The sequence below is a fragment of the Delphinapterus leucas genome, chromosome 6, assembly GCF_059928025.1.
Source record: "Delphinapterus leucas isolate spDelLeu-1000000601 "Yukka" chromosome 6, BTC_Dleu_Yukka2, whole genome shotgun sequence".
Lineage (NCBI taxonomy): Eukaryota > Metazoa > Chordata > Mammalia > Artiodactyla > Monodontidae > Delphinapterus > Delphinapterus leucas.
Window position 1 is genome coordinate 36,939,988 of NC_143134.1, and position 72,067 is coordinate 37,012,054.

At 38.9% G+C, this 72,067-nt stretch overlaps 3 protein-coding genes across 5 annotated transcripts; 2 read left to right on the top strand and 1 right to left on the bottom strand.

Annotated features, from left to right (window-relative positions):
* The first annotated feature begins 2,942 nt into the window (after nucleotides 1-2,942).
* On the top strand, nucleotides 2,943-8,352 carry LOC111166812 (procathepsin L). 2 transcript variants are annotated; one of them, XM_022558897.3, is made up of 8 exons: nucleotides 2,943-3,044; nucleotides 4,216-4,352; nucleotides 4,660-4,782; nucleotides 4,879-5,025; nucleotides 5,124-5,348; nucleotides 5,804-5,969; nucleotides 6,848-6,965; nucleotides 7,722-8,352. In XM_022558897.3, exons 2-8 carry the CDS (start codon nucleotides 4,227-4,229, stop codon nucleotides 7,819-7,821), a joined length of 1,005 nt encoding a protein of 334 aa, XP_022414605.1. In that variant the 5' UTR covers nucleotides 2,943-3,044; nucleotides 4,216-4,226; the 3' UTR covers nucleotides 7,822-8,352. The 2 variants fall into 2 exon arrangements, with proteins under 2 accessions (XP_022414605.1, XP_030615313.1); XM_030759453.2 differs by lacking the exon at nucleotides 4,216-4,352 and having other exon boundaries at nucleotides 2,978-3,044.
* A 9,613-nt stretch (nucleotides 8,353-17,965) lies between these two features.
* LOC149748909 (uncharacterized) lies at nucleotides 17,966-32,776 on the bottom strand. Its single transcript, XM_089912621.1, has 5 exons — nucleotides 32,702-32,776; nucleotides 30,702-31,130; nucleotides 29,904-30,013; nucleotides 27,218-27,280; nucleotides 17,966-20,177 (listed from the first exon to the last, which is right to left on the bottom strand). Exons 1-5 carry the CDS (start codon nucleotides 32,774-32,776, stop codon nucleotides 20,063-20,065), a joined length of 792 nt encoding a protein of 263 aa, XP_089768747.1. The 3' UTR covers nucleotides 17,966-20,062.
* On the top strand, nucleotides 31,078-40,142 carry LOC149748910 (uncharacterized). 2 transcript variants are annotated; one of them, XM_089913018.1, is made up of 3 exons: nucleotides 31,078-33,300; nucleotides 36,685-36,808; nucleotides 37,881-40,142. In XM_089913018.1, the coding sequence occupies exons 1-3, from the start codon at nucleotides 33,222-33,224 to the stop codon at nucleotides 37,963-37,965; spliced, it is 288 nt and encodes a 95-aa protein (XP_089769144.1). In that variant the 5' UTR covers nucleotides 31,078-33,221; the 3' UTR covers nucleotides 37,966-40,142. The 2 variants fall into 2 exon arrangements, with proteins under 2 accessions (XP_089769144.1, XP_089769143.1); XM_089913017.1 differs by having other exon boundaries at nucleotides 31,078-33,192; nucleotides 36,660-36,808.
* The last annotated feature ends 31,925 nt before the right edge of the window (nucleotides 40,143-72,067 follow it).

Consider the following 72,067-nt stretch of genomic DNA (forward strand, 5'->3'; position numbering starts at 1 on the left):
GGGAAAAAAAATCTCTCAAGTTCAGCTCCTATGTTACCTACTGCACCAATATGCTTTGCCATAATCTCATTTAAATATATTGATCATGGCTGTGCTCATATGCTGTAAAATCAAGATTACCGTAGTTAATTTCAGATTTTAAAATGGAAAGGCTGAGCTTCAGAAAAGTTGCCAGGAAAGTTACATGTAGAATGTGTCTAAGTAAATGCACAAACTCACAAGGAGTGGTCAATGAGCACAAAGTAAGAGTTTAATTAATTCTTGTAGATTGATTTACTAACTTAAAAAATTGGCTGACTGTTTAACCCTATAGGAAAAGCAAGGTTACAGTAGCTTAGAAAAATAAATTATTTCTTAAGTGGAATCATAAACATACTCTTTTCTATAAAATTATAAATGGTAATAAACCACTTTACAAATGGACTGGACAATGTTTCTAAGAGTAATTCGTGACTCACTGAAGTTAAACAAATTGGAGGGGGTTATTACATTGGGGAGAGGTGTTAAGTGGCCTCAGGGTCTTGAATACCACAACACAAGATTTGTTCATTCCCCCTTGGTTTAAAACTTACAGAGATTGGGTAAAGAATTTATATCCTATTTCATTATTGAGCAAAAGAAATCTAGACAAATGCACACAAAAATATACTTTTGCAGATACTGCATTTTAAAAGGAAGAGTTAAGTTCTACCAACGCATTTTATCAAAGGCAGAGCTAAGGCTTGGTTACTTGGCTAAAATGTGACCATTTTAATAATTAACACTCATCTAAGTTACTTTGCAAAGAAATGGGAATAGAAGAAAAGGAACACAATGGTTAGTAATAACATCTCTGTAATGCTATTATTTAACAGATAATGTATAAGTAGATTTCATGAGTTGGAGCAATAATCCACTCTCTTGTTTAAATGGCTTTCTCCTGAATTTAGATATTCCTTGATTTAATTTTAGGGTTTGAGCATATTTGCTAAAAAAGGAGTCCATTTTTCCTTCCACTGTGTTTGTATAACATTCCAAGAAACAAAGGAGACGCCACTCTTTGGAGCAGCACCAGCCACACAGCCTCCAGTCACAGATGGTCATGAAGTAGCAGGTTTTTCCACCCTCTGCAGTCTTAAAGAGCTGTGACCCAAGGGCAACTGTAAAACCCACATATTAGAATAACTTAGATTTCTTGTGATAGATTGAGTAAACAAACGGACAATGGCTAGACTTTATATGACAATAGAACGCTGACCCCCAAAAGAAAATTCTGCAGCAACCACCTCAACAGTCAGGACTTCCTGAATAACTAACAATTTATTTTTGCTTCTACTTCCAGGACAAACCAGAGAAATCCAACTATTCTCCCCGAACCAATCACAAAGGATATTCCATTTCTAGTTATTCCTCTCCCAGCTTCCTCATAACAGCCTCTAATCAGGGTTTATGGAAACTTCTCTGTTTTCTCATTATAAAGCTTGTCCTCACCCAGACAAGAATTGCCTCCCTCCTCATAGCAAATTGCTCCCATGTAGGCGGTCTTCATTTATTTCCATGTGTGAATGATACTTGTGTTGACTGGATGACTACTTCTAAAAAAAAGACTACTTCTAAAAAAAGAAAAGAAAAAAAACACCTCCAGCCATATGCAATACAATGTACTTCTGTAACCACCTGAGAAATTCTGGCCCCTCGTTGTGTTTGAGAGGAAAGGGATTCTACTTGAAAGGGCACAAAATAGAAATTTTTAATAAATTGATTTTTAAAAATATTTGTCTGTGCTTCTATGAAGGTTACCAATTTAATTTTAACTAAGAATTTACAAATCGACATGCACTATGACTCCATTTTTGTTTTATATACATATATATATATAGAGAGAGAGAGAGAGAGAGAGAGATGCCTATAAAGGAGTTATAGGTGAGGGGACGGGGGTGTTTACTTTCTAAAATATGTTTTCTATAACGAATGTGTTTCTTATATAATTTTTTTAAAGTCACTTTTTAAAAAGTTTCTGAATTAATTTCCTTAAATCTTTAGTTCTCTACTTTTTCCTCCACTAAAACATTTCTTCGAACCATGTAAACCTGAACCCTGATATTAAATGTGATTAAACTACTCTTTTTAGAAGTACATTTCTTATATCTGAAGAAAAGCACTTTGGATATTGAGGAAGACTTAATGATCCATAATGCAGAGAGTGGGGAAGCAAAAGCGGTTTCTGCTCTTTCCCACCCGCTCTTCTTTTAATTAAGACAAATTTTTCTGTAAATAACTCGTTTCTGTTGGTTTTGAGGAAAGCTTGCGAGGCGAGAAGAACCCCTGACCGGGAAGACGGGAAAGAAGCATTACAAAATGCCATGCCTTCTCTGGAGACCCACCCAGCCCGTCCCCTTTCCCTCCTGGGCTTTGGGTAGCGACCAGCGCGTCACGGGTTTTGAGGAACTGCCATTCCGCTCCGATTCTTCTCAAACTCAGCTGGTACCACCCTCAGCCCGGGAGGTAACGCCTCTGCCTGAGGGCTCCGCATTCCTCCAGCCCGCCCCACCTTTGCTGTGGAATAAGCGGGAACCCCTAAACTAGACAGTTCTCAGCCCTCCCGCAGACTTTCACCAAAAACTCCAGGACTAAAGGAGGCACAGGGTTACGCTGAAAATCCGCTTGGGCCTCCCTGTTGCTTCTTTTTCGTGAACCACCGGCCGAGCGCAATCGAGGTAATTAGTTGATCCAAGTCCCCAGAGACGCCGGACTCCTCCTCAGCGCTGCCCAGGGGCCCCCAGCTCTTCGTCTTCGGTCCCACTGAGGTTAGCACTGCCTTCCCTGGGACAAGTTGGGACAGAGTCGCATCACGAGCGCAGAGTACTCACGCCCGGAGGCCCTGCCCACTGGCCAGCTCAGCCAATCGCGGCGCGGGCAGGCGATGGGGGCAGGGGCGGCCGGGCCGCAAACCAAGGCTTTAAAGGCAGAGTCAGGCACGACCCGGTCAGAACCTCCGGCCTCGGAGACCTGGGGAGAGCTACGTGCGTCCGTGGAGTGCGCCTGCGCAGCTGTGGCAGCCGCAGGTTAGCGACCTAGTCTGGGGCCGAGGCGGGTCAGGGACGGGGACTGGAGGGAGAGATATCCAGGGACTCGGGTGAGGGGGCAGGCGCGACCCGCAGGAACGACAGCGTCTGCCCGCCGGGAGTTGATGAGGCTGGGTCGGCGCTCCCTCCAGCTTTGGCAGCCTGAGGTGGGGAAGGGGGCAGGGCTATTTGGGAAACCCAGGGCAGAGCTGACGCCACCCGGGGGGCGGGGGAGGTCCTAGGCCGGTCTGCCTGTGGGAGGTGGCAGGCACAAGTTCGGGTCGGTCGCGGCAGTGTGACCCCCGAACTCCGGGCTAAGGGGCCCGTCGCTCCCTGCGCCGCCGTAAACAGCCTCTGGAAGCGACGGGAGTGTGCGAAGGGCTGGGAGCTGGGCAGCAAGTCCCCGGCCTGGCCCCGCCTACAGCGCGGGTGCGGGCTCAAACCAGACGGGTTCTTTGAGCCCCAAGAGTCTGGCCCTGACCGGGCACGAGAACTGGGGGCTCTCGGCGCCGTCGTGCCACGTGATCGCGTGCACGGTCTGGAGGGCGAGGGAGGGGGTGTGGGCTACACAGGACAAGGGTAGGGAGCGCAGTGTGCACTCCTGCCCACCTTCTCCTGGGAAGGCTTTTTAGAAAGGTTTCAATTTAGGTAGCAGAGATTCGAAGTCATATCTCACCCCCTGCTGTTTATTAGCCAAGAAGAAAGGTGTGAGGCAGCCATCTAACTCTTTGAGATACATGTCTGTCCCTACTTAGGATCAGGCGTCCTGATAAATAAAATTCTTGGGTCACCTCCATACGTTCAGTAAATAACCTGGACCAACGGTTTCCTAGTTGTTGCCTTAAGATGCCGACACATAAGTTGTGGCAGAACTTCTTATCAAAACCTAAATTATCATTGCACTCATAGTGAAGTCTGTTTCAATTCCTATAGCACTTGTCAGCCTGTTTTTCATTTTGATGGCTGAATCAAATACCTCCACTGTGTTAAGTCTTTGACCTGTTTTTCTCCACCCATATCTTTAGCCTTCTTTCACAGACTTTCTGTAAATATTTGAGAAGATCACTTAAATGTTCTTAGTCCACCATAGTGGCTATAACATCCAGGAGAAAGTAGGATGGCTTTTTTAAAGCATTGGCCTCATCAAATACTAATTCTTTTTCTTTCCTAGGTTTTTGAAACATGAATCCTTCACTCTTCCTGACTGCCCTTTGCTTGGGAATAGCCTCAGCTGCTCCAAAACTTGATCAAATGTTAGATGCACACTGGTACCAGTGGAAGGCAACACATGGGAGACTGTATGGCATGGTTGGTAACATCTGAAAATTTCCAGAGGGACCTCACAGACAATGGTCCATGCTGTTGGAGTTTATAGCCGGAGAGTAGTTTCTGGAGTAGTTGTTTTAGCTTTTATCGAGGTAGTAACTTAATGGCACCTATTTCTGAGCACAGCATGGGCATATTTTCCTGTGTCAGAGTTTGGAGAACAGCTCTCAGAAGTATAAAGCCATCCCTGACAACAGTTTTTCTTTTTCTCTGTCTGCAAATCCATTTGGTGGACATGGGTTGGGTTTTAAATAGAAGTAAAAATGACCAGTTATATGTCTGCATCTAGAATGAAGAAGGATGGAGGAGAGCAGTGTGGGAGAAGAATATGAAAATGATTGACTTACACAATCAGGAATACAGCCAAGGGAAACATGGCTTCACCATGGCAATGAATGCCTTTGGTGACATGGTGAGTGTGGCATGAGTTGCTGAACTTTTTGTGCCTCCTCTTCTCAGTACTTTAGCAAAATAACTTCTTCAACATTTTATTTACTTTTCCTTAAAGACCAGTGAAGAATTTAAGCAGGTGATGAATGGCTTTCAAAACCAGAAGCACAAAAAGGGGAAAGTGTTCCATGAACCTCTCTTTCTTGAAGTCCCCAAATCTGTGGATTGGACTAAGAAAGGCTATGTAACTCCTGTGAAGAATCAGGTATGACAGTATTCAGATTCAGATTTTCTTAAGAATGTTTAGGTATATGGGCTGTTGTTGGTCTTTGTCTTGTAAACTGATGGCTTTTTTATTTTCAGGGTCAGTGTGGTTCTTGTTGGGCTTTTAGTGCCACTGGCGCCCTTGAAGGACAGATGTTCTGGAAAACTGGCAAACTTGTCTCACTGAGTGAGCAGAACCTGGTGGACTGCTCTCGGCCTCAAGGCAATGAGGGTTGCAGTGGTGGCTTAATGGACAATGCCTTCCAGTATGTTAAGGACAATGGAGGCCTGGACACAGAGGAATCCTATCCATATCTTGGAAAGGTAAAAGGAACTCCTTATCTTGTCATGACAGCTCTGCTTTTGAACACTTTCAGAGATAACAGACATCTTATTCAGCATTCACATTTTAGATGTAAACCGTCAGAACTGTCATTATAAATTATCAGCTGTTGCATAGGTCTCTGATTTGATGGTTAACATAGCTTGTCTTACTTCTATGTAACGTGAAGAATATGTACACCATTCTGCATATAATGCATATTTCTCCATAGTGAAAAATTTCTTATGGCCAGGTAGACCTAAGTGGTCTTACTGAAGAAATATCTACTAATTTTTCCATTTCAAACCAATCAATAGCATTTTGTTGGGCTGCTTTATAACAAAATTGACTTAGAAATTATTAAGCTGCAAACTGCTGCGTCTTATGGTCCTATAGTTCATGTTCCTCATAAGGTGGATGGTAATAATCAAGTCTCTTTCCCCTTTATCTTTAAAAGGAAACAAATAGCTGTAAGTATAAGCCCGAGTGTTCTGCTGTCAATGACACTGGCTTCGTGGACATCCCTCAGCGGGAGAAGGCCCTTATGAAGGCAGTGGCAACTGTGGGGCCCATCTCTGTTGCTATTGATGCAGGCCATACATCCTTCCAGTTCTATAAATCAGGTAGGTGTTTTTCTTTTATTATAGAAATTCAGGCAGGGAAAAGTGGAAAATATGACCATGATTGACTCTGGTATGGAGTCCTGTTTTCTAGGACTGTAGAATTTTGAGTGTATGCATTTAATAACAATGATGTTTCCATTTGACATTATACTTTAAGCATTTTCTCATGATGACAAACTTCATAAATATTTTTAAATGGCTATGTAACTATTCTTCAATTGTTGGTCCCTTTTTCCAAAAGTTTTTTACTATTGTAGTTAGATCTGTAAAGAACCCTGTGGTTCAAGTTTTTTTTTTTTTTTTTTGCGGTACGCGGGCCTCTCACTGTTGTGGCCTCTCCCGTTGCGGAGCACAGGCTCCAGACGCGCAGGCTCAGCGGCCATGGCTCACGGGCCCAGCTGCTCCGCGACATGTGGGATCTTCCCGGACCGGGCCAGGAACCTGCATCCCCTGCATCGGCAGGCGGACTCTCAACCACTGCGCCACTAGGGAAGCCCAAGTATTTTTTTGTTTTGTGCTGTTTTCTTAGTTGGCATTCAAGGAGTAGAAAGGATTATGCTAATTAATATTAGTAGTTAGTAGTTGAATGCCTAAATCATCTTAACCTTGATAACTAGGTCTTATTATTGGAAATATTTTTTAGGTAGAAAATATATCTAAGATTTTGTTGAATTTTGTTGATTTCTAGTGAGTTAAATTTTTCTTTTTCCTTTTCATCAGCCGTTACTATTTTTGGTCAAATATTTAAGTCTTATTTGGAATTTGTTTATGACATTTCACTGAATTTTGAGATACTTCTCTTAATTGGTTGGTAGCTTGGGTTACTGTCATGTGTCACTTGGAACTCCTCACCCTAACATTGAATTTTACTCTCCCAGGTATTTATTATGATTCAGACTGCAGCAGCAAAGACCTGGATCATGGTGTTTTGGTGGTTGGCTATGGCTTTGAAGGAACAGATTCAAATAACAATAAATTTTGGATTGTCAAGAACAGGTATAAAACTCCAAATGTTATATTTATATTTTAGATTGAAAAGGGAATCCTTATTTGGAAGCAGTATTTGATTCCAGGTCCAAAAAAGCTCAATTTTGAAATCCCAGAAGTCTTTCTCCCACTTAAACACAGAAATACTGATATGTGATTATAAGATTCTGTAGCAAGTTTGTTGGGGTTATTATTATGTATTTGTAACATTGCATTTCTAAATTCTGAAAATTTTCTTAATTCAGAAACACATCCAGCCCCAGGGGTTTCATATAAAGGATTTTGCACCTGTAGAGTTGAGGGCTGGTTTCCTTTTTCTGTCTCTAATTTTTGAACAAGGAGTAGTGGGCAGAAACATCTGCCTCTGCTCATTCTTTAAGTCTGAAAGATTGTCCAAGAGTCCAGTGGCCTCTGTGCATCCTTTCTGATAATCATTTGATATCCTGTCATTGCATTCTACTCCCAGCTCTCAGAGGTCTTTGAGGGTTGTGAGGATCAATTTTCATAGCTAAAGTTCTTTAACTGAGATGAGCCTGAGGAGACAGACTGCTACATTGGAATGTCAGTTGTGCCTCAGTTTCCTATCTTAAAAAGTTAAGATAAGGACCCACAGGAGTCAATATACTTATAAATATATGTAACAGAACTTAGAATAGTACCTGATACATGCTATGCACTATTTTAATTATTAGTTGTTATTATTATTAATGAAGGTAATGTGTACTTGATGCTTTGTATAAAATGGAAAACATGTTCTTCTTTCAGTTGGGGTCCAGAATGGGGCTGGAATGGCTACATAAAAATGGCCAAAGACAAGAACAACCATTGTGGAATTGCCACAGCAGCCAGCTATCCCATTGTGTGAGCTGATGGATGGTGATAATAGAGGACTTGAGGACAGCATACCTGGAGGAATTTTATCTTAAAACTGGCCAAACCCTTATTGTATAAGATAAGATACTGAACCATTGAGGATCCAAGTAGTGATTTGAATTCTGTGACATTTTTATAAGGGTTAGATGTTACCACTACTTTTTTTTTTGTGTGTGTGTGTGTGTGTGTGTGGTACACGGGCCTCTCACTGTTGTGGCCTCTCCCGTTGCGGATTACAGGCTCCGGACGCGCAGGCTCAGCAGCCATGGCTCACGGGCCCAGCCGCTCCGCGGCATGTGGGATCTTCCCAGACTGGGGCATGAACCCGTGTCCCCTGCATCGGCAGGGGGACTCTCAACCACTGCGCCAGCAGGGAAGCCCCAACCACTACTTTAATTACTGTTATAAATAGCTTTATAATGTTGAAGACTCATTGCTTAACTCTAAGACTTTTGAATTTTCATTTTTTAAAAGGATACATAAAACTTTACCTTTTACAATAAATTTTAATTCAACACGTAAAGGTGGAACTTTCTCTTTTTAATGCATTAACTTGTAGTAGTTGGGGTATATAATTGGGTTATAAAGACATAACTGAATGTGCAAATGGTTCATTAGGAGAAAGACACTGGGTGGCTCTGCAGATATTCTAGTTATAAATACGCAGATTTTATGTCAACCATGTTAACCTAGTGTTCCCAAAAGTAAATTTAATGGTTGTGATTAACAAATTTCAGGTGCTTGTTAGTAACTGGAGAAATCTGTTCAAGATCCATAAGAAATGAGGCTGGCCTAGAAAAACAGTCCTCTGGCCTCAGAAGATTGATGAGAGATCACTAGGTCAAACTTGGGCTTAGCTACCTAATCTCTGAATTAAAAAACTCAGAAAGGAACAAAACAGCCCAAGCATATGGTTACACAGATAGTAAATACAAATAACAGTATTTTTGTATATTTAAAAGATGGGAAGGAAATATGCCAAACTTCTGGGTGAATTAGGGACGATTATTTTCTTTAACCTGTTCTGCAGAAACCACGTATTTTTATTAGAAAAAAAAATAGTACAAATATACCTACATTCTGCAAGCTGAAGAAGCACGTGTATATGTTTTAAAAAATCTCATGTTCCCAATCAAGGAAATACAAGGAATAAACTGCAGAAATATTTAATCCAGCCATAATCCATTGTGAAGGGAATGAGGGATGGAGCACAACTGGAACTTTATATCCCACAAAACCTTCACTAGCCTTTGTCCACAGCCATTTTTGGAAACCGCAGTCTACCACATGCAGTCAGGGATTCCTTCATCTTACATTACAGCGGCAGGCTAATTCAGAGTGCTGTGCACAGCATCCTGGAACAACTAAAGACTAAGGGAAACATCTAGGTGCTAAATTGAATGAAAGTACGGTGGCTTTTTATTTAATAAAAGTTTCAAGTCTGTCAAATCAGAAGACCCCCCTGCAGATGTCTAAATTATATTTTAGTATATTTGGTGTTTCTATAACTTTCAAATATATTAAGCTTGCAAAAAGTTCCAAACCGCGTCTATCATCTAACAGGATTTTTCAAAGGAGCCAATAGACTTGAAATAAATAGAACTGGAAACAAATTTTGATCATCACAAAAATCTGAAGTACAAACTTAACTACCAGTATTACTTATAGTCCAGATATCTAAACAGTTCCTTATTATAGTTAAATTGCAAAGGAAATAAGGAAAGGTGAGAGAGAATTCAGCAAATGTGAGGAAGGAACTGGCTTACATGGGTATGTAGCTCTAAAACTTGGGCACCTTCTTAGGGGAGGGAAAGGGTTCTGTAATAAGGAAATCTCCATTCATAGCACGTATTTCAATCAGTATCTCCAAGGTATGTTTACAAAATCTTAAAAGCAATTATAGCCTGCCTATTTCTGTTAATGGTCGGTGATTGATGAAAGTTAGAGTAATAAGACCACATTAGGTGTTTTGCCTGTAAAACTTTAATTTGGCCATGTTTCCTAATCTCAGTTACCTTTTGACTGATAGAAAAGTCTGAAAAGCAGGGCTTCCCTGGTGGCGCAGTGGTTGCGAGTCCACCTGCCAATGCAGGGGACACGGGTTCGTGCCCTGGTCCGGGAAGATCTCACATGCCGTAGAGCGGCTGGGCCCGTGAGCCTGTGCGTCCAGAGCCTGTGCTCCGTAACGGGAGAAGTCTGAAAAGCAAAAAAAAAAAACTTCTGGGATTTAAAAAAGCAAATATTAGTGGTATCCCATCACTTCACTTTAAGCATGGAATTTCACAAATGTTCATGATCATCTCTATTTTTAAATAAGTTAGTAAGAAACTATTACCAAGAGCTGCTCCATGGTCTCGTTCCTTAGTACTACTTTTTAAAACTTTTCTAGTTCATATATTTACTCGTTCACGTATTCGTCACTTTTATGTGACAGCACTGTATGGGCTCTAGGGACACGAGTAAAGCAAATAGTCACAGTACCTCCCTTATGGAGCTCACATTCTCATGTTGCTGAGCCGATGCATAACCTCCATCCCTGCCACAATGGCCACTTTGTTCATGAGCCCATAGGCAATGACAGAAGTGGCTGGGAAAAGAATCTGACTGGTATTCACAGAACAGGTTGTCCTATTCACTTGATTTACTGAGGTTACGCTTAGGTGAGCATTCACATGGGACACAAATATCCTCACGCTTTTTGCCCATTCAGAGAGCTCTATCTATCCACATACCTCTTCTCCAGACCTCTTTGTCAGCAATTTTCCAATTATGTTCCTTCCAAGTCTCAGACCATCCAGCCAAACCATGGCCACAGCCCATGAATCAGTATACAATCCCACATCTGGCCAGTTTTCCTTCCAAGCAAAATGAACAACCAAATGCTCAACGTTCTGCTCACAGGGAGAATTATCCTTCACCCCTGCCCTTCAGGGGTGTCCCAGAAAGGGGCTATAGTGCTGCAGCTGTCCACTTCACTTGGTGCCTGTATATCATGCAAAACCATCTGTGAATCAGGCCCAAGTATTTTCTTCCTCAGGCAACTCATTGTAGAGAACTCCATGTGAGGCCGTAGGTGCAGGCTGGGAGAGAGAAGGCAGAAGTAGGGGCTACAGGCATTTGGGCAACTCCTTAATGTAACTTACTTTTGCCTTTAGGGCCTGCTCAGGCCATCTCATATATACCACTCCTACTTGATGATGGAGTGCTGTTCTTTGGCTTGATGGGTTGGGTAATACCCAGTTCATGATGAGCAGCTCATGAACTTGGTAGCCCATGGTTAAGCATTCATTCTCTACTAAGACCCAGTAGCAAGCTAAAAACTGTTTCTCAAAAGAACAGTAGTTATACACAGAGGATACCGTAACTTCGCTCCAAAAGCCTAAGGGTCTGCATTATGATTTGCCTACTGGAGTCTGTCAATGGCTCCAAACAGCATCTCTCTTTGCCACTGACACTTAAAACACCATTAGATACATTGGATCATCTGGCCCAAGTGGAAGAACAGCGTGCATGGCAACCTAGACTTGTTAGAGAGCCTTCTCTTGTTCTGAGCCCCACTCAAAACTAAGCTTTTTGGGTTGCTCAATCAATGGACCAAAGTAGCATGCCCAAATGAGAAATATGTTGCCTCTAAAATCTAAAGAGTCCCACTAGGCATTGTGCCTCTTTTTTGGTTATAGGAGGGGCCAGATGCAACAACTCACCCTTCATCTTAGAAGGGATATCTTGACAAGCTCAACTGAACACCTAGAAATTTTACTGAGATGGGAAGCCCCTGAACTTTTGTAGAGTTTATTTTCCACCCTCTGACATGCAAGTGTCTTACTAATAAGACCAATAAGTCTAGGATAGTTGCTACTTCTTGCTCACTAGTTCCATTTAGCATAATGTCACCAATGTAATGGATCAGTGTGATGTCTTGTGGAAGGAAAAGACAATCATGATCCATGCAGTCTAAATTATGACATAGGGCTAGAGAGTTGATATACACCCAAGGCAAAACAATGAAAATGTATTCTTGACCTTGCCAGCTGAAAACAAACTGCTTCTAGTGATCTTTACTAATAGGTATGGAGAAAAAGCATTTGCCAGATCAATATACTGCATACCAGGAACTAGGGGATGTATTAATTTGCTCAAACCATTTCACCACATCTGGAACAGCATCTACAATTGGAGTTACCACCTGGTCATGTTTATGATAATTTATTGTCATTCCCCAAGATCCATCTGTTTTCTTCACAGGTCACATAGGCAAGTGGAATGGGAACATGGTGAAAATCACAATCCCTGCATCCTTCAGGTTCTTGATAGTGGTACTAATTGCTGCAATCTTCAAGGAACGAGTCATTACTTTTGGTTTATTATTTTGCTTGACAGAGGCAGTTCTAGTGGCTTCCACTTGGCCTTTCCTACCATAATAGCCCTCACTCCACATGTAACGAACCACTGTGGAGATTCTGCCAGTTGCTGAGTATGTCTATTCCAATTATCTGTTCTGGAACTGGGGAAATAACTACACTGGAACCACTGTGAGATGGACCAGAGCAAAAACTCCATTGATCATTTGACCTCTACAAGCCCCTACTCTAACTTGCAGACCACAGTGACATTTTTGGGTCTCCTGGAATTAGTGTCAGTTCAGATCCAGTATCCAGTAGTCCCCAAAATATCTGATTATCTCCTTTTCTCCAATGTACAGTCACCTTGGTAAACAGCTATTGATCCCTTTGGGGAAGGCTGGGAGAAAGATTAACAGTATAAATTTTTGGCAGTGTAGTGGGGTCCCAGTATTCCCTTCATTTAAGGGTTTGGGGATCTGTAAAATTCTCAAGTCCGGGAATCGATTGAGGGGCTGTGACTCTGGTTTATTATTATTTTATTATTATTATTATTCAAGTTCACTTACTTGACCTAGAACTCTTCCACTTACACAGATCAAATAAAAATTTAGTAGACTGCCCATTTATTTCTGTTCTAGGGACAACATGATCTCTATTGAACTCTAGTTAATGATATTCATGCTAAATTATTTAAGAGGAAGTACTGATATTTTTCTGCAAAATACTATTTTTTCATTTTATGTGGCAAAATATACATAATATAAAACTTACCATTTTAACCACATATAATTCAGTGGCATTAAATATATTCATGATGTTGTACAAACATCATTACTATCCACTTCTAGATTTTTTTCGTCATCCCAAACAGAAGCTCTGTACCCATTAACAATAACTCTCCATTCTCCCCTCCTACCAGCCCCTAGTAATCTCTATTCTACTTTCTGTCTCTATGGATTTGTCTATTCTAGGTACCTCTCTAAGTGGAATCATACAATATTTGTTCTTCTGTGTCTGATTTATTTCACTTAGCATGATGCTTTCAAGGTTCATTCATGTTTTGCATGTATCAGAATTTTATTATTCTTTAAAGCTGCATACTGTTCTGTTGTATGCATATACCGCATCTTGTTTATCCACTCGTGTGTTGATGGATATTTGGGTTGTTTCCACCTGCGGACTATTATAAAGAATATGGTAATTCTTTTTAAGAACTTTTTTAAGGAACCGCCAAATTCTATATTTGACCTTTTAAGGAACCGCCAACTGTTTTCCACAGAAGCTGTAACATTTTACATTCATACCAACAATATGACCTGGATGAAAGAAAGCTAAACCATGGTACCCAAATACTGTTTTACTATAAATTTGCACTTGGTTCCCAGTGGCAAATAACCAGGGTGTGTCTCTGACTAGATCTTCCTCAGTGATTTTTTTTTTTTGCGGTACGCGGGCCTCTCACTGTTGTGGCCTCTCCCGTCGCGCGGCACAGGCTCCGGACGCGCAGGCTCAGCGGCCATGGCTCACGGGCCCAGCCGCTCCGCGGCATGTGGGATCTTCCCGGACCGGGGCACGAACCGGTGTCCCCTGCATCGGCAGGCGGACTCTTAACCACTGCGCCACCACGGAAGCCCTCCCTCAGTGATTTTTATCAGCCATTTAAATCAACACAGTGACAGCAATGACACATAAGGAAGCTTATGGGAACTTTCTTCTAACATAAGCATACACACAAATCCATCCCACCCCACTAAACCACCCCAAACACACATGAAATACACATAAAAACAATGTTTGCTGGGATTTCCCTGGTGGTGCAGTGGTTAAGACTACGAGCTCCCAATGCAGGTGGCTGGGTTTGATCCCTGGCCAGGGAACTAGATCCCACATGCATGCTGCAACTAAGAGTTTGCAAGACACAACTAAGGATCCAGTGAGCTGCAACTAAGGACCCCGAGAGCTGCAACTAACGAAGCCTGTCAGCCACAACTAAGGAGCACACGTGCCACAACTAAGGAGCAGGTGAACCGCAGCTGGGGAGCCTGCGAGCCACAACTAACGAGCCCGCCTACTGCAACTAAGACCCGGCACAACAAAATAAATAAATTTTTTTTAAAAAGTATCTAGATAAAGTAAGAATATTTTAAAAGAAAAAAAAAAAGTTTGCTATGGAAATGCAGCTCTGAAACGAATCCCCTGGGCCCCAGGTCACCACCAACCCCTCCTATGAGGAAATGATTGACAAAGCTGCAGTAACAAAATTTTCAGGGAGGGTCTATTAAACAAAACTCTTGACTGCAAGTGACAGAAATCAACTTTAAACTGGCTTATGCAAGAGGACTTCTTGGCTGCAGGCATGGCTGGATCTAGGACTCAGAGAATGTCTCCAGCACCTTGTTGCTCCTGCCTCCAGGATCCACTTCCTCCATGTTGGTCATGCTCCGAGTCAGGCTTTCCCTTTTACCCTCTGTGGAGGAAAGTGTTTTTCCCAGTTATTTCCAGGGCTGGTGTTGCTAGGCCCTGCATGGGTTACATGCCTTCCTCAGAATGTGGGGGGTGGTCTACACACCAAAATCACATGAGTTGGCATTGGAAGAGTGGTGGTTCCACAGAAAAACCAGGGTGTCTTCACCAGGTAGGCAAGAATAACATATGCCCATGATAGAGAGTGTATACTCTGAATTTAAAAAATCAGTATTTAAAAAGAGAGAGAAAGATAAAGTATATTTTTAAATAAAAAATAGTAATAATAAAAATACAGAAAAAGAAAAGAAAAATAAGATAGAGAAAAGGATTTCCAAACCCTAGAAAGACTAAAACTAATAGAATGAAACTTACTGTCATAAATGTAAAGCTTGATACTGAGATTAAATATGTACACATGTTAAATTTTATTAAAAATTATATGTACATATACATAAAGCAAGTATAGAATAAAAGAGAAATGTTTAATAATACCCTTTTAAAAATCTTAGTTTTTGGTTACCAATAATTTTGATATGGTTAACAACACGATTTGGGCACCCAAAAGTTTGCAATAATGGAATTAAAGGTCTGGATAAAGAAGACAGTGACTTTAATTTTTACTTCATGGCATTATGTCTGGTATATTGTCTTCAGGCCTGGGAGCCACATTTTAAGAAGGGTGCTGGTGAGCATCCAGAGAAGGATCAGTATCTAGCTAAGAACTGTGTCTTTGGTGAAGGGAAATGCTTATTGCTATGAGGCAGGAGGTGTAATCCAGAAAGAAGACAAGAAGATGACATTATGGAGAGAATTCCTGCTTTGCATAAGAAGGATGGCGTCTTCAAATAGGAAGACCAGGTAGGCCTAATAGGCTTCCTGCAAAGCCCCATGGCCCCACTCAGGAACTGCTGCAGACCTCAGGTGACTTTCTAGACCAGTGTTAGAAAGGGCTCTCAAAGATCAGAAGTTTCTGGAACTCTGGTACTGCCTGATTTTGCAGAGAGCAACAGTCTCTGGCAGGTAAAACTGAGGCATCTACAGCCTCCAGGGACTTTGGGGGATCTGGGGATCATGGCAGGTGTTTTTCCTGGTCAGCTAGGTACACTGCCCAGGCTGCAGAGCAGCACTTCCCGCACATGAGTCTTCTCTTCTGCATGGTCTTTGAGAACAGGAGTGGCCTGGGCACCTGCAGAAGGGCAAGGCAGCTGCAGCTGTGGACACAGAGTATGACTTTAGCTCTGGACCACACCCAAGCTTGCGAAGGAAGGAGTGTGCTACCGGTATTTCTAAGAAACACACTGGTTATTTGTTTTCATGTTATTCAGTCTATTTTTCTTGGTAAAAAGTGAATACAATTTAAAAAAAATTATGTCTACTAGTTCTACCAGTTACTGAGAGTGGGTATCGAAATCCCCAACTATAATTGTGGATTTGTCTATTTCTCCTTTCAGCCTTGTCAGTTTTTGCTTCATGTATTTTGATGTGTACACATTTAGGATCATTATGTCTTCCTGGTGAATTGATCCTTTTGTCATTATGTAATATTCCTCTTTGCCTCCAGTAATTATCTTTGCTCTCAAGTCTACTTCAACTGATGTTAATTTGGCCCCTGTGCAACCATTTAAATTAATGTTTGCATGGTATGTCTTTTCATCCTTTTACTTCCAACTTAACCTCTGTCCTTGTATTTGAAGTGAGTTTCTTGTAAACAGCATATTGTTGGGTCATGTTTTTTAATCCACTGTGCCAATCTCTGTCTTTTAATTAGTGCATTTAGACTATTTACATTTAAGGTAATTCTGATATTTTAGGGCTGAAGTCTGCCATTTTATTGTTTGCTTTCTGTTTGTTTCCTATGTTTCTTGTTCTTATATCTCTTTTCTTACCTTCCTGTGGGATATTTGAATATTTACTAGGATTCTGCCATGATTTACCTAGGGTTTTTTTAATATAGCTTTGTATATTTTCTTAGTGATTGCTTTAGGTATTCCAATATATATATGTAACTTATCACAGACTACCAATATTGATGTTTAACCATTTCTAGTGAAGTACAGAAAACTTATTTCCATTTGAGTCCCTTTACCCTCCCACTTTTTAAATATAATTGTTGTACTTCCTCCTTATATTTTGAACACCATGTGGGATGATGTTTTAATTTTTGTTTCACCAATCAAATATGATTTAAGAAACTCATGAAAGACTGGATAATCTTTTACATTTACCCCTATTTTTACCCATTCTCATGTTCTTTCCTTTCTGAAGTTCCAGGGTTTTCTGTTAGGGAACTTCCTTTAACCATTTTTTAAGAGTATGTTTGCTAGTATAAAATTCTCTTAGTTTTATTTCATCTGATAATATTGTGATTTCGCCTTCATTCTTGAAGGATATTTTCACTGGATAAAGAATTCTGGGTTGACAGTTTTTTTTTCTTTCAACACTTGAAAAATGTTTTCTACTTTCTTCTGGCCCCAGGGTTTCAGATAAGAAGTATGTTGTTAATAAAATTGGTGTCCCCCTATAAGTAATGTGTTGCTTCTCTGGATGTTTTCAAGACTTTATCTTTAGTTTTCAGAAATTTAATTATGATGTGTCTTTGGCATGGATTTCTTTGGATTTTTCTTCTCTGGGAATCATCCAGTTTCTTGAATCTGTAGATTTATATCTTTTCCCAAATTTGAGGAGTTTCAGACACTATTTTTTCCAAATGCTTTTTCAGTGCTACTCTCCCTCTCGTCTCTGGGTTTCTGATGACATATATGTTAACCCTTTTGTTATTGTCCTACAAGTCCTTGAGATGCTGTCTTTTTTAATGTCTATTTTGTTGTTGTTGTTGCTGCTGTTTCTCACATTGGGTAAATTCTACTGATTTGTCTTCAGATTCTTTGAATTTATCCTGTTATGTCCACCCAACTATTGAGCTTATACAGCAAGTTCTTCATTTTGATTATTGCATTTTTTCAGTTCTCTAATTTCCATTTGCTTTCTTTTTAGAATTTTTATTTCTTTGGTTAAATTTTCTATTTTTCATTTGTTTCCAAGAAATATGTAACTGCTTGGCGAATCTTTTTTTTTTTTTTTTTGTGGTACACAGGCCTCTCACTGTTGTGGCCTCTCCCGTTGTGGAGCACAGGCTCCAGATGCGCAGGCTCAGCGGCCATGGCTCACGGGCCCAGCAGCTCCACGGCATGTGGGATCTTCCCAGACCGGGACACGAACCTGTGTCCCCTGCATCTGCAGGTGGACTCCCAACCACTGCGCCACCAGGGAAGCCCCTGAATCATTTTTAAGATGGCTGCTTTAAAATCCTTGTCAGATAATTACGTCTGATATATCTTGGGATTGGTGTCTGTTCATTGTCTTTTCTCATTTCTGTTGTGATTTTCCTGGTTCTTGGTAAGATGAGTGTTTTTTTTGTTATATCCTAGATATTTTGTGTATTATAAGATTATGGACTCCATTTAATATTCTTTTTAGCAGTCATTGTGCAAGAGCCAGGTGGGTATATTTGTTCAGCTTCCTGCCAGGCTCTTACAAACCATCCTGGCCAAAATGGGACACTGACTCACACTGCTTTCTTGCAGATGGGTAGGGTGAAAGTTCAGGTCCCTCATCACCTCATTGTCACCTCACCTTCCTGGCAAAGGTAGGGCACTGACCCACACCACCTTGTTGCCTCTGAGTGGTGGTGTATGACCAGCTCACTGCTTGGCTCCACTGCCTCCCAGGTAGGGAAAGAGGGTGAGCAGAAGGCTGACTGACACCATTTTGTTACTGTGGGTAGGGGTGAAGCATCAGCTCCCCACAGGGCCCCACTGACATCAGGGGAGGGGAGAAGCAGAGTGTCAGCTACCCCTCCTTGCACTACTCCCTTCTGCCTCATTGATGCCAGGTGAGGTGGAGGGTTAGCTACCCAATAGGCCTTGATGACAGGGGTGGGAAAGGTGAAGCCTAGTTGTAACTAGCTCTACCTTGTATATTCTTGTGAAGTTTCATTGCTGCCACGTGGGGGTGGAGGCTCAGTTCAATGCTTGGCCCCACTGATGATCTCCTGGAGGAGTGGGGGGAAATCAGACCACTGCTTGCTTCCAGGAAAGTATGGAATCCCAGCCCCTTTGACACTACTGTCTCTCTCTCGTTGTTTGTGTCTGGGTTTCAAAAATATGGTGGCTTTGCTTTCTGAGATGTCCTGCTTTTATTCTCCTTCCTAATTTCAGTTTAAATCTCCTCTTTTCATTATCTCTGTTTTCCCTATCATGCTTGATTTTGATTCCACTGTAAGCAATTTCTCCTCATTGTGGGGCCTTGTCCTAAAAGGGAACCCCAGCAGGTCAATTCAGAGTTCATAGGAGCTATACTGCTCTTTCCCTTTTAGTCCATCTTAACATAGGCTCCTTGCACCCAAGTGGTACTGGAGACAATTAACTTACTTTTAGAGCTGCTGTTCTCAAACTGTCCCATCTCATTGTTTTCCTTTCTTTCTCTTGCACAGATGCTACTAGTATGCAGGTCGTTTGTCTCCACATCCATATTTTGGAATTTGTGGGGATATCTTGTCATCTGTTTTCCTTTCTTTGGTAAATTAGTCCCTGATGTTTGATGTTTAGTTTTGTTTTGATACCTAAATGCTCTTTTTTTTTTTAATATGATTTTTGTTTGTTTGTTTTTGCAGTACACAGGCCTCTCACTGCCACGGCCTCTCCCGTTGTGGAGCAAAGGCTCTGGACGCACAGGCCCAGCGGCCATAGCTCACGGGCCCAGCCGCTCTGTGGCACGTGGGATCCTCACGGACCGGGGCATGAAACCGCGTCCCCTGCATCGGCAGGCGGACCCCCAACCACTGAGCCACCAGGGAAGCCCTAATATGATTTTTAAATTTTTATTTATTTATTTTTGGCCACGTTGGGTCTTCGTTGCTGCACGCGGGCTTTCTCTAGTTGCAGCGAGTGGGGGCTACTCTTCGTTGTGGTGCGGTTTCTCACTGCAGTGGCTTCTCTTGTTGCGGAGCATGGGCTCTAGGCCTCAGTGGTTGTGGCACGTGGGCTCAGTAGTTGTGGATCACAGGCTCAATAGTTGTGGCACATGGGCTTCGTTGCTTGGCGGCATGTGGGATCTTCCTGGACCAGGGCTCAAACCCGTGTCCCCCGCATCGGCAGGCAGACTCTCAACCACTGCGCCACCAGGGAAGCCCCTCTGTCTTTCTTTATGTAGCAGTTTAGAGTGATTAAACAACTTTTCTACCACTGTTGTTGTCTTCCCAGAATCCTCTCTTTCTTTCCATTCTTCATTTTCTATTGTCCATTCTTCTCAGAACAGTCAGTGTGATGTTCTCTCTGCATTGTTTCTTCATGGATAAAGTGGTATCACATGTGTTCACATGTTATCCAAACAGAAGAGAATTCTCATTTTGAGTCAATGACTGATTTAAGCCACCCCTCCTACAGGTTCAATGATGATAACTGCTGCAAAGGAAACTTCAGCTAGTCTTTTATAGCCAACAGTGTGGAAGGATGAGATGTGTTCTTCAAATTTAAAATTTCTGTAATGGCATTGACATTTCATAATTAGACATAATATAAATATGCATGCAGTTAAAACGAATATATAACTCTTGCCACATGACTGAGACCAAGAGATTGATTCTCCCCTACTAATGTTTTTGTGAATTTTTTAAATCAGAGTCTTGCTGGTTCCATAGTTTCCAAGGAATAGAGATTAAAATGAGTCTAAAAAATCATCTTTTAAAATGAAATAGAAAATGTTTATCAAGAAATTAATATAATCTCTGTAATTGAGAATCAAAGGATAATTCAAAATACCTTATTAAAGGAAGCCTATCCTTCTAGAAATGCCCAATTTTCCATTGGTGCTCAAGCTTAAAAAGAATTTATCATGCAAAATCTGCATAAGGAAATAATGAAAAACTTACTGGGAAAAGGCTACTAATATGGCCTCATTATGATTACTAATAGATGAATATGCTCAAATTCTCAATAACTAAGGCTGCTTCCCTCCAATAACTCAGCAAATAGTTTTTATTTTTAAAAACTCAGATATAGTCACTTTTCTCATGGCCTTTAAAATCCCTCTCTTCACAGAAACCTGTAGAATTTTAAAACACAAATATCTTCATGAATTTAGGTCCTTTTTGGGGAACCTATTTTTCAATCACATCAATCTACATAAATGTCAAGTAAATGACTAAATTCTGAACATTTTTAATATGAATATGATTTTCCATATTATTTGTTTAGATATCTGATAATATGTTGTTAGAATAAGTACACACACATTTCCAAACTATTTCATTTTATGCAATCCAAGCATTTTTTATTAAATTAACAAGAAAAGTTTAACATTCATGTGGAGATGCAAAAGTTCTAAATAACCAAAACAATTTTATAAAATAAAAATAAAGTTGGAGGGTTTATATTATCTGATTTGAAGAATTATTATAAATCTATAGTAATCAAAATAGTGTGATATTAGCATAAGGATGGGCATACAGAGCAATAGAGTAGAATAGCAAATCCAGAAATAAACTGAAACATTATGGTCTGGTCAATTAATTTTCTATACAGGTTCCAAGGTACTTCAATGAACAAGGATAGTCTTTTCCATAAATAGTGATGGAATAACTGAATATTTGTAGAGGGGAAAAGCTTAATCCTTACCGCATACTCCATATTATGCATAAAAATTAACACAAAGTGGATAATAGTCCTTACTTTAAAAGTTAAAAATGTAAAGTTTCTAAAGGGTGAAATTGTTTTTATGACTGTGAGGTAGGCAAGGATTTCTTTACAGATAACATTAAGCAAAAAGAAAAAAAAATCTATAAATTAGACTTCATCATAATGAAACCTTCTGCTCTTTGAGAAAATCTCTTAAGAAAATAAAAAGCTAATCATGTGATGAAATGTTTTATATCTTGATTATCAATGTCAAATCCAGTTATGATGCTTCACTATTGCTTTGCAAGATATTACCATTGGAGGAAAATGGATACATGGGATATCTCTGTACATTTCTTACAACTGAATATTTATCTACAATTACCTCAAAATAAAATGCTTAATCTAAAAAGAGCACACCACAGACTGAGAGAAAACATTCTCAAAATATATATCTGACAAAGAGCCTGTATACAAAATATATTTTAAAATTTTAGAGCTAAAAATTAAGAAGATGAAATCTCAATAAAAGACAAAAATTTGAACAGACGCTTCATAAAATGTTGCATACAAATAATGACAGGAAAATATATTCAATATAATTTTCTATTCAAGAGATGCAAGTGAAACCCCTAACCAATAGAATGGCTAAAATTAAATGACTGATACTTTTCTGGTTCCAGACTAGATATAAGCACATGCTCCTATGTTCCCCCTACTATTTACAAAACAAACAAACAAAAAAACAAAATAACCCTAGACAAAATTTATAAAGCAACCAACAAAATACTCTGAAGGTAGAGGGAAGAAGACAGATTGTATAAAGATCTTGAGACTAGAGAAAAGCCACTGGTGATTTCCTGTAGGTTTTTTGTTTGTTTGTTTTTGTTTTTTTGCCTCATATATCATAGCCTGGGCACTGAAGAGACCTGTAGCCTGGAAAAAACAATGGGCACAGACAAACAGAAAAACTTCCAGAAAAATCCCACTCTCTCTAGCAAAAGGACCAGGAAAAAGGACAGAAACTTTTTACCATTCCTTCCCAATTTAGGAAAACAGAAAAAAGCACACACACACACACACACACACACACACACACACACTCCCCTTAATTGTCACTGGGCACTGCAGCTGCAGAGACTGTAGACAGAGTCTTGTCTTCAATCCCCACCCTGCAATAACAGGGAGGCACCCCCTTGTCAGCCATGTCCCCCTGTGTATGAAGTCCTGACATTCATTCCTGACAAGTAATAATGAAGCAGCACTTTCCATTTACAACCATGGAGACTGTGGGAAAAGACTGATTTTCTATCTCTTCCCTTCAATAACTAGGTAGAATCCAACCCTCTCTAGATAACCAGAGACTGTGGGAACAGACTTATCTTCCATGCCTGACCTGAAATAGCAAGGTGGTATCCCTTCCCCTCCACATTGAATGCTGCAGCTGCAGAGAATATCAACAAAGTTCTGTCTGTGCTTACCACCCTTCAGAAAAAGGGATGCCCCTCCCAACTAGATAATGGGAAGGGGGGCACTATAGAGAGAAGTGAACTAGAGAAAGAAATTTTCTTAATCTGTGCATGAAGTCCTGGACAGAACTCTGGACAGCCCATGCATAAACCCAACAAGAAACAAGAAAAGGTTTGAGAACTGAACACTGGTGTGGAATTCTGCCCAGGTTTCAAATGGGTCTCTGGACAGCACACAGTGGAACAAATCTGGATAGCCCTGCAAAGCCTTTGAAAACTAAATTAATTTTTGAACCACAGCCCACAAAATTGGAACAGGAAGTGCATTTTAAACCAAAACATTTGCCTGCTAAAATGGAAGATTTAAATAGGAACCAGAATCTCAACCCAAAATTGCACATCACGTTGAGAGGCTAAAAAATCTCAACTTAAATGAGAAATGTAAATCATAGACTAGCAACACTGATATGACACAGATGTTGGAATTACTGACAAGGGTTTTAAAGTAGTTGTCATAAAAATGCTACAATAAGCAATTGTGAATTATCTTGAAACAAATGAGAAAATAGAAATTCTTAGCAAAGAAAAAGAACACATAAGGAAGTGGAAATCTGTCAAAGTGAAAAATGCATTAACTGAAATAAAAATTCACTGGATGGGCTCATTACCTGAATGAAGACGAAAGAAGAAAGAATTAGTGAATTCAAGGAACTATCAATAGAAATTATCCAATCTAAATGACAGACAGAAAACAACCTTAGGGACCTGTGGAACAAAAACCAAAGGTCTGACATTGATGTCCTCAAAGTCCCAGAAACAGAAGAGAAAGAGTATGGAACTGAATAAATATTTGAAGAAATAGTAACCGTGAACTTCCAATACTTAGAAAAACGCAAAAAACTAATGTCTGAAGAAGCTGAGCAAAGCCCTGACAAGAAAAATCCAAATAATTCCATATTGAGACATATCAGAATAAAATTTCTGAAAAATAAGCACAAAGAAACATCCTTGAAAGCAGCCAGAGATAAATGAGGCTTAACTTATAGGAGAGTAATGATTTGAATGACAGAGGATTTATCATCAGAAACGATGGAAGCCAGAATGAATGGCACAACCTTTTTAAAGCGCTGAAAGAAAGAACTGTCAACCCAAAGTTTTATACCCAGAAAAAATATTCTCTAAGACGAAGATGAAATAAAGACATTCTCAAATGAATCAAAAGTAAGAGAATTTGTCATCAGCAGATCTTCTCTAAAAGAATGGCTAAAGTAAGTTCTTCAGACAGAAAGGAAATAATAGCAAAAGAAAGCTTAGAACATCCAAAATGGAGGAAAACCAATAGGAAGAGTAAATATATAGTTAATACAATATACTATTCTCTCTTTCTTCTAAGTTTTTCAGTTTTTAGTGGGTCAAAGTAAAAATGATAACATTGTCTAATGTGATTCTCAATGTAAGTAGAAGTAATATTTAAGACAACTGTATTATAAAGAGGGTAATTTAAGGGACCAGAAAGCTCATAAAGCTTCTACATAATCTTTGAAGTAGTAAGACATTGATACCAGTAGAGAGTGATATGTTACAGATTGGAAGAATGGATTACGAGAAACAAAGACAAAACAAAAAAAGACCAAACTATATGCTACGTACAGAAAACTCACTTGAAATGTAATGATATAGGTATGCTCAAAGTAAAAGTACCAAAAAGATATAACATGCAAACACTAATCCAAGAAAGCTGGAATAACCATATTAATATCAGACAAAGTAGATTTCAGAACAACAAAAAAAATTACCAGGGACAAAAAGAACATTACGTAATTATAAAATAAAATAGTCACTTCATGAAGAAGAGATAACAATTCTAATTATATATACATCGAACAACAGAGATTCAAAATACAGTACATGAAGCAAAATCTGACAGAACTGAAAGGAGAAATAGACGATAGACTATAATTAATAGGTTGGGATTTTAACACCTCAGTGATTGATAGAAGCAATGAACAGAAAGTCAGCAAAGATATAAAAGAATTGAAGAACACCATCAATCGACAGGATCTAGGGAATTCCCTGGTGGTCCAGTGGTTAGCACTCGGTGCTTTCACTGCCATGGGCACAGGTTCAATCCCTGGTCGGGGAACTAAGATCCCACAAGCCATGTAGCATGGCAAAAAAAAACCCAAAACAGGATCGAATTGAAATTTATTGAATAACAGCAGAATACATCATTTCAAGTGCACCTGGAACACAAAGATAGGCTATGTCCTGGGAAATAAAACAAATATGAAAAATATTAAAGTCATACAAAATATTCTCTGACCATGGGGGAATCAAACTTGAAAGCAGTAACAGAAAAGTAATAGGAAAATCTCCTGACCTTGGAAATTAAACAACACTATTCTCAACATTCCAGTGGTCGAAAGGAAGCTTCATGAAAAAAATACATAAGTGAAAGTAAAAATATAGCATAACATCTATTGGATGTAAGTAAAGCAGCGTTTATCAGGAAATTTAGAGCACTAAAGTTTTATATTAGAAAAACAATCTCAAACCAACAATCTAAGTTTCTACCACAAGAAAATAGAAAAAGAAGGGAAAATAAACAGAAAGCTAGAAGAAAGGGAATGATAAAGATGAGAACAAGAATTAGTACAATTAAAACATGAAAACAAAAGAGAAAATCAGAGGCAAAACTTTGGGTTTTTTGAAAATATAAGTGAAATTGATAAACTTCTAGCAAGACTGACAATGACAAAAGGAAGATACAAATTACCAACATCAGGGATGAAAGAATTCCTACAGAACCCACAGATATTAAAAAGGATAATAAGAGAATAATATGAACAAGTCTATACATATTCAACAAATTAGACAAAATGGTCCAATTCCTTGAAAACTACAAACACAAAACTCACCCAAGATGAAATCGATCATTTAAGTAGTCTTATATTAAATAGATTGAACGTGCAGAAAAAAACAAACACACACAAACACACACACACACACACCTGCAAAAAAGGAAATTTCCAGATCAGTTTTCTTCACTGGTGAGTCTACCAAACATTTAAAGATGAAATAATGTGTGGAATCTAGTCAAACTCATAGAAGCAGACAGTAGAATTGTGATTGCCCAGGGCTGGGAGGAGGAGGAAATGGGGAGATGCTGGTGACAGGGTACAAAGTTTCAGGTATGCAAGATAAGTTCTGGAAATCTAATCTATGGTGGGCAATGTGACTAAAATTAACAATATTTGAAATTTACTATGAGATTAAATTGTAAGTGTTATCACCATAGAAAAAAAAGAAGAAAAAGAAAATGGTAACTATGTGAGGTAGTGGATATGTAAATTAGCTTCTTTGTGGTGATCACAATATATATGTATATCAAAGTACCAAGTTATACACCTTGAATATAAATGATTTTTATTTGTCAATTATACCTCAATGAAGCTGGGGGTGATATAACACCAATTCTACACAAACTCTTCCAGAAAACAAAAGTGGAGGGAACACTTCCCACCTCATTTTATAAGGCCAATATCAAAGTCAAAGACAGTATGGAAAAAGAGAACTATATCAATTTCCCTTATGAACATAGACATACAAGTTCTCAACAAAATATAAGTCAATCATATCCATAAGTATATAAAAAGAAAGATACAATATAACCAGGTACAGTTTAGTCCACAAATGCAAGGCTGGTTCAATATATGAAAATTAACCAGCGTAATCTGCTATTTTGACAGGGTAAAAAAGAAAAACCACATGATCCGATCAGCTGGTACAGAAAAAGCACTGGACCAAAGGCAACATTTATTCAACAACAACTCTCAGCAAACTAGAAATAAAAGGGAATTTCCTCAATCTGATAAAGAACTACAAAATTACTAAAGCTAACATCACACTTAATGATTAAAGTCCTAATGCTTTTCCCTTAAAATTATTACCACAGCAACGGTGCTCACTTTCCCCAAAACAACTTACATTGTACTGGAAACCCTGGCTATTTCAATAATTTGAGAAAAGAAAAAGCAAGGCAAGTCATACAAATTGGAAAGGAAAAACTAAATCTACCCTTACTTGCTGATTGCATGATTGTCTACATAGAAAATCCAAGGAATTTACCAAAACATTCCTAAAAGTATAGAGTTTAGCAAGATCATGGAATACAAGATCAACACACAAATATCAGTTATATTTCTATACATTAGCAATGAACATTGGAAACTGAAATAAAAAACATATTATTATTTACAATTGTTCCAAAAAATTAAAAAGAATTTGACAAAACATGTGCAGGATCTGTATGCAAAAAATACAAAATGTTGGCTAAAAAATCAAAGAAGAAAAATGGAGACACATGCCGTGTTCATAGATTAGAAGCCTCAATACAGCTCAGGTTCCTGGGGTTTTGGAGTAAGTTATGCCTTTACCTCATGATAATCATCCTCCATTTGAAAAGCAGCTTCTGATTTGCCATTGGGTCCTGATGGAGACTGAACATGGGATACCAAGTGACTATGTGAACCAAAATATCTATCATCAACTTGTATAATCTACTTCACTGAACCAAAATATTGGATATGTGTAAAGCTATTCCTTTGTTAAATGGGATGGTAAATATAAGACCAGATCAAAACAGGACCAGAAGGTATAAGCAAACTGTATAATCAAGTGGTTCACAGTCACATGGTACTTACATTAGGGAACTGTTGACCAAAACCGCCTGCACATTTGGCCAGGTATAATGATAACCACTTGCATGAGGTATCTCACAATAAGAGATCCCAATAAGGAACACAGTGCTGTCACAAAAACTAACTGGGAGAATTCAGGAGGGGCCTAAAAGAGGGGGGAGACACCAGTCCATGTCCTACCAATCTCCCAGAATCCTTCTCACTGGAATCCATCTTGGCTGAGAGATGCACGGGCCACCAGGAAGGACCATTGACTCAGACCGAATATGGGCCAAGAAAGATGATTGGCCAGAGACAACCCGGAAACTAATCACATTACCATAAAACCCGAGACTGTGAGCCACGTGGCAGAGCAGTTCTTCTGGGTTCCCTTACCCTGCTGCTCTCTGTCCGGGCACCCCTTCCCAATAAAGTCTTCTGCTTTGTCAGTACACGTGTTTCCTCGGACAATTCATTTCTGAGTGTTAGACAAGAGCCCACTCTTGGGCCCTGGAAGGGGTCCCCTTTCCTGCAACACTTACTCCTATTGACTCACCACATGACCTTCAATGCTCCTTAGAGTCCCATGGGGGGTCCACTATAAATGTTTAACAGAGGAGGAAAGAGTACTCTCCTTGGGTGACAGATGTGTCTGCAAGGGATGGTGGCAGAATGCTGGCCCTGAAAGGCTGTAGTGAAGAGAAATCCTCCTTAGTGGGCAGAGTTTGGGGAGGTATATCTGATTGTCCACTTTGTGTGGAAGGAGATGTGTTTAGAATCATAATAATTCAATATGAATGGCTCAATGAACTCACTGGTAATCCGGGGCTGGTAAAGAATATAACTGGAAAATTAACAAGGAGACCTGGAGGAGACTATGTGGATGCACTTCTAGGAACCAAACAGAGTGGGAGGATGTAAATAGTCACTACCGGACAGGACACGAGAGGGTGAAAAACAAGTGAGGTTTGGGTATTTATTCCTTTGGCCTTCTATACTAAGCCATTCTAATGTTCCTCTTAAGACCATAGCTCCTCTTGGGGCAGTCTTTCCTGTCAAGTTGTAGTTATACTCCCTGCATGCCTTTTGGTGATAATGTCTCCCTACAGTCACTAGTCACAGGGTGTGTCTCACCAACCCTGCCCTTATTTCATTAGATCTCCTTAAGTGTCCCATTGTTTCTTAACAATTGACCACCGCAACCCTGATCACAAACTCCACAAGAGTAGGGACTTTTATCTCTTATATTGTTTGTTAAAATCCCAACATCTATAATGATGTGTCACACAGCAGGCTTTCAATAAATGTTTGTTGAACGAATATATGTATGGTCCACTTTCTCTCCATTAGAACGTGAATAGCAATTCCTTAAGCATCACTAATAATTACTTATCAAAAATGCATGCTATCTGGTGTTGGAATGGATGTGAGGAAACAACATAAATTGATACAGTCTTTCTCAGGACTATTTGTTAGCATCTATAAAATGTTTAACATGTACACTTTTTTTTCTTTTTTTTTTTTTCCTTTTTTTTTGCCACATGGCTTTCAGGATGTTGGTTCCTGGACCAGGGATGGAAACCAGCCCTGGACCAGGGATGGAAACTGGCCCTTGGCAGTGAAAGCACAGAGTCCTAACCACTGGTCCGCCAGGGAATTCCCACTTGCACACATTTGAACTGAGCAAGTCTATCATTTTGGCTTTTGTGCCAAAGGAATAATCACACGTATATGCAAAAGATGTATGGGCAATGATGTTTGCTATATATTATTTATAAAAGTGAAAATTGGAAACAAACTGAACATCAATAACAAAAACATTGATTAAATAAACGTGATATACCCCTACAATGCAGCTAAGGAAAAGAATGATTTAGCCTGACCAGACAATTGGATCAGGAGACAACTTGTATAAAAACAAGTTGTAAATAAGTAGTAACCATGCTTTTTGAAAAATGCGGTTAGCTGTAACATAAAGTCTAGAATTCAGCATCAGTTAATACTGGTTTTATATGGAAGATGGGATGGAGAGCAGAGGTAAATTCCATTATCCAGCATGTATTTATAATTTAAAAAGAAACGTTTAAATATACTTACATTAAAAAATAAACAGGAACAACTCAAGTGTTTAAAAAATAAAAAGGCTTATTTAATAGCCTTGCTCAGCACATAACGTAAGGGTGATAAAATATCAAGGTGCAACACTAGTAAATGTAGTTGGGTTGACTGTCTACTATACTGTCACACTTAGCTTTCACAGTATGCGTTCAAGGATATTTATCTAGAAAGCTGCGCTTAACAAAAAAGCGTATTTGATTATTAATAAACCAATTGCATTTTTTATGGATAATATGGTTTTTTTGTCCTTCCCAAAGAGTCCACATGACAGAGTAGGGTTCATTTTTGCAAAGATGGAAAATTCAGTCCAATTAAGGGGACATACCTGAAGCAGGAGACAGATGGGCCCCAGGCTGAACAGTTTCTCCCCTGTGGACAGAAACTCCACAATGGAGGATGATGGAGGAAGCTGGGATGATGGATGGAGGCTGGGATCTGCACAGATAAGAGATAAAAGACCACATATTCCTCATTCTCGAAGTCAAGGAGACCTCCCTGACTACACACAGTGCAGAAAGGCTCCTTGGAGGTCAAAAAGGGAGGGGGCACCACCCCACAGTAAGTGATGCCAACATACCCATAGGCCTTTTCGCTAGAACCCATCTTGGCTAAGAGATGCGCGCATGGGAGGACCCTGAGATATACCATATATGGACTCAGAACCAGGCAAAGCAAGATGATTGGCCAAAGGAAACCCGGAAGAAATGCCCCATAAAAGTGATTCAAACTACCGGGAGGGCGTGACTCTATCTGAGGTCGCCCGTGTGTCTCTCCACACATATGTACTCTTTTTCCTCCTAATAAACACTTTCCTTGTTTCACTACTTTCCGTCTCTATGTGGAAATTCATTTCTGCACAGCTGACAGGCCAGGGCCTTGTCACTCGTCCCTGGTGGTCAGGTGACTAGGATTCAGTGCTCTCACTGCCACTGCCCGACCTCAGTCTCTGGCCGAAACCGAAATCCTGCTTAAAGCCGCTGCAGGCCGAGGCCACCTGAGGTCATACTCATGACCATCGGGAACAGACCAACGTACAAGACTCCTTTCCCAGTTGAGGTAAACCCAGACTCCTTTCACGCTGGCCGGGGGCCTGGAGGGTGTGGGTGCGGTGGCAGGAGCTTACCTCACGGGAGACGTGCCTAGATCCCGGCTGCGTCTGTTCCCCAAGACTCAGGCATTGGAGCACGCCAGCAGACCCGTCCTGAGCAGCTGAGGACGCGCCCAGACCCGCGCCGCCATAGCCGCTCTGGCAAAGCTGCGCCGGAAGACGCCTCCAGATCCAGCCAGGCAAGGCAGGAGGACGCGCCCAGACGCGGGTCTGCGGAGGATTCCCCAAGCGAGGTGGAGCTAGGCCAGAGGACGAGCCAAGGGAGCTGCGTCGGTGGCGGCGGGGCCTGGGGAGCAGCGAGGAGAGCTCTTTAGCGCCCGCTGAACTGTGCCCGCCGCCCCCTCCGGTGGCCCCGAGCCCAGTCCACACCAACAGCACGCACTCTGAGGAGGCTGAACGGCCCGGTGAAGCGAGTTCCCAGGCGTGGGCGGGAACGAAAGCTTCCTAGGAAAGCTGCTGAACCTTTATGCCTGTGTTCACTTAAATTGCACTAACTTCTTGATGGCTGTAATCCTTTTTTCACTGTATGAATAGGACCAAACTTTAACAATCATTGTTATAGAAAAAAGGATTGATGTGAAATAATATTGACCAGATACATGCTCAATATATGTAATTTAGTTAAAAGATATTCCTATAATATTATGCTCATATGTGCCTAATTTGGTTAAAAGAAAAAACCAACAGGATGCTCACTAAGGCTGCAGTAGGGTCACCTCTGAAAAATGAGTGCTTTTCTTTCTTTCTTTCTTTCTTTTTTTTTTTTTTGCGGTACGTGGGCCTCTCACTGTTGTGGCCTCTCCCGTTGCGGAGCACAAGCTCCGGACGCACAGGCTCAGCGGCCATGGCTCACGGGCCCAGCCACTCTGCGGCACATGGGATCTTCCCGGACCGGGGCACGAACCCGTGTCCCCTGCATCGGCAGGCGGACTCTCAACCACTGCGCCAGCGGGGAGACCCCCTGAGTGCTTTTCTTGATAATCATTTTCTTATTTTGAATTGTGTGCATTTTCGTGCATTATGCATTTTTGAAATTTGCTCTTTTCCCTTTCCTGAGATAAATTCTGTTGGTCACAGATACTTTCTTTTATGGTACTGTTTGTTGTGCTTAATGTTCAAGTTTCTTATTTGCCTTATTCCCCAAAGTTATTTGTATCTTGACTACTTTTGGCAACTTAGAGTTTTAACAGGGCATTGATGGAAAGAGAATGCCTATCCTTTTCTTTGTATTACAAAAATTTGAAAAACAGTGATGGAATAAAAGCTATGTCTTAAGGCAGGACACGAAATTTTAATCATAACATATTCCTTGCCCCTATTAGGCCAGCCCTAAAGTGCTGTGTGCATCTGCATTATACATTAACCAGACCTCCTCAAAGGCAGGAATGCCTGCTCCACCACAAAGATCAGTGTTTTCTTTTTCTCCTTCTGATACCAGTAACATAACTTCTTAGAAGATTAATTTTTCCTTTCCTAATCCTGTAAGGGGTCATAGTGACCTACTTCTCCCCTTGTACGTGCAGGTCTGGACTATGTATCTTTAGGGAACTTTATATAAAACATCAGTGTGTCATTTTGACGTACCATCCTTCGTCTTGAAAATGTATATGACTATGACTTTGACTTCTAACACGTGGAATAGTCCTCAGTTTTCTGAAAGACTGTTTCCAGGTCTGTGATCCACAGGTTGGCTTGAATAAAATTATTTCACCTTTAGATCAGCTATTAATTTTTCCTAGACAACAAAAAAATAGAAAATGGTAAAATGAGTATCCATAAATAACTATGCCCTCCATCAACTTAAGAAACCTAACCTTTTGCTGTATTTGCTTTAATTAGTTTTTGCTCAAATTTTGTAAAATGAATTAACAAGATGACTTCAGTGCAAACCGTGTCCTTATGCGTGCCTTTACAAAATCAATACATTTTCCAGTCAATCAATATAATTCCATGTAACAATTGAGTAACTAATATTCGCTGACATTATTATGCTCAATTCCTAATCACCACTCCACATTCAAATTTCGCAAATTGTTCCCAGCGTCTTTGGCAACTGTTGTTTTCCCCTTCGGAGTGTGATGCAAGACCATGCGATGTAGTATTTGGCAGTAAAGTTCAAATTAACCCATAACGCCTGGGGTCTCTGAGAGAACCTGGGCAGAAAGGAACATATAGCACACCTTGCAACAGTCTAATAATAAAGAAGAAACGCTGCAAAGAAACGGCAAGTCACAGAGGTTTATGGGAAATGTAGTCTTCAATCTGGTTGGGTCACCGTGCAGCCCTCTGGGTAGTGTCTAGGCTACATTTGCTCGTGTGCAGGCCCAGCTGCGCGTTCCTGTTTCTGCACTTTCGTCCCTGGTTGATAGTTGGCGCTGGGTCCTTGATTGTCCTCCTGTAGAGTGGATTTGGGGGGATGGAGACTCCGCGCCTCACGGGAACTTCTGGATCGTTTGTCTGGCCCCACCTGCAGCCGGACCGGAGAAAAGCCCCCGCGGCGGCCGTGGTAGGGAGCGTGGTGCTTGTTTGTTCATAATGCGGATGGTGAGCGTGCCAGAAAGCTCAGGCGGTGGGTCTGTGGTGGAGCCCGAGCTCTGGAGCCAGAAAGACCCAGGTAAATTCCAGGTCTGTCACCTTTAAGCGGGGGCGACAGAAGGAACCTGGATAAGAAAGAAGTTTCTCATCTGTCAGTAAGGACATTAATAATGACTGCTTCATGGCATTGTTTTAAAACTCAGATAAGTCATCACCTGTAAATCAGGTAGGCTAGTGCAGGGTACTAAGCCCTGGGTACTTGACAACTGCTATTATATTTAGAAGACACTTCGTTCTTTTTATTGGTTGGAGTATGTATAAACCTCAACCATTCTGTGAGGTCTGTATAACCATCTGCATTAAAAATAACCGAAGCTCAGGTTAGTGGACTGATGGCTCAGGTCACAAGCTAGCAATGAGGGAGTCTGGATTCAAGGGCAGGTGTGTTTTACTTCCAATCTCAGGCTTTGTCTAAATATCACATCTGCCAGAAATCAGCATTGCAGCCTTCACAGCACCTAACAGAGTAACGTCCCCAAATCTCCAGGGATATAATAGTAAGTGAATGTAGATGGAATCCTACCATATGTCAAATGTATTCTGGGATTTCTGTTGTCTCCTCAGATCCTTTGAGTCAGACAGAGCCTCCTATCCCTTCATGCACTTCAGGCTGTGTTTTCAGTCTAAGATTATAATGAATTCCAAGAAGGTCAGCTTTCTGGCCTTAAAATTGTGGCCCAGGACTAGATTCCAGCTCCTGGGAGATTCATTTTAGAGCACAGCAGCTCTTGTGAAGTACGAAGCAGGGGGACTCTGGTAAAGGAGTCTTACCTGGAAGAGAGCACCCCCTGACCTTAGACCTCTCCCCAGCGCTACAGAGTGGAGGCAGAAGAGCCCAGGAGCAGGTCTGCACAAGATCAAGAAGTAGTTCTTGATCCTTCTGCCAGGAATGAGCCAGACTTGGTAATGCCACCACATTCAGAAGCCACCACATGGTGTGACAGTTGGGAGTTTGGGCCAGTCTTGAAAAGAGCAAGGTGAGCTGGGGTGGCCCAGGGGCAGGCTGCTCAGGGAAGGCCACTTTGTTGGAGAGCTAGTGAGGTTGAGGTCTGGGAGTAAAGGATAACCAGGCAGAGGGCGGAAATGCTGTCTCCACTCTCCCTAAATTGCCCGTTTACAGATGCTGCTGTCACACATGTGGCACTATCCTGACTTCACAGAGTCCCACAGTGATGGTTCCTGAAAGGTTTCTATGGTCATCTACCTCTGACTCATTTAAAACTTTCAAGACATTAGACCTGAGAGTGTCAGTGAATTGTCCAGGGCCAATTATCGTGACAGATCCAGGAGTCAAACAGTGCCATTCACTCTGTCTCCGGTCCATGTTTCAGTAGTTTTTTCCTTTCTATTGATGAGTAGTCATCTGTTGTGTGGCTAGTCCACAGTTTATTTATCCATTCACCAGTTGATGCATATTTGGGTTATTTCCAGCCATAAATATTCATATACAGGTTTCTTTGTGTGAACATATGTCTTCAGTCTCTTGGGTTAATGTGAAGGAATGAGTGGATTTGCTGGGTCTCATAATAATTATATGTCTAATGTTGTAAGAAAATGTCAAATTGTTTTCCAAAGTGGCTGTCCTAGTTTGCATTCCCATCAGCAATGTGTCAGGGTCCTGGTTACTCTGTATGTTCACCAGCATTGAACAATATCAGGTTTTTTATTTGAGCCATTATTTTAGGTTTGTAATGGTATTTCATTTTAGTTTTAATTTGAATTTTTCTAATGCCTAATAATAAGCATGTTTTTGTTCGTTATCCATTACTCTTTGGTGAAGGTGCCTATTTGATTGGAGACTTACATATGTTCTATAAAAATATTTCCACAGATACATGATTTGTAGATATTCTCTCTCAATTTTAGGTTTTTTCATATTCTTAACAGTATTTTTCAAAGAGCAGAGGTTTTAAATTTATCAGTTTTTCATAACTTTTTCGGTTTCTTTTATGAATGTATTAGTCTATGCTGGTTGCTATAACAGAATATCACACACTGGGTGGCTTAAACAGCAGAAATATCTTATAACTCTGGAGGTTGGAAGTCCAAGATCAATATGTCATCAGTGTTGGTTTCTGGTGAACCAACTCTTCCAGGCTCACAGAGGGCCACCTTATTGCTGTGTTCTCACATGGCCTTTCCTCTGTACACACACAGGAAGAGAGAGATCTCTGGTGCCTCCTCCTCTTCTTATAAGGACATTGGTCCTATCAGATTAGGGCCCCACCTATTTTAACTTCATTTAGCCTTAATTACCTCCTTAAAGACCCTATCTCCAAATACAGTAACATTGGGGGTTAGGGCTTCAACATATGAACTTTGGGGGACACAATTCAGTAAGTAACAATGATACATGCTTTTTTGTCCTATCTAAGAAATATTTGCCTAATATGGCCAAAAGCATTTTACCTTTTTATTCCCCTTATATATGTTTGAAAATTATAGCACCATTTGTTGAGAAGTATGAACTTTGTTCATTGGATTGCCATGGTACCTCTGCTGGAAATCTGTTGAGTATAAATATGAGCTCCTGAAATACAGGTCTGGTTCTGAGTATTCCCTCCAGGGCTTACACGCTTCTATTCATTGATTCCCCCATTACCCCAGCAGAGGACTCTGGCTGAGGATTTGTGTAACCTAGAGAGTGCTCAGGTGTATGAACCATTGGTGTATAAGAAATGATTATAGGAACCCTATTTACAATGACTTTATCTTTAAAAAGACACTAAGCTTTGGGATTTCCCTGGTGGTCCAGTGGTAAAGAATCCGTCTTCCAATGCAAGGGACACGGATTCAATCCCTGGTTGGGGAACTAAGATCCCACATGCCGCGGGGTAACTAAGCCTGCGCATCACAACTACTGAGCTCACGCACCTCAACTAGAGGGCCCACGTGCCGCAAACTACAGAGCCCACGTGCCCTGGAGCTTGCACACCACAACTAGAGAGAGAAAACCCACAGGCCGCAACTAGAGAGAAGCCCACACACCACAACTAGAGAGAAGCCTGCAAGCCACGATGAAAGATCCCACATGCCTCAAGGAAGATCCCGCGTGCTGCAACTAACACACGGCGCAGCCAAAAAGTAAAATTAAATAAATTAAAAAAAAGTTTTTTAAAAAAGGCACTAAGCTTTCTTGGTAGTATATTAACTGAGATTATAAGTACATATTTTAGAACTATATACAAATGAATTAGGGCATGAAAATAATATTTGTACTAATTGTGTGATGCCCCCAAAGTATAAGACAAAATTAGGGCTGTAATAATTTATAATTTTATTTATTATCTTACAATATTTTGCTTTAAACTCTCAACAGTAAACATCACAAGAGTTTTCAAAGGTATTTTCTATGTTACCTGTTTCTAAACCCTTCAGATTAATCAGAAATGTGCTATTACAGGCATGAGTGTCATTCAAGGACGTGACTGTGGATTTAACCCAGGAGTGGAAACACCTGGGCCCTGCTCAGAGTATCCTGTACAGAGATGTGATACTGGAGAACTACAGCCACCTCCTCTCAGTGGGTGAGCAGACCTTACCATGTGAATGCCTCAAGAATGCAATCCTGTTTATTCTCTTGTTCTTAACTGCTACTGTTATCATATGTGTCATATCCTGTTGTTTCTTTTGACTGACTCTTCTCCTGGTTAAGGGTCATATGTGCCTTCTTTTCATACTTCATAATTTTTTATTGGTTGCTAGTTATAGATTTTAATTTGTCAGGTGCTGTATTTTTTGGTATTTTAAAATATCTGGGGGCTTTCCCTGGAATAAAGTTATTTGGAATTAGTTTTATCCTTTCAAGATCTAAAGCTTTGTTCTCTTGGATTCAGAGCAGTCTAGGGCTGGCTTTGCTTCTGTACTAAGGCAGATCTTTCAGGTTATTCTACTGAGTCATCCATGAATTAAGAGATCTTTCTACTCTGGCTGGTAGGATAACAAGCTTCCCATCTCTGTCTGTGCTTTGGTGATTTATCATCCTACTCCTTGCCAGTGATTCTTTCCCCAGTCTCAGGTAGTTTCCTTACATGCATGCACAAGTCTCTACTCAGCCAAAGACTCAAGGAGATCTTTCTGCAGATTTCTACAGCTCTTCCTTACTACAGCTCTTTCCCCTCCAGTATTTTGTCTTGAAGATTCTAGCTGCCTTGGCATTCCTAAATTACTCTGTCTCCTCAACTTACTGAGAGTGTCAGGCTTTCTTTGGTTTCCCTTACTGTGTTGTGGCATAGAAATTTTCTGTACTGTGGCAATAATGGGACTCACCTAATTTGTTTCCTTTTTCTTAAGAATTCCTGTCCTGCACTGCCTATTGTTCCATTTTGTATGATTTTCTACTTGTTTGACATGAGGAGGTAAAGTGACAGTCCCCATGAAATCCCTTGTATAAAACCCCACACATGGATTATTTTTAGAATTTAATTATTTAGTCCTAAGGTTCAGGGATTTAAGAAGATTCATTCCTTCTGTCACCTCCTCAGAAAGGTCAAATGAGCACCTTCATTGTATAGTTCCTGAAGCTGTACCTTCCTTTATATCCAGAAGTATTGAAGCCCATGTACCTGATCCAAATTATAAATTCTTTTCCACTTATAGAGTATTGCTTTGGAAAACCAGATGTGACCTTCAATTTGGGGGAAGGAGAAGATCCATGATTATTAGAGGAAGAATGTCTAAATAGGAACTACTCAGGTGAGTTACTGAGTACTAGAAGAAGGTATCCAGGGAAAAGTAAATCCAAAGTGATCAGTTATAGGTAGGAATTTTAATTTTAATTTTATTTATTTATTGGCCATGCCGCATGGCTTGCGAGATCTTAGTTCCCCAACCAGGGATCAAACCTGCACCCTTGGCAGTGAAAGCGTGGAGTCCTAACCCTGGACCACCAGGGAATTCCCTAGGTGGGAATTTTTAGAGGCCTGTGTCTTTGGTAGTTTACAAAGAATAGATCCAGTACAATGTGGAAAATGAAGGTATAACATAACGAATGCAGTACTAGCATACTGATTTTCTGATCTTTAAAGGCTGGGAGTCCAAGTGTATCATTTACAACTGACAAACCAAGTTATAGGATTTTTATTTAATTGTAAAATGATAAACACTAAGAAATAATAGAAAAGGCACTAAAATTGGGCATTAAATGATGGTTAAGGAGAGAGAAGAAACACTGATTTCATCATTGGTTCTATAATATGGAATTACTAGTTACTGTCTAAGTAAGTAGAAGATTAAAAACTACACAAGTTTATAATTATAAAAGTACCTACTAGAGCAAAAACACAGTCTTCCTAATCTTTAGAAGAAAAATTAACAGAGCCATGAAAACAGAACTATTAACTAAAAAGACTTATTTTTTTTTTTGCGGTACGTGGGCCTCTCACTGTTGTGGCCTCTCCTGTTGCAGAGCACAGGCTCCGGACGTGCAGGCTCAGTGGCCATGGCTCACGGGCTCAGCCACTCTGCGGCATGTGGGATCTTCCCGGACCGGGGCACGAACCCGTGTCCCCTGCATCGGCAAGCGGACTCTCAACCACTGTGCCACCAGGGAAGCCCTAAAAAGACTTTTTTATAACATAACTGAACATGAACTAAAACAAATATATCTGCCACTCAACTTACTTAAAGGAGTTAAGTTACCTATTAAATAACTGCTATCAGATTTTACCAAACAGTTATACCTAAAAAATAATGTAGAAAGTTTGAAATATAAAACAGTAAATTTAATAAGCCAATAAATGTACAAACAAATCAAGGTTCATTTACCTGGCTGCTAAAGTTCGAACTTAGGCAAAATAATATGAAATCAGAAAAAGGGCACTTGAGTGATGTTTTTTAAAGACCATTTTAAAAGGGCAATAAATGTTTTGATTATCTGTGCATGAAATAAGTTATCAGGATTCATAAAACGACAATTGTAAGAGGTATAACATAAAAGATAAACATATTAGGTATAGTAGATCTTAATATACCTTTCTGGTTTTATACCAGATACAGTGGAGAACAAATGAAGTTCTAGAACAAGGGTTGGCAAACTATAGTCCTTGAGCCAAATGCAACCTGACACTTCTTTTTCTAAATTAAATTTTTTGGAACTCAGCCACGCTAGTTCTTTTACATATTGTCAGCACTGTCTTTATACTACAGAGGTGTAGTTGACTAGTGACAAGGACCATATGGCTTGCAAAGCCTAAAATATTTATTATCTTGCCTTTTACCAAAAAGTGTTTGCCAGTCCATACTCTAGAACAATGGTATTCAACAGAGGATGATTTTACCCACCATAGGACATTTAGCAATGTCTAGAGACATTTTTAGTTGTCACAACTAAGGGGAAGATACTACTTTTATCTCATGGAGAGGCTGGGGATGCTGCTAAACATCCTGTAATGCACAGGACAACCATCACCACCCCCACCACACACGGGCACAACCAAGAATTATCTTGTCCAAAATGTTAATAGTGACAAATTTGAGAAATTCTGGCCTAGAATGCATACATAGCATATTTTATAAAGTGAATGTAATACATATCTAGATATATCTTTCAAACTGTGTCTTCTGGAAATAAAGAATAAGCCAGTGCTGATGGTATGTGTCGAAAATATAAAAGTACATTACAGCAACAAAAAACTTCAATAAATTCCTTGGAGTAGAAATTTCACAATTCAGTAAAACTAGAAATTGCAAATAATATGAACAAAACTAAAATTCAGTAATTAAAAAAACCTTTAAACATCTGTTTGTTCAGCTAAATGAGGAAAATTGTGGAGCAGGAAGCCCCAAGCTCATTTCCCCACAGAAATATTGAAAAAAAAAAAAAAAAACGAAAAACATGCAGGAAGCTTTCTGAACCAACTTTATCATAGCTGTGGAAAACAAAGTTTTATAGCGACCAAGCCAATATCTGATTAAGAAAAAGCCATCTTAAAATTAATAGAAAAGTTTTGTAGCATTTTTACTCATTCCTTCCCTAACCCCTCCAGGGCATGATGGTAGTTTTGGTGTTGAAACGATGGCAGTCTGGTTCCCAGTTCCTTCCCTTGAGCCAGGGAGCAGAGCAGACCTTATTTACAAGTTATTGTGTACATCTGTTTTAACCTGGGGGAATACATGATACTTGTATATTTCGTATAACTTGAAACTCAGGCAGAAAAGTGGTAGGCACTGCTATTAATAGTCACAAGATTCACAGATGCCTGGAGCAAGAGATTACAGGTGGAAACATATAATATGCCATTTAAGGTCTGGAGGAGAAGCTAGAGTGAGACTACATGAGAAATTAATACATTCAAAAACAGCCCATGTATACAAGGGACTTTAGAAAGCCACCTGCATACCCAGGCAGGATGCATGCTCAGAAAGCTCTAAGAAGACTTTAAGCTTTCACTTGAGTAGATCTCTAGGCTCAGAGAAAGCTTGACTAAGTGTTGAATGACTGCTCCAGCACAAAGCCAATTTGCAAAGCCTATGAGAGCTCTTGGCATTCAAGAAATCTGTGTTAAAACATTAGCTAAACATGAGCTAAGGGAACAGATTTCAGTGATGAAACACAGCAAAGAATAGTTTCTGCAAAAATAGGTGGAAAAGTCGCAAAACAAATGGAGTACTACAGTCTTCAACAATAAAAAAATAAACAGCAAACCCCGATGAAAGAGTTTATATTATAATAGTCAAATGAACAGTTTTCAACAATAAAAAAATTACAGTGATACAGAGAAACAAGGAAGCATGACCCCTTCAAAGGAACTAAATAAATTTCTAGAAACGATCCTCAAGGAAGCCCAGGAACAAAGAATTTAAAACAACTGTCTTAAATATGCTCAAAGATCTAAAGGAAAGCATGGACAAACAACTTGAGGAAATCAGGAAAATTATGTAAGAACAAATGTGAATTAATAATAACAAATTATCAAAAGAAACCAAACAAATTATAGAGATGTAAAGTACTATAACTGAAATGAAAAATTCACTAGAGATACTCAACAGCAAATTTGAGCAGGCAGAAGAAAGAATCCATTATTCTGAAGATAGGATAATTGAAATCATCAACTCTGAGGAGTAGATAAGAGAAAAATGAAGAAAAGTGAATAGAGTATAAGGGACTTGTGGAACACCATCAAGGGAACAATATGGTAGTCCCAGAAGAAGAGAGAGAAATGTACCGAAATATTATTTTAAGAAATAACAGCTTAAATTTTCCAAAATTTATTGAAATACATGAATCTACAGATTCAAGAAGGTGAACAAACTCCGTGTTGGGTAAACTCAAAGAAACTCACCCTGAGACACATTATAATGAAACTAGCAAAAGACAAAGAGAATCTTCAAATCAGCTGGAGAGAAGCGGTTCATTTCATGTCACTCTCAGCCTATCAGTAGTGATGTTATTGGTTCAGAATGCCTGAGGCACTCACCTGGGCCCATACTACTTGTGTCAAGCTCCCACAGATATATTTCCCTGACCAAATGCAGTGTTGCAGCAGGACTAACCCTTGTGATTCTTATTATGATTGCAAGATGCACCTCAGCAACAACTATCAGAGAAATTTGAAAAAGCAAGCTTTATTACTCTAACATCCTGGAGGGTACACAACACACCTGAGAGCCACACAACATGGTCACAGATTGAGAGAATGGACCTGGGGTTCTGAATTTATTGGGGTCAAGTGTGGGTTGCCTGGGGTTTCAAGATTCACTGTTTATTGGCAAATTTGAAACTTAAGACTGGGAATTTAGGCACAGGAAGGGAAAAACAAGGTCACTCAAGTGGTCAGTTATCTAGGTTACTCAGGGGTTTCTAAAAGGGGAACTTCATGGATGAATGAGGTCTGATTCCTCATCTAGTTTTTTGGATAATACCTGGGTCATATAGCTGACAATATGCTTGTTTGAAATTGATGCCTTGGCAATCAAATCTTAATGTTAGGCAATAACATTACAATAAAAAAGGCTTAATGTCAGGAACTTACTACATATAAGTGATTCTCAATGAAATTATCAGGTGATTTCTAATCAGAAATCTTGGAGGCAAGAAGCCACTGGAATTATATATTTAAAGTGCTAAAAGAAAAAAATGGTCAACCTAGAATTCTATACCCAGCAAAATGTTCATTTAATAAAGAGGGAGAAGTTAAGATATTCCCAGATAAACAAAAACTGAGGGAGTTCATTACCACCACACATGCCCTACAAGAAGTGATAAAGGAACTCCTTCAGACTGAAATGAAAAAATGACAGATAGTAACTGGAATCCATATGAAGAAATAAGAACTCCATTAAAATTAAGTATGTGTGGGCTTCCCTGGTGGCGCAGTGGTTGAGAGTCCGCCTGCCGATGCAGGGGATGCGGGTTTGTGCCCCGGTCAGGGAAGATCTCACATGCCACGGACAGGCTGGGTCTGTGAGCCATGGCTGCTGAGCCTGCGCGTCCGGAGCCTGTGCTCCACAATGGGAGAGGCCACAACAGTGAGAGGCCCGTGTACTGCAAAAAAAAAAAAGTAAGTATGTGGGCAAATATACGAGCCAGTACTGTAACTTTGGTTTCTAACCTTTTCTTTTTCAACAGGTTCTGAAAGATGAATGGATAAAAAAAAAAATTATAAGTCTTTGTTATTGTACGTACAATCTATAAAGATGTAATTTGTGACACCAGTAACATAAAGGAGAGAGTTGGAGCTGTTTGGGAGTAGCATTTTTGTATGTGATTAAAGTTAAATTGGTATCAATTCAAATTAAATTGTTAGAACTTTAGGATATTATATGTAATATACTCATGGTAACCATAATAAAAATACCTATAAAATAAGTATACACAAAATAAAATGAAAGGGAATCAAAATGGGTCACAACAAAAACACAAATGAAGGAAGTAATGGAAGAAATGAGGAACAAAAAAGCTGTAAAACATACAGAAAGCAGATAGCAAAATAGCAGAGGTAAGTCCCTGCTTATCAGTAATTACTTTCAAAAATAGATTAAACTCTTTAATCAAAGGGTAGAGATTAGCAGAATGAATTTTTAAATGATCCAACTGTATGCTGTTTGTAAAAGACTTATTTAGATCTAAAGACACAACTTTGTTGAGAGGGAAGGGATGGAAAAAGATATTCCCTGAAAATAGTAGCCAAAAGAGAATTGGGGTGGCTATACTAATATCAGACAAGATAGACTTTAGGTCAGAAACTGTTACAAGAGACAAAGAAGGGCATTATATTATTTTTTTTTAGTTGATAATTTTCTTTCAATTGCACAGCCTAAATTATTTTCCCTTATTAAAGTAATAACTGAATCCAAACAACCCAGCTTTCTAGAATTTCCATGAAAATTTCCAGATATTTCAGAGTAAATTTTAAACCTCACAGATATTGCTAACAATGATATTTTGGGATACAAAAACAATATGTCATCATTATTTTTCCTTAAAAGTTTTACTAGTTAGTGTGTTCACCATTCCACCTCCTCCCAAACACACACACCATCATCATCTCTACCATCACCAGTAACAGATATTAAAAGCATGTTATATACACAGCATTGGCCAAATTTTCCCCAAGACATAATCCATTCTCAGATTATAAAATCTCTTGTTGCATTAAAACAAAGTAGAGATTGGGGGATCCAAGATGGTGGAGGAGTAGGAGGACGTGGAGTTCATCTCTCTCCACAGATGCATCAGGAATACATCCACAGATGCAACAGTTCTCACAGAACACCAGCTGAACACCAGCAGAAGACCTGGGACACTGAAAAGGATTATAAAGATCCCTGCATAACTGGGTAGGACGAAAGAAAGAAGGGAGAAGGAGAAGAGGATGCAGGACGGGACAGGCACCCCAGAGTGGGGGAGTTGAAGCAGAGGAGAGACTCCCGCATCTGGGGAAGCCCCCCTCCAATGGAGAAATCGGTTGGGACAGAAGGGAAGCATTTAAGGCTGTTGGAGGAGGGTGAAGTGGCCAGTCTGTCACAGGACAGAGTGAGAACTACACAGATGGCCTGGGCCACAGCCCTACTGTGCCACAGACTGGGGTGTGTGTTCACTGGTGTGCAAGGTGGCTGGGAGATGGAGCGTAGGGATTGGAGAGCAGGCCTGGGGCAAGGACTGCTGTTTGCTGCAGGGAGACGAACTGAGGGGACGGGAGGGAGAAAATCTGCAACAGGAAATGCCTATGGAGGAAGACCAGACTGCCATGGAAGCAGGGCGCTACTGCTGAGTCACACACAGGGGGTGGAGCCATTATTGTAGCCTCTCTCTCCCCATATGCCAGGATCTGCTGATGGACAATAGTAAAAGCCCTCCTAGGGCTGCTCCTCACACACCTGCCACCAGGTGCAAAAAAAAAAAAGGCCTTCACTAGGGCCATATTGCTTACACCCATGGCCGCCAGCTTCCCTGCACATTTGGCACTGCTGGGTCTCGCACAATCCAAGCAGCCATACCACCTCCATGCCCTGTCCTCACCAGGGCAGACACCAGTGCTCCAGGGCAGCCCTAGGAGCAGACCCTTCGTGGCCCACACGCAGAGGTGGGAATAAAACCAAAGCTGAACCCCTTGGGCAGGGTGACCAAGGAAGAGGATTGAAAATCTTCCCATCAGCTGCACAACCTGAAGATTAAATCCCCACGATCAGCTAGGTAGACCTGCATCTATGGAATATTTGAGTAGACAATGAGAACTCCCATAAAAGAAATGGTCAAGCTCTGGCAGCTGTGGACTTTGGGAGCAAGCAGACATGGGAGTTCGACCAGATCAGAGTCTGAGTGGTCCCCATAAGGGCCCATGCCAGGTCCAGAGACCAGCCCAGAGGCAATGGAGGGCCCCTTGGGGAGGTGGAGGTGGGCTGTGGTGCACAGCGGGGGCAAGGACACTGACAGCTGAGACCCCAGGAAAACATTATTATTACTATTACTTTTATTATGTTTTGATTTGTTCTGTTGTTCTTTCTCTTTTTTTTCTGGTTCTTGTTGTTTTTTTTTAAATTTACTCTTTTGGGATTTTCTTGTTTTTTAATATATTTCTTATATTTATTTTTTATATATTTCTACTTTTACTTTGCTTTTTGGTTGTTCTGTGTTCTTTTCCCTTTTTTGTTTTTTTTTCTTCTTTTTCTTCAACGTATTTTTTATATTTCTATTTCTACTTTGTTTTGCTGTTGGTCTGTGTTTTTTCCTCTTTTTTTTTTTTTTTTTTTTTGTGGTACGTGGGCCTCTCACTGTTGTGTCCTCTCCTGTTGCGGAGCACAGGCTCCAGACGTGCAGGCTCAGCAGCCATGGCTCACGGGCCCAGCCACCCCGCGGCATGTGGGATCTTCCCGGACCAGGGCACGAACCCGTGTCCCCTGCATTGGCAGGCAGACTCTCAACCACTGTGCCACCAGGGAAGCCCCCTCTTTTTAAAAAATCATTTTTGTTGGTTAGTTTTGTTTCTTTGCTTTATTCTTCAGCTGGCACTCTGCTCTGGTTTTGTTTTTTGGCTTTCTGTCTTAGTTTTGTTTTTAATTGTCTGATTTCATTTTTGAATTCTTTTGTTTGTCTGGTTGTCCTCTTGCCTTTTGTTTTATTTTGTTCTGTTTTTGTTTCTTTTGTGTTTGTGCATGTTTCCTTGTTTCAGTTTCTGTTTGTTTGATTTTTCCTTTACTATTTGGGGTTTTGTTTGTCTTTTTTTTTTTTTCTTAATCCCCTTTATTGCCATAATGAGTGACTTGAGGGGTCTTGGTTCTCCAACTGGAAGTCAGGCCTGAGCCTCTGGGAAGGGAGCGCTGAGTCCAGGATGCTGGACCACCAGAGAATTCCTGGCCCAAGGAAATATTAATCAGCAAGAGCTCTCGAGGAGACCTCTATCTGAATACAAGGCCTGGCTCCACCAAACTGCCTGCAGCTCCCAGCGCTGGACACCTCACAACAAACAACAAACAAAACAGGAGCACAAACCCACCTAACAGCAGACAGGCTACCTAAAGTCATACTAAGGCCACAGACAACCCAAAACACCACTGACAAGGTCCTGCCCATCAGAGGGAAAAGACTCAGCTCCACCCATCAGAACACAGGCACCAGTCCCTCTCATCAGGAAGGCTACACAAGCTACTGGACCAACCTCATTACCAGGGGCAGTGAACAGAAGCAAGAGGAACTACAACCCTGCAGCTTGGGGAAAGGAGACTACAAACACAGTAAATAAGAAAAAGTGAGAAGACAGAGAAATATCTTGCAGACAAAGGAGCAAGATAAAAACCCATAAGACCAAATAAATGAAGAGGAAAGAGGCAAACTACCTGAGAAAGAATTCAGAGTAATGATAGTAAAGGTGATCCAAAATCTCAGAAATAGAATGGAGGCACAGATGGAGAAGATACAAGAAATGTTTAACAGGGATCTAGAAGAACTAAAGAACAGACAATCAGTGATGAACAACACAATAACTGAAATGGAAAATACACTAAAAGGAATCAATAGCAGAATAACTGAGGCAGAAGAACAGATAAGTGAGCTGGAAAATAGAGTGGTGGAAATAACTGCAGCAGAGCAAAATAAAGAAAAAAGAATGAAAAGAAATGAGGACATTCTCAGAGAGCTCTGGGACAACATTAAGTGCACCAACATTCGAATTACAAGGGTTCCAGAAGAAAAAGAGGAAAAGAGAGGGTCTGAGAAAATATTTGAAGAGATTGTGGTTGAAAACTTCCCTAACATGGGAAAGGAAATAGTCAATTAAGTCCAGGAAACACAGAGAATCCCATACAGGATAAACTCAAGACACTGAGACACCTATTAACATACTAACGCCAAGACACATATTAATCAAACTAACCAAAATTAAACACAAAGAAAAATATTAAAAGCAACAAAGGAAAAGCAATAAATAAAATACAAAGGAATCCCCATAAGGTTAACAGCTGATCTTTCAGCTGAAACTCTGTAGGCCAGAAGGTAGTGGCAGGATATATTTAAAGTGATGAAAGGGCAAAACCTGCAACCAAGATTACACTACCCAGCAAGGATCGCATTCAGATTTGACAGAGAAATCAAAAGCTTTACAGACAAGCAAAAGTTAATAGAATTCAGCACCACGAAACCAGCTTTACAACAAATGCTAAAGGAGCTTCTCTAGGCAGGAAACACAAGAGAAGGAAAAAACCTACAAAAACAAACCCAAAACAATTAAGAAAATGGTAATAGGAACATGCATGTCAATGATCACCTTAAATGTAAATGAATTAAATACTCCAACCAAAAGACACAGACTGGCTGAATGGATACAAAAACAAAACCCATATATATGCTGTCTACAAGAGACCCACTTGAGACCTAAATAGACATTTCTCCAAAGAAGACATGCAGATGGCCAACAAACACATGAAAAATGCTCAACATCACTAATCATTAGAGAAATGCAAATCACAACCACAATGAAGTATCACCTTACACTGGTCAGAATGGCTATCATCAAAAAAATCTACCATCAATGAATGCTGGAGAGTGTGTGTAAAAAAAGGAACCCCCCTGCACTGTTGGTGGGAATGTACATTGATATAGCCAGTATGGAGAACAGTGTGGAGGTTACTTTAAAAACTAAAAATAGAACTACCATATGACCCAGCAATCCCACTACTGGGTATATATACCCTGAGAAAACCATAATTCAAAAAGATACATGCACCCCATTGTTCATCGCAGCACTGTTTACAATAGCCAGGACATGGAAGCAACCAAAATGACCATCCACAGATGAATGGATAAACAAGATGTGGTACATATATGCAATGGAATATTACTCAGCCATAAAAAGGAATGAAATTGAGTCATCTGTAGTGATGTGGGTGGAGCTAGAGTCTGTCATACAGAGTGAGGTAAGTCAGAAAGAGTAAAACAAATACTGTATGTTAACACATATATATGGAATCTAGAAAAACAGTACTGATGAACCTAGAGCAGGGTAGGAACAGAGACACAGACGTAGAGAACAGAATTGTGGACATGAGGGGAAGGGGAGGGTGGGACGAATTGAGAGAGTAGTATTAACATATGTACACTACCATGTGTAAAATAGATAGCTTGTGGGAAGCTGCGGTATAGAACAGGGAGATCAGCTTGTTACTCTGTGATGACCTAGAGGGGTGGGATGGGGAGGGTGGGAGGGAGGCTTATGAGGGAGGGGTTATAGGTATACATATAGCTGATTCACTTTGTTGTACAGCAGAAACGAATTCAACATTGTAAAGCAATTATAATCCAATAAAGTTATTAAAAAATAAATGTTAAAAGCATAATGGAGAAGAAAATGAAAAAGATTATATATATGTATAACTGAATCACTTTGCTGTACATCAGAAATTAACAACATTGTAAATTAACTATACTTAAATAAAATTATTTTTTAAAGTAAAAAAAGTAGAATATGACACAAAGTAGAATTAAGTAGCATTTGCTTGTATTGTGAACATTTGGAACAAACATGCTGGGTTTCTGGGAGGCACTTGCTTGTAGGAAACAACTAAGTCATTGTCTGGGAATAATTAAAAGACACATTAACGAGTTTATTGATATGGATAGGACAGATCCAATTGAGGTGATGGATTGTTTGCCATTATATTGTTGTATCCTCTTTAGCAGAAGAAGGAGAGATTACATAGAAATGTATCCATCTTGTGAAATTCTCCTTATAACAAGGAAAAGTGTGGTTTACCCTGTATCAGGTCCTTTGTGTGATAAAGTTTATTCCACAAGAAGGAATGTATCTAGTCTTACCAAGAGAAGGCAAGAAGGACATTATATTATTTATCAAAGGGTCAACTCACCAAAAAGATATAACAATTTTGTAAACAAATAACTGAACATCAGACCCCAAAATATCAATATATGAAGCAAACATTGACCCTAATCTCTGGTAGAAAACCCCAGAGATTACTGACATGTGCATGTCTGCACGTGCACACAGACACACACACATGCACACACAGCTAATTCAGGGAAGTTGCTAATAAACCAAGACAGTTGCAGGATCCAAATTAAGACACAAAAATCAGTTGCTTTTCTGTACACTAGAACAATGAATGATCCAAAAGGAAATTAAGGAAACAATTCCATTTACATAGCATCAGAAAATAAGTAGATAAAACACTGAGGAATAAATTTAACCAAGAAGGGAAAGATTTGTGCACTGAAAACTACAAAGCATTGCTGAAAGGAATTAAAGAAGACAAAAATAAATGGAAAGACATCTTATGTTAATGGACTGGAAGACCCAATATTATTAAGATGACAGTACTACTCAAAGTGAAATACAGGTTCAATACAAACTCTATCAAAATCCCAGCAACATTTTTTGCAGAAATGGAAAGACTAATCCTAAAGTTAGTTTGGAATCTCATAGGACTCCAAATAGCCAAAACAATCTTAAAAAAAAAAAAATTGGAGGACTCACACCTGATTTCAAAACTTACTACAAAGATAATAGTAATCTAAACACTGTGGTACTGACATAAGGACACATAGAGAACAGGATTGAGAGCCTAGAAATAAGTCCTCATTTATGTGGCCAATCTGTTTTTGACAAGGGAGCAAAAATCATTCAGTGGTGGAAAGGCAAGTCAACAAATGGTACTGGGAAACTGTATATCTACATGCAAAAGAATGAAGCTGGACCCTTATGCCACACACAAAAATAAACTCAAAATAGATTGAAGACCTACATGTAAGATCTAAAACTCTTGGAAGACAACACAGGGAAAAATCTTCATGACATTGGGTTTGGCAACTGGATATGACAGCAAAAACACAGATGGTAAAAGGAAAAATATTAGGTAAATTGGACTTAATCAAAATTTAAAACTTTTGTGCGTAATAGGACACTATCGACAGAGTGAAAAGGCAACTCACAGAATGGAGAAAATATTTGCAAATCACGTATCTAATAAGGGATTCATATCCAGATTATATAGAGAACTTCTAAAGCTCAACAACAACAACGTAACCTGATTATAATATGAAAAAAGGACTTGAATAGTTATTTTCCAAAGAAGATGAACAAATAGAAAATAAGCACATAAGCTGGCAAGCACCATTGTGGAATCCTCCCTCTAGCTTATTAGCTGTGGAACCCAGCCCTACCCTGGCCCAACAGCCTGTAGATACCATTGCTGGGAAACCTCAGTGGTTTGAGGCAACTTGACTGGGCAAGGACGTGGACTCACACATTAGCAGACAGGCTGCCTTAAGAACCACTGAAGCCATGGCCCCCTCTGGACATGACCCTGCCGACCAAATGGCCCAGAACCCAACGCCACTGACCAGTGGCCAGGTACCAGCCCTAAAATCCCCTGGGCCCCAGCTCTGCCTTCCAGGGCCTGCTTTAGCCTCTGGACCAGCCTCGCCTACCACAGGGCAGATACCAGATGCAAGAAAACCAGAATCCTGCAGCCTGTGAACCCAGCCTGCCCGTCAGCAGGCCAGACCCTGCCCTGACCCAGCTGGGCCCTGTCCTGCCAACTAGCAAGCCAACACAAGCTTTGGGACACCCAGAACCCTTACCCAACTGTGTCAGGAACCACTGCCCCCTCCACCACCAGTAATCTGGCATCAGCTCTGGGACTCCTGGGCCCTGCAACCAGACTCCAGGACCTGGCTTTGCCCACCAGTAGGCTGGCACTAACCCCAGGACCTGGCTTCACCAAGCAGTGGGTGAGCAACAGCCCCAGAGCCTTCTGGACCCTGACACCACCCACCAGTGAGCCACACTAGCCCTGAGGTCCCCTGGGGTTCTGCAGTCAGCCACCTCATGACCCAGTCCTGCAACCTGCAGCTGGCAGGCTTTTCACAAGGCAGGGCCTGGCAACCAACCAGACTGGGTGCAAACCAAGCCTAGCAGACCACCCAGATAGCCCACCATGATAGAAAGACCCACACAGCCCTCATAAGGGGAACCCCTAGAGGATATAGCTTGGGTGACAATAGAGGAGTCTGCTGTTGGGACCCATAAGACATCTCCTACAAAAGGCCACTTCTCCAATGTCAGAAAACGTAACCAATCTACCAGATAGATTAAAATATAAACAGTAACTTAGGCAAAATGAGTCAACATAGGAATATATTCTAGACGAAGGAACAAGATAAAACCCTAGAAGAACTAAGTGAAGTGAAGGTAGGCAATCTACCCAAGAAAGAATTCAGAGTCGTGATTGTAAAGATGATCAAATAACTTGAGAGAAAATGAAGTTAGAAATTTTTAACAAAAAATTAGAAAATATGAAGAACAACGAAACAGAGATGAAGAATAAAATAACTGAAAAGAAAAATACACTAGAAGGAATCAACAGTACACTAAATGATACAGAGGAGTGGATCAGTGATCTGATAGATAAAGAAGTGGAAATCACTGATGCTGAACAGAAAAAAACATAATTCAAAAAGATACATGCACCCCAGGGTTTATTGCAGCACTGTTTACAGTAGCCAAGACATGGAAGCAACCTACATGTCCATTGACAGACGATTGGATAAGGAAGATGTGGTACATATATACAATGGAATATTGCTCAGCCATAAAATAAAATGAAATCATGCCATTTGCAGCAACATGGATGGACCTAGGGATTATCATACTAAGTGAAGTAAGTCAGACAAATATTATATGATATCACTTATTGGTGGATTCTAAAAAGATGATACAAATGAACTTATTTACAAAATAGAAACAGACTCACAGACTTCAATAAAAAACTTATGGTTACCAAATGGGAAAGATGGAGGTGGAGGGGTAAATTAGGAGTTTGGGATTCACATATACATACTACCATATACGCACTACTACTATAAAATAGATAATCAACAAGGACCCGCTGTATGGAACAGGGAACTCTACTCAATATTTGGTAATATCCTTTATGGGAAAAGAATTGAAAAAAATGGCTATATGTATATATATAACTGAATCACTTTGCTGTACACCTGAAACTAACACAACGTTGTAAATCAACTATACTCCAATATAAAATTTAAATTTAAAAAGTAACTGCATTTATCTCCCTCACCTATAGAGTGAGTGTAATATATCCCCACCTCATTGGGTTCTGTGGAAGTTAAACTTGCAAGATGCCATAAATAATTTCAAACTTTCCCAATGGTTGGTAAATACAAAGTGCTCACCACAAACCCTGACAAACAGTAAATGCTTTAACAGGGAGCATCATCCTTCAATGAACCTGATATACACAGACGACATCAAAGCCTGCAGGGAGAGGCTGCATCCACAAAATCAAAAGACCTCCCTTCAAGGAGATGCATGATGCATAAACCTGCAGATTAGATTAATGCTCACCAAAGAGGAATGGATTCAACCCATATCCTGTCTTTGGTATACATTTGCAAACAGCCTTCTCCATCTTAAGGATTTCTTCAGAAGTATGTGTTTCGTGGTGAGATTTGCATCCCGGTTTCCCTCTGCCTCAATTGATAGTACCTTTTACTGGGAAATACTGTAATTTTGATGTCTTTCCTTATCCTGCTTCTTATTCATCTTCCAGATTTAGCTGGTCAAGAGCTCTAATCCCCAGATCATCCTGGTCCATGACAGTGTGGAATCTGGAGCAGTTATCATTAAAAATGTTTTAAAAATATTTTTCTCTATCATCTCCATGCTAAGAGTAGGCTTAAGTAATATTTTTAATTTGTTCTGGAGAATTTGTAATAAGGTGAATGCTAAAAACGATTCTGGGCAAATTGAGTCTGGCTTAAAATGTGTGACTAGGATTCCACTGATGGATTCTCCCTACATGGTAAGGATGGGACCCAGCAGGGAGGTGATGAGAAGTAATTAATCTGACTCCTCCTAGGGGAAAAGAAAAGTTACCTTGGGGGATGCCTTTGACAGGGCACACTTGTAACATTCAGGAAGATACAATCACGGGTTTATGCTCTCGGAGTAACTAACCGTTCCCTGGAAGGAGTGGATGTGTACTTAGGTGTCTCCTGGGGCTGTCAGAGTATTATTTTATAGGAAAGTCGGTGATTAGTTATCATGGTCTCAGTGAATCATTGAAGCACCGCTTGCAGGCCAGTTGATTGAAAGCCCATGTCCAATGCAATTACCAACTTGTCCATCAGATCTCCCAAAATAGAACACGGAGCCCTGCATGGGGCTAGTTAAACTATTTATACTGGCATTAATTGTGATTCCCAACATTGACAACATGCATCCAAAGAGAAATTTATTTTAATATCTCCTCAAGAATTCCATGATGGCATTAACTTAAAAAATATATACTTTTAGTATTTGCTTCCATATCTTGGCTATTGTAAATAATGCTGCTATGAACATTGGGGTGCATGTATATTTTCAAATTGAGGTATCATAAAATACAAACGAAAATTAAGTACCTGCTTTATGTTTAAAATACGTTCAGTCAAAATGTGCAACAGAGGCACCTAATAACAAAACTTTAAAGCAGTTCTGTGTTTAATTGGAAAACTTATACACAGATAAATTATGACATGAATTAAATCATTTCTATATGCATAAACAAAGTGTAAGATGAGAAAGTTTAAAAATATGAAACACACACATAGTTGCAATGAATTGAATTTGGAGAATTTTAACTAATTTTTCAAGTCAGACTAAAATAGTAAGTATACCATCCATTGATTCTACAAATGTGTATATCAATGTGGTAATATACAGTACCAGGAAAAAAAGGACATAAGAATTGAATCTATGCACACACACACACAAGCTAGAGGTTACAACATTTTATCCACAGTTGCTCTTTATTTGGACTTTTTTTCACTATAACACATAGTGTTAGAATTACAGAGCTATTCTTCTCAAATTTCAAATCTCCTAGAGAATTACACAAAATCAGGACCTTCTTTGTATCAGAGTTTCCATCACTTAATGGTTTTAATCCATGTAGATCCTCCCTTTTAATCTGAACTTATTTCATGGACCTGAGTTAATAACTGTTGATTTATGACATACTCTCATTATTGGCTCATGAATTACTTCCTCTTTTTTTCCCTTCCTCTCTCCTTCCCTCCCTCCCTTCCTTTTTTCCATCCCCCTTCCTTCTCTCTCCCATTCTTTGCCCATCCTTTCCTTACCCCTCTTATTTCTTCCACCTGTCACCCAACACACAAAAAATATAACCTTGATAATAACTTAAAATACTTGTGATGCCTTCTTCATTCCAATCTCCTGCCTTCACTGCCTCAAATTGTTACCTTAAATCTGTACCTATTATTTTATTGCCTTAAGGTTGATAGGATATATATATATATTCTTTAAGAGAATATCATAAGGTTTAAATAAAAGTGTATTATACTCTTGGTAAAAAAAATGAAAATTAAATTGGGTGAAACCTGTAACTTTAGGCAACATTTTACCTCTTATCATGGAAATGAGAATCTCCATGCTGTATTTTTGCTGTATACTGGACAGAGAGAATCTCCAAGGGTGGCATGTGAACACATTTGTGATTTATATCTTTGTAGAAAAGAGAACTAAAGTGAGCATCACAAATGCAGCCAGAGTCCAGAGTCCAGTAATGACAGCCATGGACACCCAAACCTGAATGCTTTAGCCTGAGGGATATCAACACAATTTAGTGCACTAACTAATCCTAATCCTTTCCCCAACATCCATCTAGTTGTAAGAGCTCCACCTAAATGGTCAAGGGCACTTGTTTCACTCTCCTCATTCACAGAGATGTGAAAATATGAGGCACTTACCAAATGTCATTCTTCTGCTATCAGTCACAAACACAGGAGCATTTGAGAGCAGGAGGCTGGAGGGGAGTGATAAGGGTGTCTGCCAGTTATGGGGAAGGAACTCTGGAAAAAAAACATCTCCAAGACAGCTGTGATTATCACCTCAGTTGCAGTCTCAAAGGGTGTACCCTCCTGACAGGTTCACAACAATTACAGCCATTTCAATAACTCTCAAGTTCTTTTTCTGAATTATCTGGAGTAACCTTAAAGACAAAATGCTACCATCTATTCAGTGTCTTGTGGGATCAGTCTCTTAACCATTAAGCTCTATTGGCTCCAAATGGGACCTGGGAGATTATTTTTTCCCAACACAACATTTACAGATGGAGTTTCTAATTGAAACTTAGAAATATTAAGTAAAGTTTGTGCAGCCTTTTCTGCCAAACCTGGAGTTGTTAAAAGTCTTCTAGTCTCCCACTGTAATATTCTTAAAGTGCTTTATACTCATTGATCCCAAAAGTTGATTTCTAGAAAAACATTCCAAGAAGTGATCATGAGCACAAATAATTACTTTAAATATTTTTTACTATAACACTAATTTTGACAAAAATAATAGAAAACACATGAAATAAGGACATGTTCTAATGAATTATAATGGTATATATAGTGCTGTTATTTTGTTGTTATTGTTGATGATGGTGATGATATATTAGCTAACATCTTGTTCAGAGCCAGCGACAGTTTTAAGCACTTTATCTATACTAGTATATCAATTCTCATAGGTATAATTATAATCCCCCTTTCAAGATAAAAAACAGTTAAACTCAAATGATTAAGATTAACCCTTGGGGGCTTCCCTGGTGGCGCAGTGGTTGAGAGTCCGCCTGCCGATGCAGGGGATGCGGGTTCGTGCCCCGGTCCGAGAAGATCCCACATGCCGCGGAGTGGCTGGGCCCGTGAGCCATGGCCGCTGAGCCTGCGTGTCCGGAGCCTGTGCTCCGCAACGGGAGAGGCCACAACGTGAGATACCGCAAAAAAAAAAAAAAAAAAAAAGATTAACCCTTAAAGTCACACAGTGTATGAATGATGGAGTCTAGATATGAACCTAGTCAGTTTGACTATTGTTTAATAAATAATCTATTATGAAAAATTTCAAAACCCACAAATGTAGAAAGAATAGTATAAAGAACTTTGATATACGCATAACCTAGTTTCAATAATAATCAATTCTTTCAATGCTATTTCATTTATATCTTCAACTATTCATTTTCATTTTTATTTTTATGGTAATATTTTGAAGCAAATACCAGTCATTATGTTATTTCACCCATAAACACTGCTGTAAACTTAAAAAAGGAATTTTTTACATAATAACCATGTCATTTTCACACTTAATGAAGTTAATCATAATTTCTTAATGTCATCTATAGCCAATCCATACTCAAATTTCTCTGATTGTTTAAAGATCTCTTTATATAGGTGGTTTGCTTGATTCTGGGTCCAGAGTTGTAAAGAATGGAGTCATGGAAGATTTGAAAGCAAAGACCAGTCAAAGCTATGACTTAAGAATGGGTAGCAAATATGATAAATTGAAGCTATTGACCATTACATTACTCTTCATTTCTTTGTATGTATTCAAATTTCTAATTATTCCTTTCCTTTTGCCTAAAGAGCTTCCTTTATTGTTTCTTGTAGAGCAGGTCTGTTAGCAATTGGGGTTTCTCTGTTTGGAAAAGTCTATATTTAACTTTTATTTTTTAATGCTTTTTTCTGTTTAATTTTGAAATACAAGCAGTCCTCATTTTACATGATTCCAATATGCATGTGTTTCGTTCACCAAGATTTAGGTAAATAATACCAGTCCCCCAACAACACAGTCTGAATTTCACCTATCATGGTATTTTGACTGGGAATGGTTGCATGAGGTACCAACTTAGCTGCTGGATCATCAGTCCACAAATCACCACATAAGTAACAGATAGATATCTTGATCTGTGACCTATTGCCACTTTTTTCAAAGTCTGACAGTGATTTGTCACAACAGATTTATCATTCACTCACAGACAGTGAAGTGTATGGTTGTGTTACCTACTTTCCCAGTGATAATCCCACAGGACAGTTTATAAAAATAGAGAAATGACCAACAAATATGAAAGTGTAGCAACAGAAATGCAAAGTAAGTATGCTGGAACTGAAATCTGAATCCAGTGTAAGTGAAATTATAGAAGAACTAGCTGCCAGTGGGAATATTGGCACTGCCATTGTTCTAGACATGCAGCCGGAGGAACTTAGTGAAGGAGAACTTATCAACATAAAAGAGGGAAATGACTTCGACAAAAAGGATGTGAAGATATCCTACAGGTAGTGATGTCAGCAAAAACTTCTTGTTAAAGGTAATCTGGGAGATATTTCAGGACATTGAAAGTGCAAAGGGCAATATGTTGGAAGTTGATCCATATGACAATTTGCCAAGGATAGAAAAGGTATTCACTTTGAGTCCTAAGTTATATAACAAAAGGAAAGCAAGCACTGTTGGAACTACTCTTGATAAGATTTTTACAAGTTAATGGAACACTTTAAGTCTCCATGTTTCTAATGTTTTAAATTACCATGAGCTATGTAAATATTGATTTTACTGTTTTCACTTTCCCTATGCATGTATAACTGATAGGAAGAGTTTCAGTGTTTTGTCAAGAAATTTTAAAGATCACAGAACAATTGTAATTTTTCCCATTGATTATTAAGATTGCTTTGCACAGATTCAACTTGCACAATAATTTTTATGATTCTGCACTTCTTTGCAAAGCAAGAACTTCCTGTAATTACAGACTCAAAAGAAGTTACAAAAATTGTACAGAAGGCCTTGTGAACCCATCACCCAGCTTCCCTCAATGGTAACATCTTATGTAACATTATATTATCAAACCTCAAAACTGACATTGGCCAACACAATTAACTAGACTACAGACCTCACAAGTTTTTTTCATACACTAATTTTTAAACGTTTTGTGTATAGTCCTGTGATGTTTTTATCACAAGTACAAATTCATATGATTGATATGACCACCATCACAATCAAGATGCAGAGCTGTTATCACTAAAGAACTCTTGCTTCCTACTATAGTCTCTCCTTTGCTGGCCACTAGTAACCCCCTTGCAACTATCTATCTCTTCTTAATCTGTGTAATTTTGTCATTTGGAGAATATTGTATAAAGTAGTCATACAGTAACTCTTTGAGATTGGCTTGCTTTGTTTCTCAGCATAATGCACTTAAGATACAAGTGTTATCAATAGTTTGTTATTTTTGTGGGCTAGTAGTATTTCCATTGTATGAATGTGCCAGTTTGTTTAACCATTCACCCATTGAGGGACGCTGGGGATTTGTGCAGTATTTTGATGCAAAGATATGTGTGTAAAATGTGTGTGTGTGCATGTGTGTCTGTATGAAAAGAGTTAGTTATTATTTTTTTAAATAAATTTATTTATTTTTGGCTGCCTTTGGTCTGCATTGCTGTGCACAGGCTTTCTCTAGTTGTGGCGAGCGGGGACAACTCTTCGTTGCTGTGCGCAGGCTTCTCGTTGCAGTGGCTTCTCTTGTTGCGGCGCATGGGCTCTAGGAGCGCGGGCTTCAGTAATTGTGGCACGTGGGCTCAGTAGTTGTGTCTCACAGGCTCTATAGCGTGGGCTCAGTAGTTGTGGCGCACGGGCTTATTTGCTCCGTGGCATGTGGGATCTTCCCAGACCAGGGCTCGAACCTGTGTCCCTTGCATTGACAGGCGGATTCTTAACCACTTGCCACCAGGGAAGTCCGGACATAAGTTCTTTAGTTCTCAGAACTTTGGTTATGCTGTGCTTTGCCATAATTTTTTTTCCTTTGATCCTCTTTGAGGATCACTAGCTTCGGTAATCTGTTAGGTTTATGCTCTTTGCCAAATTTGGGAAATTGGTGTTTTGCCTTGTTGCTACCAGATGTGAGTGGCAATTCCCCTTTGAGCCCTTCTGAACCCATTAAGCCCTCACTGGGGGAAGGGAAGTGGAGTGCCAACTAGCACCTCCTCATACTGCCTCATTCCACTTTGCTGCTGTGGAGTGGAATCGAGGTTCAACTTCCTGCTGGACCCAGCTGGTCTCAAGGGAGGTAGGAAAGTAGAGGGCTAACTCATACCTCCTCCTTGTCACTTACATGGGAGAGGATGTTTAGCTCCCCACTGGCCCCAGTGACCATACTTCAATAGAGATATTTGAGGGCCAACAAGGACAACCTAGTTTTACCTTGCTGCTATGTGGGGTAGGGGGGAGGGTTGGAACTTAAGCTCCTTGCTTGGCCTCATTCACACCAGCTGCAAGAAAGTAGATAACCCTAGTTGCTGCTGGGCGGGGGTGGAAGTGCAACTCCCATTTGGCCTCACTAACACCACATGGGGGAGTTTTTCTGTTCATATTTGATTGGAGTAGGGTAAGTATTCTGTTCTGTTAGATCACCCTTTTCACAGGTCTTTAGCTAGAGGAAGAAGGCTTTTTTTGAAAAAGGCTTCTATTGCAGACTTCTTCGGCTCCCCATCTAGTATATATGAGAGGCAAAAAGAAAACCCAGGGTACCCACCACTGCATCATGTCTCAAGTCCCTAGCCTGTCCTCCTCCTTTCTACCATTCAGAATCTTCTTTTATTTATTTGTTGTATTATGTCCAGGGCACGTAGTTCTAAGAGGGATGACTGGGAGGAATGGGGCTGCTCCATCTTGGCCAGAGCTGAAAGTCCTTTTGTCCTTTACAATTTGAGTTGCTTTCCTTCTTACTGCATTGTGGGAGTTCTTTTTATATCCTGGATTCAAATTCTTTATCAGATATGGGATTTGCAAATATTTTCTCCTAGTCTGTGGCTTGTTAATTGTTTTCTTACTGATGTTTTTGAAGGGCACACACTTTTAAGTTTGATAAAGTTCAATTTATCAATTTTTGTTTTATAAATTATGTATTTGGTATGATATCAATGAATTCTTGGCCTAGCCCAAGGTCATGAAAAATTTCCCCTATGTTTTCTTCTAAAAAAGCTTGTAGGTTTAGCTTCTATATTTAGGTCTATGATCCATTTTGTATTGCTTTTTGGTTATGATATAAGGGTTTTTGTTTGGTTGGTTTGGGGTTTTTTGGGGTGCAGGGGAGATGCAAGAAGGTTGCATGTGGATAGTCCATTGTCCCTGCACCAATTTCTGAAAATACTATATTTACCCCATTGAACGGTCTTGGCACCTTAGTCAACAATTATTTGACCATAAATGAAAAGTTTATTTGTATTCCATTGATCTACATGCCTATCCTTGTGCCAATACAGCATGATAGTGATGACTATGGCTTCATAGTAAGTTTGGAAATTGGAGAGGTAAGTTACTCAACTTTGTTCTTTTATAAAATTATCCTGTCTATTCTAAGTTCTTTGTGTTTCATCTATAGTTTAAGATTAGCTTGTCAATTTTTACCCCCCAAAAAAAATCCTACTGTTATTTTGATAGAGATTGCTTTGCATTTATAGATCAACTTGGCAAAATTTCTATCTTGACAATATTGAGATTCCAATTCATGCACATGAAATGTCTCTATATTTATTTAGTTTTGCTTTAACTTCTCTTAGCAGTTTTTTGTATTTTTAAGTGTACAAGTCTTACACTATTGGTTAAATTTATTCCTAAATATTTTTTAGATACTATTATTAATGGAATTATTTTCTTAGTCCATTTTCTGATTTTTCTTTGCCAGTGTGTTGAAATGTAGTTGATTTTGGATATTGATCCTACATCCTGTGACCTCTGTAAACTTGTTTATTAGGTCTAGTGTGTGTGTGTGTGTGTGTGTGTGTTCCTTGAGATATACTACATATAAGATTATGTCCATCTGTGAATACAGATAGTTGCACTGCTTCCTTACCAATAAGGATGCCTTCAGTTTCTTTTTACTGACTTGTGTACTGCCTAGAAACTTCAGTACAAAGTTGAATAGAAGTGGTGAGAGCAAACATTCTTGCCTTGCCTCCTCTCTTAGGGGAAAGCATTAAGTCTTTTATCATTAAGTATGATGTTAGCTGTGGATTTTCCATAGATGTCCTTTCGTTTTTTAAGAGTTTTTATCATGATTTGGTGTTGCATTTTATCAAATGCTTTTCCCTGCATCTACTGAGATGATGTTATGATATTTATACTTTCTTCTATGAATATAAAACATTATACAAGTTGATTTTCCGATGATTAACAAAAGTTGCATTTGGGGGCTAATTCTCATTTGTTTATATTATATAACAATTTCCATAGGTTGCTGGAATTGGTTTGCTAATATTATTTATTTATTTACTTTTTGGGGTTAATGTTTTATTTTGATTAATTTCAAACTACAGAAAAGTTGTGAACATTTTACACATTTTTCAAATTTTACATTCAAGATATTTAACAAAAATTGGAAGATTTAATTTTTTCAGCTTTATTGAGATCTAATTGACATACGACAATATGTAAGTTTAGCGTGTACAGTGTGGTGACTTGATAAATGTATGTATTACAAATGTTTACCATAATAAGGTGAGTTAATACATTTCACCTCAAATGATTACCATGTTGTCATTGTTGTTATTGTTGTTGTAGTGGTGGTGGTGAGAATATTAATGCTCTTCTCTCATAGCAGCTTTCAAATACACGATACAGTATTGTTAACTATAGTCACCATGTGCACGTTAGATCTCTGGAACTTATTCATCTCATAACTGAAAGTTTGTACCCTTTGACCAGCACCTTCCCATTTCCCCCAACTCTCTGTACCTGGCAAACATCATTCTACTTTCTGTTTCTGTGAGTTCAGTGTTTTTAACTTCCACATATAAGTGGATCATACAGCATTTATCTTTCATGTATGACATTATACTTGGCATAATGCCCTCAAGGACAACCCACGTTGTCACAAATGGCAGGATTTCCTTCTTTTTATGACTGAATAATATTCTATTTTATACAGAATTTGTATAGAATTTTATACAATTTTTTTAACATCTTTATTGGAGTGTAATTGCTTTACAATGGTGTGTTAGTTTCTGCTTTATAACAAAGTGAATCAGCTATACATATACATATATCCCCATATCTCCCTTTTGCATCTCCCTCCCACTCTCCCTACCCCACCCCTCTAGGTGGTCACAAAGCACCAAGCTGATCTCCCTGTGCTATGCGGCTGCTTCCCACTAGCTATCTATTTTACATTTGGTAGTGTATATATGTCAGTGCTACTCTCTCACTTTGTCCCAGTTTACCCTTCCCTCTCCCCGTGTCTTCAAGTCCATTCTCTACGTCTGTGTTTTTATTCCCGTCCTGCCCCTAGGTTCATCAGAACTTTCCTTTTTTTAGATTCCATATATATGTGTTAGCATGCAGTATTTGTTTTTCTCTTTCTGACTTACTTCACTCTGTATGACAGACTCTAGTTTCAACCACCTCACTACAAATAACTCAACTTTGTTTCTTTTTATGGCTGAGTAATATTACATTTTATATATGTATATATTTGCCACATATTCTTTATCCATTCATCTGTTGATGGACACTTAGGTTGCTTCCATGCCCTGGCTATTGTAAATAGTGCTGCAGTGAACATTGGGGTGCATGTGTCTTTTTGAATTATGGTTTTCTCAGGGTATATGCCCAGTAGTGGGATTGCTGGGTCATATGGTAGTTCTATTTTTAGTTTTTTAAGGACCTTCCATACTGTTCTCCATAGTGGCTGTATCAATTTACATTCCCACCAACAGTGCAAGAGGGTTCCCTTTTCTCCACACCCTCTCCAGCATTTATTGTTTCTAGATTTTTTGATAATGCCCATTCTGCCTGGTGTGAGATGATACCTCATCGTGGTTTTGATTTGCATTTTTCTAATGATTAGTGATGTTGAGCATCCTTTCATGTGTTTGTTGGCAAACTGTATATCTTCCTTGGAGAAATGTCTATTTAGGTCTTCTGCCCATTTTTGGATTGGGTTGTTTGTTTTTTTGTTATTGAGCTGCATGAGCTACTTGTATATTTTGGAGATTAATCCTTTGTCAGTTGCTTCATTTGCAAATATTTTCTCCCATTCTGAGTGTTGTCTTTTTGTCTCGTTTATGGTTTCCTTTGCTGTGCAAAAGCTTTGAAGTTTCTTTAGGTCCCATCTGTTTATTTTTGTTTTTATTTCCATTTTTGAGAGACTATTTTAGATAGATATCCCCGAAACACCATTATTCCTAAAGTTTACATAGAAGCTCTTATCTCATTTACCTCTACTTTATTTACTTAAAATTTCATCATATCATTACTTTTTGTTGACAAACTTTGTAACAGGAATAAGGTCTTTCTTATTTTATTTCTAGTAAATCTAGGTACAATAAAAGTATTTAATGTAGATGACTCTAAATATATGTCTGTATTAACTAAACCAACAAGCTTAAACTAACTTTAATACTCTGGTATTAATTCAATACTAAATATTTCCCAGCTCACATGAACCTTAAATTCATTCTGGCCAGTTTCTTTTCTATTTCTGAGTATCTAAATAAGCACTTAATTTCCTTTAAGACAATTAAATAGAACTCTTTTATAAATTAATTCTGGCAATACCACACACCTACAACACATATATTCAGATATGCACAAACACACAGACACAGAGACCTCATAGTTCCCATTCCAAAATCTCAGCCATGAAACAGGTACAATAATAAAAACACATCAGTTACAAAAGAGGTTGGATTCAAGTTGGGTCTCTGTCAGATGAACAAGTCAAGGTCACTTGTCTAGATGGCTAATATTTATGGAGAAGACACTTAAGATTTCTATTTGTCCGTGACAAGTCAAGTTCCAAATTACCTACCCACTTTCCTGAAATTTGCATTTTAAAAAGATGGCAGGGATAAGCCTTCCTGGAAAAGATCAGGTAGAGCATTTACATCTCAAAGGCATAGGAGGAGAAAGGCAAGTTATTTTCAATTGCTTTGTTCCACTGTGTTGCTGAAGTTTCTTAAGTGGACTCCAGCACTCTTTTTGTTCATGGAGAGATGTCTAATTGTTGATCTTTGTTGGGGGATGGAGGCTGAAGTCTCCTACTCCACCATCTTGGTGACATTACTCTGCCTTAATAATATATTGTTAAGGATTTTTTCATCTGTATTCATGAGGGATATCAGTCTTTTCTTTGCATGTGATGTCTTCATTTGCCTTTGATATCAAGATGAAACTGGCCTAATAGAATGATGTGAGACATGCTCTCTCTTTTCTACATTTTCTGGAATAGATGGTGAGGGATTCAGATTATTTCTTCCTTTAATATTCAGTGGAATTCACCAGTTGAGTCATCTGAATCTGGGCTTTTATTTCCTGAAAGGATTTTAATTACTAATTTAATTTTATTATTTGTTATAGATGTATTGAGATTTTCTATTTCTTTTTGAGTCAGTTTTGGAAATTTGGATCTAAGAATTTGTATCTTATAAAATGTCTAATTTGTGGCATAAAGTTGTTCATAATATTCTCTCATACTCCTTTAATTTCTGTACCTAAATTTCTTGTTTTGGTAAATTCTTGCTTGGAATGCCAGCTAAAGGATTGTCAATTTTGTTGATCTTTTAAAGAGCCAGATTGACAAAATTCTGGTTTTATTAATTTTTGTGTTTTGTATTTTGTTGATATGTGTTCTAACCTTTATTATTTCCTTTCTTTTGCATGGTTTCTTCTTTTTTAGTGTCTTGAGGTTGAAACCTAGGTTATTGATATGAGACTTCTCTTCCACTACAGGTGTTTAACAGTATAAATTTCTTTCTAAGCACTGCTTTAGGCACATCCTATACATTTTGATATACTATTTAAAATTTTCATTTACTTCAAAATACTTTCTAATTTTCCTTCCAATTTATTTTTTGACTTATGTGTTATTCAGACATGTGTCATTTAATTTCCAAATATTTGTGGATATCCCAGATATACTCTGTTCTTGATATTTCACATTCCACTGTGGTTGGAGAACATATTTATATTATTTCATTCCTGTTTAGTTTATTGATATTTGTTTATGGCTGAATACACAGTCTATCCTAGAGAATGTTCCATGTGCTGTTGAAAAGAACGTGTATTCTGTATTTATTGAATGGAGCATTTTATATATGTCACTTAAATTACTTTGGTTGATAGTGTTTTTCAGATCTTTCTTCTATAACCTTGCTGATTTTGTTTCATTTTTTTTCTATTATTTTTGGACATTAGGAAATTGAAATTCCCAACTATTATTGTTGTATTGTCTATTTCTCCTTTCATTTCTATCAGATATTGCTTCATGTACTTTGAAGTTCTGTTATTATATTTGTATACATTTATGATATTATTGACATTTTATCATTTGGATTTGTCCCTCTTTATCTCTAGTAATATTTCTTGTTTTAAAATCTACCTTGTCTAGTATTAATACAACCACGTCAGCAGGTTACTACTTGCATAACATATCTTTCCCATCCTTCTACTTTCAATGAATATGTGTCTTTAAATCTAAGATATGTCTTTTGTAGCTTGTTTATAGTTGGATCTTGCTGTATTATCCATTTTGTCAATCTCCGTTTTCTAATTGAGTTGTTTAGACTATTTACATTTAGTGCAGTTATTGATAGGGTCAGAGTTACATTTGCCATTTTGCTATTTGTTTTCTGTTTTCAGTCTTCTTTGTTCTTCTGTTCTCCCTTTAATGACTTGTGTAAAATATTTTAGTAAATTATTTTAATTCTTTTATTGATTTTTACTACATTTTTGAATTATTTTCCTAGTGTCTGAACTTCGTATTCCAATATACATCTTAACTTATTGCAGTCTATTTGAAATTAATATTAACTGAATTCCCATGAAACATAGAATGTTTTCTACAATGTAACTCTATTCTTTTCCCTTCTTGAGTAATTGTTTTAACATATATTACATCTATATGCCTTACAAACCAACAATACAGTGTTATAATTATTTATTTATACAATCTTATGCATTTTAAAGAATTTAATAGAAGAAATGAGAAAATATATTTATAAATTCTTTTATTCTTAATCTAGATATTTATTACTCTTGGTACTTTTCATTTCTTCCAGTTGATCTGTGCTAGTGTCTAATGTCATTTTCTTCTAGCCCAAAGAATTTACTTTAGTATTTCTCATAAATCAGTTCTGATAGCAAGGAATTCTCCCAGCCTTTTTAAATTCAGAAATGTCCTTATTTCACCTTTATAACTGGTGGATAGTTTTGCTGGATAAAAAATTCTTCATTAGCAGTTTTTCTCTCAGTATTTTGAATATGTTATTCCACTGCCTTCTTGAGTCCATTTTCTCTGGTGATAAGATAAGCTTTTATTTATAGTGATGCTCTCCAGTACGTATTAAGTTGTTTTTCTCTTTCTACTTTTAAGATTTTTCTCTTTGTGTGTGGCTTTCAACATTTTGACTACAGTGTGTCTGGGTACACAACTCTGTGTATTTATCCTACTTAGGATTCATTAAGCTTCTTGGATGAGTAAATTAACATTTTTCATCAAAGTTAGGAAGTTTGGGCCATTATTCTTCAAAAAATAACAATAACAATTGGATTCACAATTTGAGGAAGTATATTAGATGAAACTTGATACATTTAGTGTAAAAGTCTAGGGACCCTGAAATTGGAATGAGTACATGTCTTTGGATTCAGATATAGCCTGAATACATTGAGCATGATGAGTACACCTTGATCTCATAAGCAGTTGTTTCTCCCCATGTGAGACAGTTTCTACATTGCTGGTACACAACTATTAGATAAATCTCAAAATCATTATCCTGAGTGGAAAAAAAAAAGACATACAGAAGAGGATGCACCATATGATTCCTTCTGCATGAAACACTAGAAAATACAAAGCTAACCTATAGTGACCAAAATGGAGGGGGACAATTCCTAGATGGAAGTGACTGAACAGTTTCAAAAGTGATCCAATATATTTGGGCTCTCAATAGATGGAAATTATTTTAAGTATTCATTCTGATAAGGCTTGAATAACAAGAATATCTTCAAGAGGGACATTATACTTCTGAATCTTTTATAAAATTCTATGCATAGGAGGATGGATGCCAAATAAATACACCTTCTCCCCCAAACCCTACTAGGATGGACTCAATGTGAGGTCAAGATCAAGGTGAAGATATTCACTTAGGCAGATCTACCAAGCATCCAGGAAGCCTAATGTTATTATCAGAGGAGAAGGATATGGCCAAGCATCTGCTACTAGTTGGTCAGAGCAGATATTCTCTGCTCTGTACACCTTACCTGGCAAATTAGACACTTGAAGCTTGTGAGGCAGTTCAGGCCTGTTGTACCTGAAATGCTCTCTGAAATTTTAAGGCCTCTAAGGTTGACTAAAAGTTACTGTTTGTTAGCAGATATGAAAAAGAAGTGATTAACTGACTTCTAACAGTGGCGCTCTCATTTCTTTCTCACCTAATACTAAGGAGTGATCCTCTTCTAGGAGAGTGCACACTCTCCTCAGGGTCTGCCTGTACAACCTCCCTTACTGACTCCAGGTGCATAGTGGGAATTTAAAAACCAACTATGCTTGGAGGGAAAATTGCAAGGTCTAATCCAGAAAAAAAAACACACAAAAGGAACTCAAGATCTTTCTCAATACTAAATGCTGCAATCAAAATACATAGGGTAGCTGATTGGATGAAAAAACCAAAATCCATCTACATGCTGCCTATAAGAGACTCACTTCAGAGCTAAAGACACACAAAGATTGGAAGTGAGGGGATGGGAAAAGCTATCTCATGCAAATAGAAATGACAAGAAAGCAGGAGTAGCAATACACATGTAAGATAAAGTAGACTTTAAAAAAAAAGTCTATTACAAAAGACAAAGAAGAGCATTATATTTTAAATAAATTTATTTATTTATTTGTTTTTATTTTTGGCTGTGTTGGGTCTTCTTTGCTGTACGCGGGCTTTCTCTAGTTGCAGCGAGTGGTGCGCGGGCTTCTCATTGTTGTGGCTTCTCTTGTTGCAGAGCATGGGCTCTAGGCATCTGGGCTTCAGTTGTTGTGACACACGGGCTCTAGAGTGCAGGCTCAGTAGTTGTGGCACCCGGGCTTAGTTGCTCGGCGGCATGTGGAATCTTCCCGGGCCAGGGATCAAACCCGTGTCCCCTGCATTGGCAGGCAGATTCCCAACCACAGCACCACCAGGGAAGCCCAGAAAGGCATTATTTAATGATACAGGGATCAATACAAGAAGAAGTTATAATATTTGTAAACATATGTGCACCTAATATAGGAACACCTAAATATATAAAGCAAATATTAACAGACATAAAAAGGAGAAATTTACAATAATACGATAATAGTAGGGGAATTTAACACCAACTTACATCACTGAACAGATCATACAGACAGAAATTCAATACAGAAACATTGGCCTTAAATGACATATTAGACCAGTTGGAATTAATAGATATCTACAGGACATTCAGTCCCCAATAAAAACATAATACACAATATTTTCAAATGCATGTGGAACATTCTCCAGGATAGATCCCATGATAGGCCACAAAACAAGTCTCAACAAATTAAAGAAGATAGAAATTTTACCAAACATCATTTCTGACTACAACAGTATGAAACTAGAAATCAGTTACAGGATGAAAAGTGGAAAAAACACAAACACATGGAGATTAGACAACATGCTATTAAAAAACCAATGGGTCAACAAACAAAGAGCACATCAGAAAATATCTTGAGACAAATGAAAATTAAATGCAACTTTCCAGAAGCACTTCTAAGAGGGAAGTTTATAGCAATACAGGCTTACCTCAAGAAATAAGAAAAATATCGAATAAACAACCTAAGCTGCCATCTAAACGAATTAGAAAAAGAAGAAAAAAGCCCAAAGTCAGGAGAAGGAAGGAAATAATAATGATCATAGCAGAAATAAATAAAACAGAGACAAAAAAAATAACGACAACAACAGAAAAGATCAATGAAGCCAAGTGTTGTTTTTTGGTTTTTTAAAAAGCTAAAAAAATAGATGAGCCTTTATCCAATCTCATTAAGAAAATAAGAGAGAGGACCCAAATAAACAAAATAAGAAATGAAACCAATATCACAAAAATACAAAAAAAAAAATCCTAAGGATACTACAAACAGTTATATGCCAATAAATTGGACAACCTGGAAGAAATGGATAAATTCGTAGAAACATACAATCTTCCAAGACTGAATCAGGAAGAAATAGATAATCTGATCAGACTGATTGCTAGTACTGAAATTAAATCAGTAATCAAAAAACTCCCCAAAAAAACAAAATTCCAGGACAGAACAGCTTCACAGGGGACTTCTACCAAACATAAAATAAGAGTGAATACCTATCCTTCTCAAACTATTCCAAAAAGTTGAAGAGGGGGCTTCCCTGGTGGTGCAGTGGTTGAGAGTCCACCTGCCGATGCAGGGGACACGGGTTCGTGCCCCAGTCCAGGAAGATCCCACATGCCGAGGAGCGGCTGGACCCATGAGCCGTGGCCACTGAGCCTGTGCGTCCGGAGCCTGTGCTCCACAACGGGAGAGGCCACAACAGTGAGAGGCCTGCATACCACAAAAAAAAAAAAAAAAAGTTGTAGAGGAAGGAACATTCCCAAACTCATTCTATGAGGCCACAATTACTCTGACACCAAAACCAGACAAAAAAGAAAATTACAGGTCAATATCATTGATGAATATAGATGCAAAATGAAATATTAGCAAACCAAATTCGACAATACATTAAAAGGATCATACACCATGATCAAGAGGAATTTATTCCAGGGATACAAAGATGGTTCAATATGTGCAGATCAACCAATGTGATACACTATATTAAAAAAAAAGGATCTAAATCACATGATCATCTCAATAGATGGAGAAAAAGCATTTGATGAAATTCAACACTCATTCATGATAAACTCTAAACAAATTGGTATAGAGGGAACATATCTCAACATAATAAAGGCCATATATGACAAGCTCACAGCTAGCATAATACTCAGTGGTGAAAAACTGAAAACTTTTCTTCTAAAATGAGGAATAAGAAGGAATGCCCACTCGACACTTCTATTTAACATAGTGTTGGAAGTCCTAGCCACAGCAATCAGGCAAGAAAAGGTAATAAAAGGTATTCAAATTAGAAGGGAAGAAAACTATCACTATTTGCAGATGACATGATACTATATTTAGAAAGCCCTGAAGTTTCTACCAAAAAAACTACTAGAACTAATAAATAAATTTAGAAAAGTTGCAGGATACAAGATCAATGTACAGAAATCTGTTGCTTTCTGTACACTAATATTGAACTATCAAGAAGAGAAAGCAAAAAAGCATTCCTATTAACAATTTCATCAAAATGAATAATATATCTTAGGCATAAACTTAACCAAGGAGGTCAAAGACCTAACTCTGGAAACTATAAGACATTAATGAAGGAAACTGAATAGGAAGCAAATAAATGGAAAGATATCCAATATTTGTGGATTAGAAGAATTAATATTGTTAAAATGTCCATACTACCTAAAACAATCTACAGATAAAATATCCATGAACTTGTTCATAGAAGTAGAACAAATAATCCTAAAATAATGCTCCCTGACTTCAGACTTTACTACCAAGCTACAGTAATCAAAACAGTACGGTACTGGCACAAAACAGACACATAGATCAATGCAACAAAATGGAGTGTTCAGAAATAAACCCATGCACTTATGGTCAATTATTCTATGACAAAGGAGGCAAAAATATACAATGGGGAAAAGACAGTCTCTTCAATAAGTGGTGCTGGGAGAACTGGACAGCTACATGTAAATATTGAAATTAGAACATTTTCTCACACCATATACAAAAATAAACCCAAAATTGATTAAAGACCTAAACATAGGACTGGAAATCATAACAATCCTAGAAGAAAACAACAGCAGTACACTCTTTAAGATAAGTCTTAGCAATATATATATATTTTTTGATCTGTCTCCTAAAGCAAAGGAAACAAAAGCAAAAATGGGACCTAATCAAACTTAAAGGCTTTTGAACAAAGAAACCATCAACAAAACAAAAAGGCAACCTACTGAATGAGAGAAGGTATTTGCAAATTATATTTCTAATAAAGGGTTAATATAGAGTTCATACAACTCAACATAAAAAGAAAAGCCCTATTTTAAAATGGGCAGAAGACCTGAATAGACATTTTTCCAAAGAAGACACAGATGGCCAACAGGCACATGAAAAGATGCTCAGCATCACTAATAAATGCAAATCAATCACCATAGTACCTCACACCTGTCCAAATAACTATCATCAAAAAGATAACATATAATAAATGTTGGCAAGGATATGGAGATAAGGGGACCCTCATACACTGTTGATGAGAATGTAAATTGGTACAGTAACTATGGAAAACGGTATGGCTGTTCCCCAAAAAAATAAAAACAGAGCTACTATATGATCCAACAATTCTGCTCCTGGATATGTGTCTGAAAAAAAATAAAAACACTAATTTGAAAAGATATGTGCACCCCCATGTTCATAGCAGCATTATTTACAATAGCCAAGATATGGAAGCAACCTAAGTGTCCACCAACAGATAAATGGATAAAGAAAATGTGGTATATATACAATGGAATACTACTCAGCCATAAAAAAGAATGAAATTTTGCCATTTGCAACAACATGAATGGACCTGGAGGGTATTATGCTTAGTGAAATAAGTCATACAGAGAAAAACAAATACTGTGTGTTTTCACTTATACGTGGAATCTAAAAAAGTAAATGAATGAATATAACAAAACAAAAACAGACTTACAGAGAACTAACTAGTGGTTACTAATGGGAGAGGTGTAGCAGAGGGGCAATGTAGGAGAAGGGGATTAAGACGTACAAACTACTAGGTATAAAATAAGATACAAAGTTGTATAGCACAGGGAATATAGCCAATATTTTATAACTTTAAATGGAGTATAATCTATAAAAATATCGAATCACTATGTTGTATACCTGAAACTAATATAATATTGTAAATC

Excerpts from the sequence above, each read along its gene's own strand:
- LOC111166812 (XM_022558897.3), top strand. The coding sequence starts at position 4,227 with ATGAATCCTTCACTCTTCCTGACTGCCCTTTGCTTGGGAATAGCCTCA. Across the intron at positions 5,349-5,803 it reads CCTATCCATATCTTGGAAAG|GAAACAAATAGCTGTAAGTA; the intron begins GTAAAAGGAACT and ends TATCTTTAAAAG. Across the intron at positions 5,970-6,847 it reads CTTCCAGTTCTATAAATCAG|GTATTTATTATGATTCAGAC; the intron begins GTAGGTGTTTTT and ends TTACTCTCCCAG.
- LOC149748909 (XM_089912621.1), bottom strand. The coding sequence starts at position 32,776 with ATGGTCTTGCATCACACTCCGAAGGGGAAAACAACAGTTGCCAAAGAC. Across the intron at positions 31,131-32,701 it reads ACAATTTGCGAAATTTGAAT|GAAGCTTTCGTTCCCGCCCA; the intron begins GTGGAGTGGTGA and ends CAGCTTTCCTAG. Across the intron at positions 27,281-29,903 it reads CCATCTGTCTCCTGCTTCAG|TCTCCATCAGGACCCAATGG; the intron begins GTATGTCCCCTT and ends TCCCATGTTCAG.
- LOC149748910 (XM_089913017.1), top strand. The coding sequence starts at position 33,103 with ATGGAGACTCCGCGCCTCACGGGAACTTCTGGATCGTTTGTCTGGCCC. Across the intron at positions 33,193-36,659 it reads AAGCCCCCGCGGCGGCCGTG|ATTAATCAGAAATGTGCTAT; the intron begins GTAGGGAGCGTG and ends TAAACCCTTCAG. Across the intron at positions 36,809-37,880 it reads CAGCCACCTCCTCTCAGTGG|AGTATTGCTTTGGAAAACCA; the intron begins GTGAGCAGACCT and ends TTCCACTTATAG.